Source organism: Vigna unguiculata, chromosome 4 (genome assembly GCF_037176805.1).
Source record: "Vigna unguiculata cultivar grain cowpea cultivar isolate G323 ecotype 2 chromosome 4, ASM3717680v1, whole genome shotgun sequence".
In the NCBI taxonomy this organism is placed as follows: Eukaryota; Viridiplantae; Streptophyta; class Magnoliopsida; order Fabales; family Fabaceae; genus Vigna; species Vigna unguiculata.
The window spans coordinates 29,655,543-29,712,060 of record NC_140795.1 but is presented as its reverse complement, the minus strand read 5'-3'; the positions used below and the strand labels follow the sequence as shown (position 1 = coordinate 29,712,060).

Sequence of the window (56,518 nt, the reverse complement as noted above, 5' to 3'; positions counted from 1 at the left end):
TATTGGGGTGGGTATCATAGTTAATTTGTTTAATATGCATAGCTCACCCTATCTGTGTGTGTATGGCGATGATCGGATGATTTATTATCCAGGAGCAGATGATATGACAGGTGAGCCAAGAGACGCTTGAGACCGGAGAGCGGGAAGATATGGGCTTTTGAAGATTGAGATTTTAATGTTTTTATGTTTTGAACATTAGCGATTTTGGGCTTTTATATTCGTAATAATTTTGACTGCGAACAATTACAATGTATTAAACTTTGCGATTTTAATTCTCCCACGTTTTGGGAACATGTGTTTATAAATAAGGAATGATTTATACTATCATATTTATTTTCTTTTATTTAATTTCTTATGTTATTATCAAAGTAATATTCCTTAGGGATGTTACACCATCCTATTCCATTGTAGGTACAAAGAGATCCGTACAACTATCAATTGAAATGATAAAATTGTTATTAACATATTCGACTGTGCTTACCTCTTTTTCTGTCTCATTAAATGGGGATATAACATTGTTTGGTCGTGTCTCCAATAAAACAATGCAAGGGTCTAGTAGTGTTAGAGCAAGCCTGATGGATTTGACTCTCTCTCTATATTATATACACTGATGAACATTATCTATTCTATGATCTTCAATCTAATTTGATGCAATTCAACAAATTACATACTTGAAACACAACATGTTTCTTTCACAAATTTACTGAATTACAAATTTTTGCAATTTGTATTTCTATTTTAAAGAATTTCACTCATAATTTTTAAAAAATATGATCAACGGTGAAAAGTGTATTGTTAGCACCTCTTAGAGAAAAAGAGAGAAAGAATTTAGGCAACCAACTTCACTTCATGAATTTTCAGCAAGAAATTGTGCTTAAATAAGTAACAATTCTGAGATCACTGATTCATACACATATTTTATACCCCATAAATGGAATCCTGATATACATTTATGCCAAGTTCTGTAAGCATTGATCCATTGATCCAGCATCAATAAAATCCAACTAATAAAAGGAATAAATGACCAAACTAACAATCCTGTATTAAATAGATAATATTTCAGAACTAACAAAGCAAGTTTCACTCTTCTTGACATTGTCTGAACTTGGAAAGCGTGTGTATGTTTATTGAACTCAAACGCAACAAATATTTACATTCCTCTGCCTTATAAAATGACCAAATACACTACAGAACTATACATGCACACAATTGATTCACAAACATCAATCACATGTTCTAATAAAATTGTTTCGTAGGAACATATTTGAACAAGAAAAATGAAATGACTATAAAAACTTACGATACATCGCAATCTAAAGTCAAATGAAAGTATGAAAACTCTATAAATAGCACCAGAATCATGCGTTCTAGTGTGCAGCGTAAAAACCCAATACTATCAGCATTGCTTGCACAGAGGATTAGTTTAAAAAGGAAACTGAAACATTATACTGCCAGCTTAGGTCTCCATCCTTGACTAGCAAGGGAAGTAATTCATGGTTGAAAACTCTGAAAGATTTAATAGTTGAATCTGATCATATAATGAAGGATTTTCCTTTGGATTGGCTTGAAGAAGGTGCAAATGGATATCACAAAGATTTTTCTTGGAAGCTCACTTTGCTGAATTTTCTTTGGGATGAAGCGTTGGGCATGCACTAAGAAAGTGTGTCACGTATATGATAAAATTAGCTTTCTTTGTTGAATTGTTTCACCGCTTTATCAATCTTTTTCTTTCCTCTGTTGTATTTGTAATCTTGTCTTAAAGTGGTTGGAAATGTTCTTAAAGGTGACTCCACTTCAAACGGAGAAGCATAATGCTATACTTGCAAAGCTAAAAAGTGAAGTGGTTCAAGCTCATGATGAGGTGCTAAAGTTAAAAGGTGCAGTTCTAAAAGGTATGATATGATATTTGTGAATTAATCATTATGTTATGATGTCTAATGTTTTCATATAATACCAATAGCATTCAATTATGCGACATTTGAAAGCATTGTTCTTTTGCAAGGTAACTCTCAAAATCCATTTGAAATGATGATACCATTGTGATTTAGGCTCTAGGAAGTTTTCTAAAAGAAAGCAATATGGAGATGTGAAAATGCAAGATGAAACTGCTTCCTGATCTGAAGAAAAATGGTTTTATCTATGGTCCTGAGAAGAAGGAAGAAATTGATAAGTATATTCACTCAAGGTGGGTAAGTGGATTGCTTTTGTGGTTTTTGATTTTGTACATGGCATTGGAAAGCTTGCATTCTTTGTATTTTGACGATAAACATGATGGTAAATAGTTACCAAAGCTAGCTTGAGTCTGTTGAATATGTTAGAGAAAAGTTATCACCCTAACAAGCATTTTATCTATCAATTAAAAAGTATTATGAATTTGAAATTGGATCCTTAGATATCATTTAGGATACTTGCAGATTTATAATGTGATATTTTCTAATAACCTTGATATGCATTTTTTAATGCTATCTTTGGATGTTACATTTTAGTTCTTTACATTTGTCGATTACGTCACAACTACTCAGTTGTTTGTGTGGCTATGCGTCCAAACATCTGTTTTTGTTAGTGGTATTGTAGTCTTCTATTCTATAATTGATGGTCCACAGGTGAGAGCAATAACAATGTTTGTTTTGTACTATTGTTCCAGGGCTAAAAGACTAAAAAACCACAAGGTTTCTCTCGTGCTTTTAACTGATGTTTGTGTTCTTGTACACAAGGGAACTTCATTATCGTGATCTACAATCACCTGTAGCAAGAGTATGAAGTTGATGATAATGCTAAAACTTGAAAAAGAAAATGAATTTGTTATATCTTGTTGTAGTGGATTATAAAGCTAGAAGTTTATTTTTGATAGAAAAACGAGAAACATACGTTTTTTTTATGTAATTACTATTCTTAGTCATCTTATTCTTCATTTAACTAGTTAGATATGGATTCAAATCAATTGCAAAGTGATACATTTTAAATATTCTTAAGTAATTACATCTTTTACCTTAATATTAGCTTTATGTTTTCATTTAATACTACTTGCTATATTATTTTTTCTTAACCACATAATCAATCTATCATATTATATATATATATATATATATATATATATATAATATAAAAATAACTAAAATCTAAACTTATGAAAAAGATAAAAATACGACACATCTGTACGCACGAGTCTAATACCAGTAAGTTAGAAAACCATATACATGTAATCTATTATTTCCCCTAGCTCATTAAAGCAAAAAGGATAAAGAGTTTCTAAGCTATGGACCTTAAACACAGAATGGGACATAGGCACCAATCAGAAAATGAAAAATTTACATTTGTCATTTTATATTTCAACATATTGTTTGCATTTCTGATGAAGGATTATCTTGTTTCCTTTTAGAGTTATGAATATGGTGAAGTTGTTTAAGAAAGATTTTTGAAAATTCCCACTGGACATTAAGATAGCATGCTACCTAGATGTGAAGGTTCATTTCTCAAGCTCATGAAAGGAATAAGAGAGTTGGATTCAAGCTTAAACACACATGGCAATAACAACATTTAAAGAGCAAAATGAAAGAAGAAACAATAAAAATGGAAAGCATAGAAGATGAAGAATGGAAGAAGCACGCCACTCATAGGGGGGATCTAAGCCAACCAAACCCTAGAGATGAGTGATGGTGCCGCCACTTGCAAGCAAGACAAGGCAAAGGTGAGTTCACTTCTAGGAAGGAGAGCTCACGAAAATTGGTGGTTGAATGCACAAACTTTATAACAAAATGATAAACCCTTTTACAAGACAAGGAGCACCCTTTAAATAGGAGTTCATAGGGGTGCTTTAGAAAATACAAAAACATGAAAAAGGATTAACTAGCAAACCCTAAACCTAATGTGAGAGTGAGTCTTGGCCAAGTGAAGGGAGATGATTGGTGGAGGCATTCCCATGAGGATTCTAGGCCAAAAGAGGAAGGAGACCAAGTGACCTTCTAAGGCATAAACCACAAAGGCAAAAGAAGACAAGGTACATGCTCTACTTTCTTTTAATTACCTACAAAACAAGACAAACAAAGATTAGCATGTTGGTTTAAGTTAATCTAATTTTGGTCAAAGGTCAACTTTGGATCAAAGTCAACAAGTCAACCAAAATAAGTCAACTAGAAACCAACTTAGGGAATTCAAACTAAAGTAATGCAAAACAAAGATAAAGGTGATGGAATAGAAGACTCCCCTCTAGACATGCTTTTAGTGATCCTTCTTGAGGGAGCTTCTAAGGAGGTGGTCACGCCTTCATCATCCTCCCCTTCTTGGAGAGAATTCGACCACGAATTCTTAAACCCTACATCAAAAGGAGAAAGGTCACAAACATTGAATGAGTTACTTATGTTGTAGCTTGGGGGTAAGTCTAACTCATAAGCATTGTTGTTAATTCTCCTAATGACTTGAAAGGGGCCATCCCCTCTAGGGAGGAGCTTAGACTTCCTTTGAGTAGGGAATCTCTCCTTTCTCAAGTGAAGCCAAACCCAATCTCCCTCTTGGAAGATGACTTCCTTTCTTCCCTTATTACCATCCTCTTGTTGTTTCTTAACTCTCCTCTCAATGGTTTCCTTGACTTGTGAATGCAAGTCTTGGATGTACATGGCTTTGGCCTCACCATCTTGGCAAGTCCATGCCTCATGAGTGGGAAGGGGAAGGAGGTCTAAGGGAGTTAGGGGATTGAACCCATACACAACCTCAAAAGGGGAATGAGAAGTAGTGGAATGCACAACCCTATTGTAGGCAAACTCTATGTGGGGAAGAAGTTCCTCTGACTCTCTAATGTTTTGCACTATCATACATCTTAGCATTTTCCCTAGGGTTCTTTTAACCACCTCGGTTTGGCCATCACTTTGGGGATGGCAAGTGGTGGAGAAAAGAAGCTTGGTGCCAAGTTTACCCCACAAGGTTCTCCAAAAATGGCTTAGGAACTTGGAGTCCTTATCACTTACAATGGACCTAGGTAGGCCATGTAGTCTTACCACTTCCTTTAAAAAAAGATTTGCAATATAAGTTGCATCATCAATCTTATGGCAAGGAATGAAATGGGCCATCTTAGAGAACCTATCCACCACTACAAAAATGGAATCCCTACCTCTTTTGGTCCTTGGGAGGCCTAAGACAAAATCCATAGATATGTCAACCCAATGCTTGGAAGGGATAGGCAAGGGAGTGTAAAGACCATGGGGTTGGACTTTAGAGTTGGCTTTCATGCATGCTATGCAACTTTTGCAATGCATATCTACATGCTTCCTCATGTGAGGCCAATAGAAGTGTTCTTTCAAGACTTCCAAAGTCTTGTTGGCCCAAAATGTCCCATTAATCCTCCCTTATGTGCCTCTCTAATGAGTGAGGCTCTTAAGGAACCTTGGGGAATGCAAGGTCTCTTACCTTTGAAAAGATATTAATTGAGAAGGTAAAATTCTTTGTAAGCCCCTTGGTGGCACTCACTAAGAATGGAGGAGAAATCAACATCCCTTGGATACAATTCCTTAATATGATCAAAACTAAGAAATTTAGTTTTAAGAATTGAAAGGAGGGAATGCCTTCTTGAAAGTGCATCCGCCACAATGTTAGCCTTTCCTTGCTTATGTTTGATCACATATGGGAATTGCTCTAAGAACTCTACCCACCTAGCATGTTTCTTGTTTAACTTGCTTTGGCTTTTCAAAAATTTGAGTGACTCATGGTCACTATGTATCACAAACTCCTTTGAAAGAAGATAGTGTTGCCAAGTTTTCATAAAGCTCTTTGTCATAGGTGGAGTAGTTGATATGACTCCCCTTGAGTTTCTCACTAAAATAGGCTATGGGGTGCCCTTCTTGGAGAAGCACGACCCCAATGCCTACATTGGATGCATCAAACTCAATTTCAAAAGTTTTGGAGAAGTTAGGGAGGGCTAAGAGTGGTGCATTGATCAATTTTTGTTTTAAAGTTTCAAAAGCCCTTTCTTGATCTTTGCCCCACTTATAGACCACACCTTTCTTGACCAATTCATTGAGAGGGGCGACTATGGTGCTAAAGTTTGGCACAAACCTCCTATAAAAACTAGCCAACCCATGGAAAGACCTAAGCTCACTTACATTCTTTGGGGGAGGCTAATCCTTGATGGCCATCACTTTTTCTTGGTCCACATGGACCCCATGTTGATTTATTTTGAAACCTAGGAAGATCACATGATCCATCCCAAACACACATTTCTCCATGTTAGCATACAAGGATGCCTTCCTGAAGGTCTCTAACACACTCCTTAAATGATGCAAGTGGTCATCTTGAGACATACTATAAATGATAATGTCATCAAAGTACACCACAACAAACTTCCCTAAGAACTCTCTAAGAACATGGTGCATGAGTCTCATGAATGTACTAGGTGCATTGGTCAAGCCAAAAGGCATGACTAACCACTCATATAATCCAAACTTAGTCTTGAAAGAGGTTTTCCATTCATCACCTTCTTTGATTCTAATTTGATTGTACCCAGTCTTCAAGTCTATTTTGGAAAATATGGTTGCACCATGTAACTCATCAATCAAATCATCTAATCTAGGAATAGGATGCCTATACTTGATGGTTATGTTGTTGATAGCCCTACAATCAATGCACATTCTCCATGTTCCATCCTTTTTGGGGACAAGAATCATGGGCATTGCACAAGGACTCATGTTATGTTGCACCCACCCCTTTTCTAACAACTCATTCACTTGTTTTTGAATTTCCTTAGCCTCCTCGGGACTAGTCCTATAGGCTGGCCTATTAGGCAAAGATAAGCCTTGTATGAAATCAATTTGGTGTTCTATATCTCTTAGGGGTGGGAGACCCTTTGGAGGTTCTAGAAAAACATCTTTGAACTCATCTGAGACTAATGACAAGTATAAGGGACATCTAAAGTGAGGGTTTTGGAAGGAGGGGGAAGATTCACTAGGATAAGCTAGGAAGATGGGTTTTTGGGCAAGCATTACCTTCTTCACCCCTTTGAGGGTGATCATGCCATGCCCTTGCGCCTTCTTTTGCGCCTTCTCTTCTTTTCTTTTCTTTATCATTTGCAATTGGTCCTCATTGACTTCTCTTGGTGAAAGAGGTAGTAATGTGATCTTTTTGCCTTGGAAGCTAAAGGTAAATTTGTTGGCATGGCCATCATGAAAAGCTTTCCTATCAAATTGTCATGGCCTTCCATGTGGCTTTCCTATTAATAAGGACTTGTTTGTCCACTTTAATCTCACCTTCCTCACTAAGCCAAGAAAGCTTATAGGGCTTGGCATGAGGGATGGTTTTCAAGCCAAGCTTGTCCACAACCCTTGTGCTAGCCACATTAACCTAACTTTCACTATCAATTATGAGGGAGCAAGTTTTGTTGTTGATTTGGCACCTTGAGTGAACAATATTTTTTGTTTGGTTTCAAATTCTTTAGGCACTTGGCCTAGCATGCGCCTAACCACCAACAAACCTCCTTCATTAGGTTTGATTTCATCCTCACTTGAAGATTGGGAAGAAGTGTGGAAGGAAGAACTTTTAGGGGAGGGGGGAGAAGAATGTTCACTTTCAACCTCTCCTTTAGGGTTCAAGATCATGTTCCTCTTTGTTGGGCAATTTGAAGCAATGTGACCATAGCCTAAACACTTAAAACATTTGATAGAACTAGTTCTTGAACTTTGAGAAGAGTTTGCACTTTCACGGGAGGTTCTAGACGAATTAGTCCTAGGTGGGTGGTCTTTGGAAGGTGGTTTCTCATCCTTTCTTTCCTTTCCTTTCCAAGTTCTAGAGTAGTATTCATTGTATGAAGTATTCCTCTTAGCCTCTTGTTTCTTTTTCAATTGACTTTCAACTTTTAAGACCAAGTGTAAAATTTTGTCAAAAGTGGAATACTCATACAACTCAACTACATCTTGAACTTCTCTTCTAAGACCACTAACAAATCTAGCTACTTTTTCTTCTTCACTTTCAAATTGGAGTCCTACTTTGAGAAGCATGGACTCCATCATTTTAAAATATTCATTAACACACATAAACCCTTATTGAAGCCTTTGGAGCTTCAAAAGAGTCTCTATCCTATAGTAGGAAGGAACAAATCTAACGTGCATCAAAGTTTTAATGTCCATCCAAGAGGTCGCGGGTGGCTCTTGGTTAATATTGTCCATACACAATTGATGCCACCATGTCATGGCATAATCTTCAAATTCTAAAACTACTAAATCTACTTGTTCTTGATCACTAACTAAATGAATATTGAAGATTTGGTCCACTTTTTGCACCCACTTTATGTAGAGGTTTGGATCATTCTCTCCCTTGAACTTTGGAATCTTGATTGGTGGAGGTTGTCTTTGTGGGATTAGATTGCGCCTTCCACCACAATCATAGTCGTGCCTTCTTCTTCTTCCACCATGGCTAGAGTCCTCGGAAGAGGACCTCCTCTTGCTGCTCTCATCTTTCCTAAGCTCAAGTCTTTGGATGTGCTCTTGTAGGAAGATCTCACTTTGCCTCCTATCCGCCCTCAATTGGTCAAAAGTTTCTCTCCTACTCACTTCCATCTCACGTAAGATGTTGGCAAGGGTCATTTGTTCACTTTCTTAGGCCATAGGAGTCACCATGGGAGGGGAATAAGGTGAGGCCGACTCCTCCTCTTCCTCTACCTCCAAGATTGGATCCATATTCATGTTCCTACACCAAAACTCACCAAAAACCGAGACAAAGAAGAGGTTAGCTAACAAAAAATTCCAAACCCGAGACCAAGTGTGGTCTTCTCAAGCACCCAAGTGTTTTTGATCACACTCCCAAAGCACACAAGCAAGGCTAGCACTCACACTACAAAAAAGATTAATTTTAATGTAGATTTATTAACGGAGGTAATAAAACCTCCAGTAATTTTTACACATAGTGAAGGTTTTCTAAACCTTTGATAAATACTAGAGGTTTTATGATAAACCCCAGGAAAAATTCCCTCCACATTTTTTTTTCCATATCCTTTTTATATATTTTTTTAAAAACCTTTTTATCACTTCGTACGTTCGAAAAAAGGGACACAGACACATTATACCAACGTTCGAAAAACTCACCTGATTCACTTTGTTCGTACGTTTGAAATCCATTTTCCTCAAACTTCACCTCACTACGTTTTCCTCAATCTCACTCTCAATCTCACTCTTTGCAGTTACCTCACTATGTTTTCCTCAATCTCACTCTCAATCTCAATCTTTGCAGTTGCTTCCTTACTTCCGAACGATTTGCTCGCGATTTCGTTCGAATTTCACCTTGCTTCCAAACGGTAATGGTGTTCCCTTTCTTTTCTTTAGGTTTTCAAATTTTTTCGGTTTGTGGTTAAATTCTGACTTTGAAATCCTTGATGCTTGTTTTTGTACAGAGATTCAATTATAGGTGTCGCGTTTTCTGAAATCTAAAGTGTGTCTGTGTTGCTCGTTCACTAGCTTTGCATCTCCAACAATGGTCGACATCTTTGTTCCTGAAAGCAAACCGTGCTTAAGAAATAACACAATGGTCATGCTTATCAAAATTCAGAGTTGGCTACATCAGCCAAAGGTATGGAGATTTGTGTGTTTTTCTTCCTCTATTGTTGGACTTGCATGTTATGCCTTTCAACTCCTTTTTCAATCATTTAATTGGAAATTGGAGCTGGTGGAAGATCTTTCCTTACATTCTTTTCAGTTTCTTAATCTCCCTTTCCACCTTGTTTGCAAAGACATGGGAGTACTCCAGTTCTCGCTGTTTGGAAGCTCACAACGTTTTCTACTTTGCTGGTCATCAGTACTCATTTTTCCTTGATAAATATGTGAAAGAGAAACCAGATGTATATAGTCTTGTTTCGAGTGTTGCATTTGCTATCATGTCTTTAGGCTTGTCTAGGCTGAGTCATTTAGGATTTGAGGTTGATCTTCTGTACTTTTTTGTGGACTTCTGATTGTACAACTCATAAAAATAAAACTATGGTTAGTCATTGTTGGAGGAGCTTTTAGTTATTCCCTCATCCTTCTTCGTTCCAATTTAGATCGTCAAACAAGAAGTAGGTATTACACACTTCAACACTAAGATAATGTAGTGATTGAAATTGGTTCGCATTCACAACCACAAGGAACCAATCATAGTGTTACTCAAGTGGATTCAACCCAAACAGTTATGGCTACTTCACACCCAGTAATTGATATGGTTTGGCCTTTAAGAGGAACAAGGCACAGTGCTTCTCAAGTAGTTTCACCTCAAGAGGGTGGTGTTGGTGGTCCCCCTCCAGAAAACATTTACGGTACCAAGGAATATTTCAAAGCTATATCTTTGCATTTAACTCTTGGTAATAAGAAAGGGTGTACATGAGAAACTGCTAGGAACTCAAATCAAATTAAAATTTATTTCTGTTTGATGTATAATATATTGATGGATACATTGGCATACAATCTTAGATAAAAGTTAAAAAGCAACAACTAAGGCATATGAGAGTTTGATTTTGTGAGAGGCTTTTTCAAAGTTCATCTTTGGGAGATGAGAAAGATCCTGTTGGATTATCAGAGGAATTTTTGATTAGGTATGAAGGCATCATAGCTATGCCACAAAGCCTCTTCGTTTTAGATATGTTCCTTTGCATTTTGATGTAACCATGTTCTCCCCATTCTGCTCCCCAAGAGTTTCTCACTATCCAGTAATTAGTCCCATCAATCGTTATTCCATACCCCACAATCGCTACACCATGGTTTAGATCTGTGCTACAATCACCGGTAAACACTCCCTGTAATATTGAGCTGTATGATTAGTGAGTAGTGATCATTAAGCTTACCACATTTGCCCTGATCTTTCACATTAGTGACAACACCTTTCTTCCTCCAATCCACCGAAGTAGGAACACTACGAACATTCTCGTACATGAAGGTGTCGTTACCATGTGGCGTGCCTTGGAACATTTTGTGGTGATTAACCTTTGAGCCTGCATAAGTACTCCTGAATTCATGGTTGGTCATGTCAGCGAACTTGTTCAGTTTCAGCTTGTAAGGCTTATCCATCTTGTTAGTGTTATGGAAATGCATCACATTGGCTTTGAACACGTTAAACCATTTGTGCTTCTCACCGAGGCTTCGCGAAACCGTGTGGTGACTCCTCCATCTCTCATACAAGTCCCACAAGCTTTCCTCAGACGCCAAATCCTTCTCATGAAAATCAAAGTTGTTGGCCACTCCAAGAACCAAAGAAAGGGACAGAATAACCCACAAGAGCTTCTTCATTGCCATGTTTGTGTTTGAAATCAATCAATGGGTTCTATAAAGGCTCTTAAGAAGGAGAATAGGAGCGTTATCAGAGCAATTTCCATGCATGTAGACATAGCTGCGAGGATACTCTTTCCCAGTGAGAAGAGACTCTTCTATCGTGTCTTTAGCGGCTCCATTTCCTCTAGGGAGTTTCATTTCAGGGAACTTTGCACCGAATTGGCTACTAGTCTGTTGAACACTTCCCTTGCCTTGGGAACTTGGAGCCATTTCATCCGCAACACATTGCAGGAGTTGATACAAGAGTTTGAATCATGTACATTCACAAATATTGTAGTGCAGCTGATAAGGCAGAGATTGTCCATTTACGAGGCTTTGGAAGATGTATTACTTAGTGGTGGGATTCATTCTATTACCCTTGAAGTGATGTACTGTATTTATTTGGTTTACAAAAATAGGGAAATTAGTAAACTTAGCCAAGATTTAAAGGAGGGAAATATTACATCATCAGTGTACATAGCCAAAGTGAGAATTCTGTTAGTGAGTAGTTTGGATGCTAAGTCCAAAAATGGTAATAAGCTTGATGTGATGTACTACATTAAATCTCTAGACCGAAGTAAGGAGAATAATCTAGGACTAGGTTTAGATACAATGATTTTTCACCTGTGTGTATTTACAGGATGATAGAGCTTTTAGAGAGCAGTTTGGAAGCCAACTCCAAAAATTACAAAAACCCTTCTTTGGGTTATGTTTTCATCATGAACAACTGGAGAATCATTGAAGTAGAGACAAAACTAAATGGACTGAGACTTTCTTTTGGAGATGACTGGCTTCACAAAAACATGTTTTACCTTGAGAATGGTCAACCAAGTAATGTTTTGTGGATTGGTTATGTTCCTGCTGTTCAGATTGATGAACAAAAGATGGAACTCCAGTTTGTCGGGCTAGATGTGTACCAATTGGGAAAGGGATTGGGACTGAGCTGTGAGTATAGTCTTATCCGTCTCTAAATCTTAATTAAAAGTTGCATATTTGGAATAGTTCTTATAATCTGTTCTTTTCTGTTGACTTATCTTGCATTTAAGTTCTTCTCATAGCTAGCAAAGTCCACATATAAGATATTCTCTTCCCTCTGTGTGTTGTTTCTTTTCTGCAGGCAATTGGTTTGTCATCAGGAAAAATGGTGTGCTTATTTGTTTTATGGTTTTTTATGGAAAAAAATCTTAAACTTAATGTTTTTTAGTATATTGGAGGTAAAAGATGCTAATTGGCTTCCAAATCTTTCCTTCTTTATTTTGTTTACATGTTTTAGATTGGTTCAAATTTAAGTTTGGATATATTTTCATAATTCTATGCCTGAAGAGAAGGAAATAATACCTAAGTTTGGGAAGATTTAGTATACATGCTTAACCTATCTATGGATACTAACTGTGTGTTGTTTCTTTTCTGCAGGCAATGTAGGTTTTATGAATTTTACTGGTTTGTCATCAAGACAAATGGTGTGCTTATTTCTTTTATGGTTTTTTATGGAAAAAAATCTTAAACTTAATGTTTTTTAGTATATTGGAGGTAAAAGATGCTAATTGGCTTCCAAATCTTTCCTTCTTTATTTTGTTTATATGTTTTAGATTGGTTCAAATTTAAGTTTGGATATATTTTCGTAATTCTATGCCTGAAGAGAAGGAAATAATACCTAAGTTTGGGAAGATTTAGTATACATGCTTAACCTATCTATGGATACTAACTGGATTTATGTCAACTGTCACTGGTCTTCTTTGTTGTGCAATGAGTTTTTTTTTTCAAAGTAATGCAAATTTTTAGCAGTTTTATATTCTTCAATTTCTATGGTCTATCAAATTTGAATTCTTGATACATGCGGCATATAATGAAAGTCCTTTGAGGAAGCGTTCATCTCACTTCAGGAAACTATGTTACTGCAATAACTGAGAAGACCAAAACACTAAACAACCACAATATTGCAAGATTATTCCGAGCTTCTTCTAATACCAATGGCAATTTAAAATTTATTTTGCAAAAAGAGAAAAAATTCATGTCTGCACCGTAATTGGGAAGCTCACAGTTAGCATGCTTGGTCTTGTATCAATTTTCATAATTCTATACTACTATCGTTCTTGCATGTACATAAACAGTTTTAAGTTAGAAAATTAGATTCACACTATAATTAATTTAATTTGTTTTGTCTTTCCTTTATTCTATGTTTTCTATTTACCTTTTTAATAAAAAAATAATTTTATTATCTCAGTTTCAAAGGATTTGTGCTCTGTATACCACTGAAAACACAATCCCAAATGTGTCTCTTTTTTTTACATAATTTGTAAGCTAGTAAGTAACCTACACTACACCCTCTTTATTTCTTAAAATAATAGATATATGGGTAAATTCTGTTTTACAGGTACATGAATTATAAAATTATCGTACATATCTGGAGCGTTGTAAGAGTTCAGCATCTAAGAGGCCATAGAACATACTGTATCTTCTAAAAAGGTATTAAAACATTGTGCTTTAAGTTTTCCTGCTAGTAAATAATGAAAATTTGAGATTTTTTTGTGGTTACTGCGTAGAATAGGAATATATGATGGAGATAAGAAAGAGGGAGGGGCCTGAAATGTTTTCCTTATCTTTGATTCAAAAATGCGTGGATGAGTAGGAAATAAGAACCACATGTTGGCACACTGTTTCCATGCATTCAAAACATCAAAAATTTCAATGTAATTTGTAATTATGTAGTGCATTATTATTTGAATTGGCATTGGTTTTCCTTATTTATCCTTTCATGGAAGGGTTAGAGTGGTTAATTAATTTTGTCATGAAGAGGTTTGAAAAGGTGTAGGTTATGGCTGAAACGAAGACACATAGGAAGGAAGAGAGAGAGAGGGATAGAGTGTGTTCCAAGAATATCACTACTTCAAATTATTACTATTTACTTATTAATTAATTATTTATTTGGTAAATAAATCTTTTATCAAATCCTTTTATTTTAAGTTTTGAAGTAAACATGTTTTCCTTTTTTTAATATAAGATGGTCTTAGTGATTAAAAAAATTAATTATTATTATTAAAACCTATATAAGCAGGTATTTAAAAAATCTTTACAAATATATTGTTTATGCATCTTAACAAAATATTTTTAGTTTTTATTCAGTTTTGTTAACACACTGGTTTTAATATTGTTTATGATTATGAAATTATGTTTTAAAATTAAATAAATTCGATTTCATCTTTTATATTTTTCATTAAACTTTTCATATTTAAAATTAGAACTTTGTTCATTCATTAGTCTGATAACTTGTTCATATTCCAAATTTATATTCTAGAAACGAAAATTTATGAAAACCTGATTTTGTTTTATTTTAAAATTGAGAAATAATGTCATACATAATTTACATCGAAAGGAGTTAAGGTGTAACTAAATCTTAAGTTTTTATTTAACACATTAAAAAAATTAATTATTTAATAGAGGTCATTTTGTAGTTATTTAATAGAGGTCATTTTGGGGAGGTTACAAAAACTCTACAAAGATAATCATGATATAAGCTAATTCTGATGAGTTATATGAAAGGTAATAATAGAGGAGGTTTTTTATTTATTTTTAAGAGGTTAATAACCTCCACAGATTAATGTAGACTTTTCACTCCACGTTCCTTCCCGGATCAGAAAAGCTAAGTCTCCTCAGTCGCAAAATATTGTTGCTCCGGAAAATCTACGTTTTTCCCCAAATCATTTCTGCTCTGCGATTCAGCTCCGTCGTAGCCTTTCCGTCACGCCGTCTCCGTCGTGGCCTCAATAGCTAATCGCGATTCAGTCTTCGTCATAGCCTCCGTCGTAGTGTGAGTAGCGAATCAATCCCTCGGTGATCCAGTTCCGTCACCTCCTCTCTGTCACTCTATCATTCCGTCGTACGTGGCCTTATCGCTCATCGGAGTTGTTCGCTCTGTTCCGTCACTCTATCACTCTATCGGAGTTGTTCGCAACTTTTAGGAGCCTCCACTTTCGATTATTTCCCAGCATTCCACTTTCGATTCGCTTGCAGTCATGGTACCGTTATTCACACTTTTATCTAATTTTTCACACAAGAGAATGTTGAAACCTAATTTTCGTTAGTGTGCACACAACAATCCAAATTGAAATTTCACACTTCCATACTCATTCATTGTTGTGTTTGCACATGTATTGACGTTCTTAGGCGGTGAATTTCTCTAGTTATCTTAGTGTTAATATTTCACCATTTAGAATTTGATAGAAGAATTTTAGTTATTTTAGTGTTAATATTGCTATGTTTATTATGTGTGCAAGTCAGTCATGTAAAATTTGTTGGAATTGTGATGTTATTTCTTGTTCACGAGAATTTTTAGGAAAAATCATTTGTTTCTTCATTCATTTTGATAGGTTAGTTAACTCAGGAAAATGATGAAACAGAAACTTTGCTGAGCCAGGGTCCACAACACACAGTACTTTTCATACTCTTCATTGGCAGGATCTTTTAAATGTTTTTAGTGCCTTTGGTTTCTTAATAAATTTTATATGCAAAATGGTGTCATTCATCCTTTAGGTAATAATCTTACTTCAATTTTATAAGACGTTTGTTTGTAGTCCATGCTGACATATACTTATTTTTCAGCTTGTCACAAGTCAAGGGTAAGAATGCTGATGTTTATCAAGAGGCCACTGAAATTAGAGTATGTAACTAGTTTTGATATATCATTATTTGCATTATACCTTTATCTGTAGGATTATACCGAAGCCTTTCAGAAGCAAACAGTTTGGAGGGATTAATGGCATTGTTTTCTATGTTCCATCATATGGCAAGTAAGAGAAAATGAATGAGAATATTAGACTTATGAAATGATTCACACATAAGCAATAACTTTTATCCATGACAGAGTTTCAAAAAGTATTGGAACAATATTGATAGTTGTCGTTAAGGTTCTTAATGCTCTTTTTGCAATTGCATAATTTCTCTATAATTTATCCTGCATAATCATAAGATGCATGCTTTTACGAGTGCACCCTTCATTCTTGTCTTTCAAACTAATCCATCTTTTATGTTTGTAGATTCCAATGACAACTTTAGAAGTACTTCGAAGTTGGTAAAATGGTTTTATACTTTTACTGATAAAAACATTTGTTAAGCCAGAATTAGAGCAACACAGCACAACACAGATTATTCACTTAGCAAATATGGGAATTAAATAAGTTGTTTTCAATTTGAAACAGTGTTTGTTTGGTAATTTGAAATAGCCTTTCCAATTCATTATTTCCCTAGAATCTTCTTCATGATGTATTTTTATAAATTTACTAGATCTATAAAGTTGTTTTTTTATTTACATTTTAATAATGATTTTTGCAGGGAGACCAAAATTATGTTGGTATCATACCGTTGGTTCTGTATTTTCTCTGTTTTGATTATTCTTGATTATGTTGTGCCCTCTGTTGTTGTGGCCTTCGAGAAGTTCTTTGAACTGGGAATTATTTTCATTCAGAGATGGCTCCCTTTGTTCTATGTTCCTTATTTGGTTGTGCTTCCCCTTTCTCTTAAAGATATTCCCGCTTCTTCTGTAATCAAAATCTGTTTTATTGTAGGTATTGATTACTAGACAAGCTCTTATTCTTATGATTATGATGCTGAATAGAGATGATGATTGTTTCAATCATCCTTGGTATCTGTGTGTATGTGTAATTAAGATCTTATTTGGATAAATTTCTCATAAGTAATGAGGATAGATAGGAAAAAGTTAATTGTGGAAGTTGATATTAAACACATTAAAAACTTATAAGATAATTTATGGTCGTTCCTTTCAGCCTTTGCATTGGGATCGTACTAGTGATTTGAATCTTGGAATATAACACTATGTGCTTTACCATATGAAAACTTTCTGATCTCTTACAATTTTAGGCAGACAATGCAAGAAGACAAGGCTCTGATTTACGAGGACTGGAAAGAGAATATTCTTCCCCTATTGGATTTAGCACTTTTAAAGCTAAACCCGAAATTCTTTGACATAGAACAATGCTTTGCAGCGAAAAGTCTTATATCTTCACGGTCCTATGAGATTGATGATTACCATGGTTTTGGCATGGTTCCTTTGGCAGATTTGTAAGTAAAGCCTATGGCCATTAACATGGTTTTCTTTTGTATTTATTTTCCATTTCTTACATTTTAACTTCTCTGTAACTCAAATTTGTGACTAGTTTTAAGACAAGAGCGATAATTTCTAGATCTAGCTTTAAGGCTTTCAAATTCAACAAATGCTGATAAATTTGATCTGTCAAGAAAATTGTGCCTTCTTGTATTTGTATACTATTTCGAGAACTGCAATAGTGCATCAGAATTTGGTGATGCTTTACTTTTTAATTTAAGTAAATGGTTGTAGCAAATTTTCCAAAGAGATTGATCGTGTGTGTAATATGCACAAATATTCTTTTGAGCTAGAAAACACTAATACAACATATGATATGAAGCAAGAAAATAGCTAACAGACAGGACTATAATACAATACATGCTTTTAGCACAGTAAAAATTTAATTCGAAATATGGAATTGTTGTATTTGTAAACGAATCATTGTATGCACACAAAACTTTTGTTATTGTTGTTGTTCCCATCCAATTATTATGATATTCCCATTGCCTCTGCTTTAAAAGTTTAAAAATAAAAGTAAAACAATATAAAAATGTAACTCTAAAATGTTCAAAAACTACATGACACAACTGTTATTTTGAAGAGTCTGTGCTTTCCTGTTTATGTATAAGATCTAGATCTGAAGATTTTCCCATTCTAATAATGTGTATATTGTCTTCTGCACTAGATTCAATCATAAAACAGGTGCAGAAGATGTGCATTTCACTGCTATGTCCTCTAATTATGAATCAGGTACTATAGATGTGTATACTTATCTATAGTACGTAGTTTTGCAAATATGCTTTACACTTCGAATTGAAACGTTCAATGTGCTATGCTACTCTTGATGCATCCTCTTATTATTCCCTTGAAGTTACTCTAATACTTAAGAGTTCCTCTTGCCTAATAACAGGTATTTAATACTTATGGGCTATTGGGTAATGTTGCTTTGCTTCATAGATATGGATTTACCAAGCAAGACAATTCCTATGATATTGTAAACATAGACATGGAGCTGGTACTTCAATGGTGTTCTTCAGCTTTTTTTGACCGCCACAGTAGAGCAAGAGTTTCCTTTTGGATCGGTATCAGTTGTTGGGAATTGTCCTGAATCAAATGGTGGAACTACCCATCTGAATGGTAATATCTTCCCTAACGAAGCATTTAATATGAGCAAGAAATCCTTGCTGCCTAAAAGGGTTTGTGATGCCTTGTCGCTTGCTAACATGAGGGAGAGTCTCTATGGTTTGAATTCACTGGAAGATGATATTGAAGCATTGGAAAGGTGTAGTTTAGCTAGAGAGAGGAAGCTGTATCATTCTTTGGTGTTGCGCATCAATGAAAGGAAGATTCTTCAAAAGCTCATTCCTTTTCGTCTTGGTAAGTTTGTTATGTTTTTATGCTAGTTAGTTTGAAACTTGTGTACTTAGCAATACAAAAGAAAAGGTTTTTCAATGTAGAACCTTGGATCATGTATACTGGAATTTTAGAATATTTTCAATTTAATAAGCTTTCACAACTTCTTGTTTAAAAATAATATAAGTAATTAATATTTTTTATATGCAGGGTCAGAGATTGATCCAAACCTTATATTGGTTGTTATTCTTTCTGCTCTCCTTTTTGAAAGCTCATTCTTAATGTTCACCAAATTAAAGTTTCTTTTCTTAGATTCTTCTATGAGTTCAATTTAGTAGTGATTTATAAGTTATGTTTCTCTCTGTTATGATGATTTTGTATCTTATATATGTAAGAAACCTGAATAACCCATATTTTAGATTTAGAGGAGTAAAAGTTTTAATACGTTCATTTATATTTGGATTATAGGTTGGAATATTAACGTTAATAAACATGCCCATATATCTTGTTTTGAGAATCTTTAGAAGAATGCCTTGCACCACTAGTCGTTGCAACACTTAACCCTGATATTGATTTTGTATTAACTTTGGAAAACCTTGGTAACTTTTAGTAACATAGATTAAATTTATTCTCTTTGTTGTTCCAGAAAATTAAGCACCATAAGTTTAGATTTAACGGGCACAATGTAATTTGTTTTTCATTGTGGTTTATGCAAAACTCCAGGGCTACTTATACTGGTGACATTTCTTTTCCTTTTAGGAAAATGTGTGCCTACATAATTGACCCACTTTTGATGTAACCGTTTAGCAACCATTTTGATGGGATACAATCTTCTTTTATTTCATTCCCATGTACAAACAAATGGACCCAATTTTAATGGTTGGGCATTCGGCAATAACCAATTTTAATGGTTGGGCATTCGGCAATAACCAATTTCAATGATTAGTTACTCCACTCCCTTGGTACATTTATGTTATTCTTCATTTGGAATTAAAACTACATGTATAATAGGAATTTTAAAAATTAAAACTACCAGTTTTTATATACCTTTTCATAATTTTTATCGAGTTACAATTTTTATTTTCTTTTAAACTATATTAAATTTGTATTATAAAAATTCATTAAAATTATTGCATAGTGTTTTAGTGTTTAAAGTTTCAATGTAGTATACCATAAAACTCGTGCTTCTTTGCTCTCATTTATTTGGTGCGATTTCAGATAGAAAGTCGTCCAGTGAAACATTACCCATGGCTAGTAAGGTTTCGTTATGATTCAAAGCATCAGAATTTCAAGTGAGTAGGATTTTTTTATTTTATTTTGAATTTGCAATATTATTAGTAATTTGTGAGTAGTAATTTTTAGGTTCTGCATAATGATAGGAATGATTATTACAGAAGAGAATCCACTATACTCAATCTTAATCAGGTTTTTTTATTTTATTTTTCTTTTCTGAAATTAAATTAAATTTAATTGTTCTTTACTTGATGCTTGAATTGTGGAATGGTGATTTCCCTGTTTCTCTCTTCAGCTTCGGAAGCGATTTAGGAGAGCTAACAAGCCTCCTTAAATCATCGATACCAAATAATCATGATTTTTGTGCAGGTCAATGATCTAGTAATAAACTATTTTAGTATATGCATATTGATTTCATGATTTGAGGTTGATGTCCTTCTTGCAACTCATATTTATCTTTTATAATTTTAGTAAACCAGTGATGCAAATGAGCTTGAGTCTTCTATGGGTACAAGAGGATCATTTGGTGGTAGCAACATTTAGGGTGTTGATGATGTTTTATAGGATGAAACTATTTTAGTGTATTATTAACTTTGAGTAAGTATGGATTAAGTTGTAATTGTTTCAATTTAAATTGTTTTTATGTTAATATGTTGATTTTGAGAATCAAAAGTTCTAATGATATATATTCGAGCACTTTGGTTGAAGTATTTGATTGAAGTTTACAAAAAAATATTGTTGATATAAAGATATAAGTACCTCAAATGGTGACATGCATTGTTAAGTATAGTAGGAAATTCTAATTACAAACAAAATATTGTTTTTTATGAGATTTGAATAACGCAAGAAAAATACAGTAATAAATCCACAAATTAAATAATACAAACGAAACAGGTTTTATAATCCTTGAATTGAGGAGGGTATTAACCCCTAAAAAAATGAAAAACAAGAATTTTGGAATCAAATAGGTTTATGGAAATAAAGGAGGTTTTAAACCTCCACAAAATAATAGTCATGAATAGGAGAGGTTATAACCCTCCATTAAAAAACTTCCACAATATAAACCTGGTACTAGGGGTTGTAGAAAATCTCCACAAATAACTTGTGGGGAATCTATTTGTGAGGTTTGAAAAACCCCTGCAAAATATTTTATGGAGGGTAAAAACCCCCACTAAACGAAAATAAAACCTCCACAATTTAGCTTTTTTTTTTGTAGTGACATATAGGAGCCTATCCTTGAATTATTTTGAAAAAAAAATAGTCTAAAAATCTTTGTAATGTAATTTTTTTTTTCAAAATCATACACATATAGCGAAATGTTTCATGGTTTTTGCTAACCATTGCACTAAATAAAATAGTTAAAGAATCATTGAATGAGTTTTTAAGAAATTGTGACATTCAATGAATTAATAAATTGTATTGAGTCTATATTTTTACAACATATTGATCGGTGTATTAAGGAATTGTATTGAGTCTAATATTAATTTTCATAAAACACTGACAGAAATATATTGTAAAATCTAAATATTACATTTTTTTATAATTTTTTAAAACTTTAATTAGAATTTAAATATGGTTACTTGTAATTTATTTACTATTATAATTTGAATCTATCAAAATAGTAAATAATAAACACTAGATGACAATACTCACATCATCCATTAATTTCCGAATGACAGTAAAACTTATAATGCATATACATTAATTTCCGAATGACCCTTATTCTCCTTATTCTCCTTTTGATCGTGGGTGAGAAAATCAATATTTTTTTCTATTCTTATATCATTAGTTACATTTTTTTTCTTTATTAAATATATTTTTGTTCTTATAAACAAACTATTCTTAATGGATTTGGATAAGTTTTGGATTGATTTACCTCGAAATACACAACAATACATGGATGGATTGAATAAATTTCTGGACTTTGCATTTGCTAATAAGAGCGTTGAGGGTAAGATAATTTGTCCATGTCCGAAATGCAATCTTAACAAATGGCAAACTCGAGGAGCAACATATGAACACTTAATTCTTCATCCTTTTCCAAAAGGGTATACATTTTGGCTTCTAGATGTTATGCACATTGAAAAAAATGTATGTGATAATGTGGTCTATACATTATTGAACCAAGGTAAAAAGTCAAAGGACAACCTAAAGGCACGAAATGACTTAAAAGATTGGGGTGTCAGACCTGATCTTTGGCCTGATGCAAATAACAAATATCTTCCGGCTATATATACATTGACAAAAGAAAATAAACATATATTTATGAAAACATTGAAGAACATCACTATTCCAAATGGCTACTCAAGTAACATTAGTAAATGTGTTGATGTCAAACAATCTAAGCTTGGAGGATTGAAAAGTCATGATTCTCATGTTTTGATGGAGCAACTTTTACCTTTGACAATGAGAAAGACGCTCCCTAAAGAAGTGTGCTCTGTTTTGATTGATCTATGTTCCTTTTTTAAGCACTTGTGCAATAAAGTTTTAAAAGTGGATGAACTTAACCAATTGCAAAATAGAGTTGTTCTTACATTATGTCACATGGAGATGTTGTTTCCTCCTGCATTTTTTATAGTCATGGTTCATTTGATTGTGCATTTGGTGGAAAGATGCCAAGATTGGAGGACCTGTCCCATTGAGAGATATTTGGGAAAATTGAAGTCTTATGTGCGTAACAAGGCTCAACCAAAAGGCTCAATAGCTGAAGGCTACCTAGCTGAAGAGTCCTTAACCTTTTGTTCTAGATATTTAGATAGAATTGAGACTATATTTAATCGAATAAGGCGTGTTGATGACGAACCTGACACCATGGCATCTAGTGTAAATGGTTTGTTTCCACTAGTTGGAAAACCAGTTGGGGGTTTTACTTACTTCTCTTTATCAACAAAGGAAAAGTTACAAGCACATCGTCATGTATTGACTAATTGTGCCCAAGTTAACCCTTTTCTTTAGTAAGTACTTTATCTTTACAACTTTTTATAATTCATCTACATTGAGGACTAACCATGTAATTATTTCATTTATTTAAATTAGAGAATTTAGAGAAATTGTACGAAGACAGTTAAGAAGTCGTACACGATCATCCTCTATGATAGATAAGAGGGTTCATAGAAAATTTGTGGAATGGTTTTCTCGTCGGGTATGTCTAATTTACATTCTTAAATTTGATAATATTAAAGATATCCAATTATGTTGATCATATTTTTCTTTTTTTTTTAGATAAAGAATGACTTAAATGGACCTTACTCAGATGATTTAAAGCTCTTAGCTATGGGTCCAATTGATTGTGCAAAGCGCTACAATGCTTACAATGTTAATGGCTTCAAGTTTCGTATGTTAGAGAGAGATGATGGACTTAAAACACAAAATAGTGGAATATTTGGTACTTTTGGGACAAGGAGCTATGCAAGTAGCATTGACAATCAAATGCAATTTGGGGGTGTGCCTTATTATGGAAAATTGGTAAACATAATTGAGATCAACTATAATGGTCGATTGTCTGTTACTTTGTTCAAATGCATGTGGGCTAATACAACTACTTCTAGAGGGATTATAACAGATGACTTGGGATTTAGATTAGTAAACTTTACACGTTTAATACACATTGGTGATAATGATGATGACGAACCATACATTCAGGCTGCAGAAGCTCAAATGGTTTATTATGTAGTAGATGAATTAGATAAAAATTGGAGCATTCCTGTGCATCTAAAGCCACGAGACTTATATGACATTGGTGGAGATAATGATGTCGCTTTCCATGAATGTGAACCATTTGAACAACAAAATTTGGAAACTTTATTTTCAGATGGAGAAGGGAATATACTATTAACAAGGTCATACTGAAATTGAACATTTCTATACTAGTTTTTGTTTAAATTATCATCCATATTACTTATACATGCATTATATTAGATAATCATAATTTAATGAATGTGAATTGACTTGTATTAATGTTATTGTTTATAGAATTTCTGATGATGAAGAAAATATACATGAAGAAGACTAATGGCAAAGTTTCAGCCCCTACCCAAAATAGAAGTGGCCAACCATCATCTATAATGTGTCCACCTGCACCTCATCCATCTTGCCCAAGTAAGTTGACTAAGTTTCACAATGGGTTTCACTTATAGTAAGAATTGAAAAGTTTCACCTACTCATACTCCGGGGCCTAGTAATCCACCTCAACTTCCGTTTCCGCCACAGTCCAGCATAACACCTCAATTTGCATCTCAATTTGGTATGATGGTTATATTTCCATGTTAAAAAGTATCTTACTTTTTTCGTGTATTAATCTAATTATTATGCAGCACGTCACATGAATTTCCATCCTATAGAGAATAATAATGAGCAACCTCCACCCCCACCTCACATGAATTCAATGCTTTCAACATCTAAATCTAGTAAGATGTCTCATTTACATATCATTTTGGTACTTTTAAATTTCATGTATTATCTATTTATTTAGTGACTTGAGTTAATTTGTAGAATGTTTGAAGAAGAGGTTGTTCTCCACTACCAAGACCAATTCCGCACATGAATTTGAATTTGAATTTAATAATCAACCTAGAAATGAGTTTATGCATGATTCTATATCTGAACCAACACCAAGGTTACACTCTGATAGTGAAGGGGAAGAAAATGTGGATATTGAGATGCAAAGTAATCAATCAAAGCATGTATCACGTAAAAGGTCATGGCTTGTTGATGTCATTGGTAAGATTGTTAATTTATTGATTTTTATGTGTAATTGTCCAAGCCATATAGTATTTGTGTTTTATGTTTGTCTTAAACTAACAATATATTTCACATGTATTTTGATAGATGATGAAGGCACACAAGTTAGAAAACAATTAACATTGAATGATGTTTGGTTTTTATCTCCCAATGAAAGGATTCTTGTGAAATGGAATAGTGACAACCAACCAATTGATGATAGTGGAGCATTGTTGAATAGGTTTTTAGGTCGTGTTGCAAGAAATTTTAATGCCTTTCCAATCAGCTATCAAAGTTGGAGGAAGATTCCCAATGATTATAAAGAAGATATACTTCAGAAAACCATTTAAGTAATTGACCTATAATTTTTTTTATATGTTTTGATTTTTGTTATATTGCAATAGTTGTTAAACTAGTTGTGTAATAATTTTGAAGGCCAAGTTTCTAGTGGAATCTAATGCTCATGTGACATATATCTTGAAATCACTTAACATAAAATGGAGTGAGTATAGACAACAACTATGGCAACAAAGAGATGATGGAACACGTAATAGAGATGAAATCATTACAATGTGTCCAGAAGGAATGAATAGAGACCAATGGGCTTCTTTTATTGACTACCGTTTAAATTCAAGTTTTCTATTCTTTTAAGTGTTACTTTACTTATTTTGAGTAATTTTCTACATATATGCTTAGGAAATTGCTCAAAAAAATAAGGATAATAGAAAGAAGCAAACAGTTCCTCACACAGGTGGATCGAAGAGCATTGCACAGAACAAGGATGAGATGGTAACTTTATTCTTCAATCATTTTTGTTATATCATATATGATTCATGATTTTCTTAAGTTTTATAGGAGCAAGAGCTTGGTCGCAAAGTTAGTAGGGGAGAAGTTTGGATAGCAACACATAAACATGCTAATGGGGAATTTGTGAATGATAGAGCAAGAGAGATTGGAGTAAGCATAAGTTTTCTAAAGAAAAATAATGAATCAAATTGAATATTACCTTCATTGATAAAATTTTGTATTATTTGTAGGAAAAAATTAAAGCATATGAGACAAATACATCTTCCCTTTCAGAAGATATATCAATTGAAGGTTCACTAGCTCGTGTTTTGGGAAGTAAAGAACATTGTGGTCGTGTCCGAGGAATGGGATTGGGACCTTGCCCTTCTCAAGTGTTTGGATATAATAGGAATTTTCATTTTAGGACATCCTCATCTTGTCCTTCTTATTCGGAATTGCAAAATCAGGTTATTGAACATTCATTTTCATGTGTAGCAATATGATGTTGTTTGCTTTGGATTGTCATGCCAAGGTTTTAAATGTTGTTGTGTTGAATATTATTGGACACTATTAATGTTGTAGTTGTGTTGCTTTGGATTGTTTTCTATAAGTAGGAGTAAGAAATGTAGTATAATTTTTGTTGATAGATTGAGTGTTTTATAATGTTTATGTGTTTTTTACGATTTTAATAATAGATTGTGTTTTAATATAGGTCACTGCAATAAAGTCACAATTGGATGAACAAAATAAACGAAATGAAGAACGTGACAAAAGACTTGATGCAATCATGAACTTCTTTTCTCAAAATTATCAAGGTCAATTGCCTCCTGGGTTGACTATGTTCAATCCTGCACCGGTAATGTTTAAGACTACATAACTTCTTTTATTTTTTAGAGTTTACATTTGTAATTATGATTCACATTTATATTGTAGGTTTCTGATCAAGGAAGTGTGCCAACTAATACAACAAGTTCTGCACATAAGGAAAATCATATCTGATAGTTGAAGAATATAATATAATGTGGAAGTTAATTGAATCATTTTATGTTTTGAGAACCATTGCAGTACTTCATGATAGTTTTTGCTGACTAATATTGTACTTGAATTTGAATTTGAATTCGTATATTTGTTATACTTTGATATACACTTAGTCATCTATAAATAATTTGTCAATTTGATGAGTTTATATCTATTTATGTATAATTTCATTAAATATAGATTAAAATAATAGAATAAATGTAAATAATTGTGATTGAAAAAATATATATGAATACATAAATGATAAATGAGTAAAAAAATATAATAATAATAATTTAAAAATCTATGGTACTTTACGGAGGTTTTGAAACCTGTAATATTTTACGGAGGTTTTGAAGTCCAGGGTATTTTAGGGGGTTCTGAAACCCGTGGTATTTTATGGGGGTTCTGAAACCTAAGTTATTTTATGGAGGTTCTAAAACCCATAGTATTTTATGGAGGTTTCAAAATCCATGATATTTTATGGAGGTTTCAAAATTCATGGTAATTAATGGGGGTTTTAAACCCACAAAACTTAACTGAGGTTTTAAAACCTATATTAAATACAAGAGGATAAAAAACCTCTGTTATTGATTGGTGCTTCCTAGGGTTCGTAAAAACCCCGACTAACACATTCTCCAAGGATGGTTTAGCGGGAGAAATCGAAACCCCGGGTAAAGAACTTAGTAGAGGTTAGAACATGAAAACACCATTTACTTATTTTTATGTGGACCATTTAAAGATAGCTACACAAGACAAGGTTAGAACATGAAAACACCATATTCAAGGACAACTAAAGCTCTAGATACCAAATGATGAAGGATTATATTGTTTTCTTTTAGAGTTATGAATATGGTAAAGTTATTTGAGAAAGCTTTTTGAAAATTCCCACTGCACATTAAGATAGCATGCTATCTAGATGTGAAGGTTCATTTCTCAAGCTAATGAAAGGAAGAAGAGAGTTGGATTCAAGCTTAAACACACACGGCAATAACAACACTTAAAGAGCAAAATGAAAGAAGAAACAATAAAAATGGAAAGCATAGAAGATGAAGAATGGAAGAAGCACGTCACTCATAGGGGGGATCTAAGCCAACCAAACCCTAGAGATGAGTGATGGTGCCGCCACTTGCAAGCAAGATAAGGCAAAGGTAAGTTCACTTCTAGGAAGGAGAGCTCACGAAAATTGGTGGTTGAATGCACAAAGTTTATAACAAAATGATCACAAGACAAGGAGCACCCTTTAAATAGGAGTTCATAGGGGTCCTTTAGCAAATACAAAAATATGAAAAAGGATTAACTAGAAAACCCTAAACCTAATGTGAGAGTGAGTCTTGGCCAAGTGAAGGAAGGTGATTGGTGGAGGCATTCCCATGAGGATTCTAGGCCAAAAGAGGAAGGAGACCAAGTGACCTTCTAAGGCATAAACCACAAAGGCAAAAGGAGACAAGGTACATGTCTACTTTTGCTTTTGCTTTATGCTTTTTGCTTTCCTCTCTCTTCCACTTCATCCAAGTGCTCCAATCACCAAGTGCCACCTAGACATGCTTCTAGTGATCCTTCTTAAGGGAGCTTTTAAGGAGGTGGTCACGCCTTCATCAATTTCTGTAAATGTTTAAATTAATTTATAACTAGGTTAATAAACTATTTTCAGGTTATCATCTCCTTGAAATAAATTATGAAGATAAATTATACTTAAACTTACATCCCAAATGCAACACTTTACTTTTAATTTATTTTCAATAATAGAAATAACTTATGCATGAATGCTTTCATCATAAACACTTATAAATTTTGGTGGTGTTTGAATAAATTTCACTCTTAAATATTTATGACGGAAGAAAGCTGTTAAAATTAATTGAGTTTCTCTAATAAAGCAAAGTCTACTTGTAAATTTCACTTCTTGATGACATTAAATGAAAAGACTTCTATAAAAGCTGACAGTACAAATTATATGAGAAATATTTAGAGGTCCCACTTTGTATACATCAAGTCTTTGAGTGAAACTTTTTTTTATATTTATATATATATATATATATATATATATATGGCAACTTCTTTGGTTAATACCAATTTGTTTTAGAATGGAGTGTTGCTTACTCTAGTAGGATTGTCTTAGTTCACACATTTAAGGGATGCCAATGGAACACCTGACCATGGAGCTCTAGTTTTCCAAAAAAAAAAAAAGAAATACTCTTGACAAAAATGTCAAATCTGAGAAGTTTTCTTAAGTTCCCCTTTCCACAAATAATTATGAAAGTATTGTGTATTTTTACTTCCTTTTTTTTAATGAAATTTGTTTGTATAAGAAACAGTGTAAGTGAAAGTAAGAAACGAACTGTATATATCTATTTTTTTTTGTGTCTGTGTTAAAAACAAGAAACAACAGTAAAGATGATTTTCTTAGAACAAACAACTTTAATGTTTACCTTTATGGAAAAGATTATTGGCTCCAGTGGTTACTTTGTAATGTGATTTCTTCCAATCTCTCTTGGCACAAATGAAATTTGGTGGTGCATTGGTGATTTGTTTGTAACATGTCCCTACTCTTTGACAGAACTATTGTATATTGTTGCAAGTTCTGGTCTATATCCCTCGTCTCAGCTTGTTAATTCACCCCTTTACATGACTATTCTTCGCCTCACAACATAAAATTTTGTAACTGGTTGATGGGTTATTTATTCTTAGAATATTGTTAATGATTGCAGGATTTATTTGATGTGGTTGGTCAGGTGTTGGACACTTAATTTTTTATAGATCGATGTAATATATTAACCACTGATATGGATCTGGTTTAACTAAGATCTGGTGATATCCAAACATCAAGTCTATTTTAGAGAACACTATAGCTCCCCTCAGCTGATTCAACAGATCGTCATTTCTCGACAGTGGGTACTTATTCTTCATGATCAGTTTATTCAACTGACGGTAGTCAACACACAACCTTGAACTGTCGTCTTTCTTCTTTACCAAGAGTACAGATGCTCCCCAAAGGTGATGCACTAGGTTAGATGAACTTCTTCTCAAACAGGTCTTCTATTTGCTTCTTCAATTTAGCCAATTCTGCTAGTGTCATCCGATACAGTGCCATGGACATTAGACCAGCTCCAAGGATGAGATCAATAGTGAAATCCACATCCCTGCTGAGCGGTAGTTTTGGTATTTCGTCTGGAAAAACATCTGCATACTCATCCACCACTAGTATGCTTCTAATCTGCTTAGTTGTACTCTTTTTCTCTCTTTGAGCGACAATCATGAAACAAGTAGCTCCAGCTTCTACCTCCTTCATCGCCTTTTGAGCTGAGATCAACTCTAGTTCTACTGTCTCTGGGAATACCACACTACGACATGCGCAATCGATAACAATATGGTTGCTCGACAGCAAGTCAATCCCCAAAATCACGTTCAGACCCTCCATTGGCAAGCAGATGAGATTCACCTTGAACTTGCGGCCTGCCACTTCCATAAGGCATCCCACGCACACAGAAGTGGTAGATACCTCGCCAGACGCTAGTGTCGCAACTATTAGCTCACACCTCAGCTCTCACAGCACAAGTCTAAGCCTCCTCACGCAATCATTAGACACAAATGAATGGGTGGGCCCTGAATCAAAAAACATAACAACCTCGTGACCAAACAACAAACAAGAATGCTGCACCAGGTTACTTGACTGGGTTACCTCGGTAGTCGCCAAGGCGAACACACGCCCTGGTGCTTTAGGCCAATCCCCAACGGTTTTCTTGAGTGGCACACCTCCAACTGGTTTCTTGTTAGGACAGTGACGTGCATAGTGTCTAGTTTGATCACATAAATAGCACTTGCCAATGCTAGAGCCTCCTCTGGAACTGCCAGAGGGTTTTGGGCTGTCCCTCCTGTTGACATGAGAAGCCAAGGTGGTTTGCTTCTTGAAGATTTGATGAAGATTGAATAAAGCTCTTTTGAACTATCTTGAAGCCATTAACATTGGAATGAAGCCTACATTGGTGAAAGAAAGGAGATTTGATGATATTCATGTTGATCAAGGCTAGAACATGTGTTCTCCACATTGTTACATCATTAAGAAAGTGTATTTGATGTTTGTAATTCATATTATAGACCTTGTAGCATTAATTAGATGTATTTGGTCTTAGGTGTGTCTTTTAATCTGTTGAATGGTTTTTCAGTAGGTTAAAATGTCTCTTTTAGTATGTTGAATGGTTTTTTAACAGGTAAAAGGGTTGACTGCAGTAGTCTTAAATTGCAACAAATTCAATCAGTTGATTTAGTTTTTAATCGACTGATTTCACTTAAGTCAAGTGAAATCAACTGATTGATTTGGAAATCAACCTGTTGAATTTCATAACAGTTTGACTATAAAAGCTGTGATTTTCGAAAGAGAGGTAAGTTGATCATTTTATAGCAACGAATTTGTTTTGGAAACTATCTCCGTCGTGATGATATAGTATGCAACAATTGAAGATTGGTCTTGGATCAATTCTTTGAGCTTTTGGCTTGGTTTGAAGCTTGGAGAAAGTGGTTTGTGGTAGGCTGGGTTGTGCCACCACTGAGGTTTGATCTTTCTCAAGCTTTGTGTGTGTGCTTGGTGGGTTTCCAAGTCTGCAAGAGGGTTCTTGTTGTGCTGGTGTGATTCTTGTGTGATTCAAGAGTCTTTTGTGGTGTTTTTGCATATTTTGAAAGTGTAAGGGTGGATAGTTTGTAAATCTTTTGAAATAGTGAAACGTCAAGCTCAGGTTGTCTTGACAAATTGCATGTAGCTCAGGTTTGAGTAAATCAGTATAAAAATCTCGTGGTCTCCTCTTTTCTCTAACCTTTCTCTCTTGCATTTTCATTTTAAAGGTTAAAGAACTTGTTCTTTAATCATCTTTTTCATGATCTTGCAGGTTTTGGTGACATTTGCAACATTGAGCATGTTTGTATAATCATTTAGAACTTGTCACGAACACAAAAAAGCCTTTTAACGTCCGATATTTTCGACCTTTGACATCTGCCCAAACATCGACATCGTACTGGGTGACGTCAAAATAACGTCAGAACACAGAGTAGATGTCACTTAACGTCGGGGCAATAGGTGTCTGATGTTATCCAATGTCGGGGCCAAAAGCAACAAAAGTCAATTTTCGCGCTAAATGGAGCCAAAAAACAGAGCAGTTTGACTTTTGTTGGGTTCTGACAGATGTTAAATAACGTCGGGCATGGTAAGCTCAGACGTTAAATAATGTGAGTCAGAGCACCACCACACGTCAACCTGCTCTTTTTTTTTTAATTTGACTGTTTTAACAACATTCCCACACCTGAATATCAGCAAATTCGTAGAACAATTTCATAATAATTTCAGCACAATTTATGGTGTTACAGTTATATCTAATAACACTTAAGTTTCAACATATATTCTAAACTAATAACACCAAACTAAAAGTTTGAACATGATATTTTTATACAACAAAGTTTTTGAAAGGTGTTCTAATTCCTGTGGTATGAACTTCATCTTTCCAATAGATATGTTGCCCACTCCTATCTTAGTGCATGGATAATTTCATCTAGTAGAGGTGATGGATTCTTGAACCGCTAAAATATTAATACAATTTCATTATGTATGAATATCATTCTTTAAAGTTTGATATGATTTATAACATGTGAACCCTAAACCCTAAACCCTAAACCCTAAACCCTAAACCCTAAACCCTAAACTCTAAACCCTAAACCCTAAACCCAAATCGCCTGGTGGGGGACACGTACCGCCAAGCGCCAACGCCTCAAAACCACCAACAATTAAAGACACCGCCTGGCGGAACAATTCTCACCGCCGAGCGCATCCACACTAAAAACCCACTGATTTTGCCGTAACCGCCAGGTGAAACCACCTTCCCCGCCAGGCAAAATTCGCACCAGACCTCACTAACACTGCTGAAATCGCCTAGCGGTCTATAACCACCGCCAGGCACTGTATCAGAACTGGTACAACTCTGGTTTCTTTGCAATCCTGCACAAATTAGATCCCTCAACCCAAGCATCAAGTCTCACAAGATGTTTCTCCAGTTTTATGGAGTTACCTTTCCATTGGCTAACTTACTATCAAATCCCCTAATTTTATCTAAATTCAACCACCCAGGTCTACCAAATTGGCTTTATTAAGTTAATCTTATCCATCACTACCATACCACAATGCACTCGCAGTGCCTATTCCTTAATCTTGACTCTAGTCATTTCAGCCATTCCCAACTCACTCTATGACAAATGTTCTCAGGTAAGTCACCACTTACACCCATCTCAATATTAACTTAGGTTTAACTTTCCATTTACTACTATTTATGTAGTTACCAACACGCCAATCTTAATCTAGACCCAATCACATTCGGTCAAGTTCTGGACCTCTCAAACCTAGCTTACCCAAATCCCCAATCCATACTTTGTCACCATTTAGATTTATACAAGTCTTAGAATAGGTAATGCATCAAGTCTTAAGCTAACTCGACCATTTTAATTCTTACTCTAGGACTATATCTTCAATTACTCCAAGCCATCATGATGGCTTCTTCTTGTCTCCATTGAAGCTTGCATGTAGAATGGAGGCTCGATGGATGGTGTTGGATGCGGAAGCATGAAGGAAAGAAGCTTAAGGTGTTTGGTGTGGTGTAGGTGAAAGGATTCTTAAGAGAGGTGAGGCCAACTCCTAAGGAAGAAGACTAGAGTAAACTAGAGAAGAGTTTACTCTAAGGTGAGCTCAAAAGAGATTTGTGCACAAATTTGGGCAGCAATTTGTAAGACCCACGAAATTTAAATAATTAAATAAATAATTATTTAATAAATGCGGGTAGGAGAAGCCTTTATGGCATTAAATACTAACCTTCATGATGTGGAAAAGTACTAGCTCAAATGGTTGATAGTAGTTTGTGTTATTTAATTCTTAATATTTTTTTTAGATGCTTGGGTGTGATAGGTAAGGATATAATATTTGATGTGTGAATATTATCATGTAATAGGACTTGGTTGAATTGGTTGTACATTTTAAGTGGAATTGTGTGGTGATGGGTTCAAACCTTGGTTTGAACAAAGTATTTTCTTTTTGCTAAAATTTACTCTAGCATGCACATGAAAAGGCACGTAAACCCTAGGGTGTATGGCAGCAAGGGTGGCTGGGAAAATAGAAGGTAATAGACCATTAAGGGAGATTAATGATAGATTAATTGCAAAATTCGTTTTAAGGTAATTTAACCATTTTAAGGACTCAATAAAAAGCTAATTAGGAGAAGGAGAAAGGGTTTGGTGAGGTTATCAGTGTGGGTACAGTAGAGAGCACGAATTGGTGGGTTTTGGGTGAGTTTTGAGTGAAGCTTGAGGGCTGTCTCGAGAGAAAGGAGAAGGAAGACATTGGTGGTCAAGGGAAAGCTTGCGAGAGTCAAGGCGAAGCTAAGGAAAATCCAAGTTAGGGGAGTTCCTATTGTGTGTTTGATGTTGTTGTGATTTATTTTTGATTCAATCGTGAAACATGCGGGGTTGGGATGACAACTTACATGAAAATCAGAGATGAAATCGGGTTTCTGGAATTTTTCCAGAAACTGCCTGGTGGGTCGCGCATGACCGCCAGGCGACACAAGTACCAGACCTAGTTTCTGGGTAGCAGTGATGAACCACCAGGCGGCACGAACACAGTTATACTGTTTTTGGCCATTTTGATATTTTTTTGGGTACTTGGGATGGAACTGTGATTTTTGTATGCTCGAGTGTGAATTGTGATGCTTGATAGACTTTGCTTACATTGATTTTGTTGCAAGGCGTGACTTTTGATTGAAAATTGGGTGTCAGGTTTATATTGGGAATGGGATGGAATTTAGTTTGCTTGATGAATACTCAGGTTGAGGGGATAGATGTTATTTCGAACTAATCAGAAATGTGGTTGTGTAAGCATCTGCGTAACATGGGTTGTAAGAATAATTGATAATTGTTTAAAATCACGAGATTGTTTTTTCATATGTCTATGGGTTTTAAAATGTATGCTAGGGCATGTGCGATGGGTTGCTGAGTTCGTGAAATGAGTTGGGAAATGATGATTATGTTGTGGTTGGTGATGGTAAAGCATCGAATTGGTCAAATATGAATATGTTGGAATGTATGTATGAATAATGTTCAAATGAAAGTAGATGATCTTTGTATGATGGGTATATTAGAGTTTACTACTACATGATAGAGTGTACGGGAATTGGGTGGTTTTGGTTGGGTCAAAAAGATAAAAATGATGAGCATGAAATATAATGTGGCATTTAATTGTGGAAAATATGGATAGATGTCTGAAAGTGATATTGGTGTGATTTGGATTGCATGTACAATATTTGAGTCATCTAAGTATGAGATACATTGCAAATTTTGTTGTTTAACTTTTGTGAAAAGTTGGTATGTTTATAAGATGAGAAAAATGCCAAATGGAGTGTGTAAAGTGTAAATTTAGTTTGGTGAACAGGTCCAAATGCATGAAAGTTATGTTATTAAGAGTATAGCTAAAATATCATATAGGTTGATTCAACTTTGAGAGGTGTGTGTAACAATGGTAGTTATTGATTGCATGACAAAGTGGTGTGAATGATAACATGGAGTAGAATTGTGCCTGTTGTGACATAATTGCGCTCTACCTTGGTGTGTGGTATGTTTTGAGATTTGTTTAAAGTGCCCAAAACCAGTAGCAGAGTGCTACTAGTATAGCGCCTGACGGTGTGAGCGAGCCGCCAAGCGGACGAAACACAAATCAGTGGCAGTGGCCACTGTTGACGCGTGGCACCTGGCGATAGGGAGGGTTCCGCCAAGCGGACTGGAACTACAGAGGGGCTGGAAGGAGACTGGCGCCTGGCGGTAGGGCGGAGGACGCCAGGCGGTGACGATGCAGAGGTGATTCTGCAGGCGCGTGGCGCTTGGCGGTGTGTGATACCCGCCAAGCAGTCTGGAGCTAAGTTCCGCCTAGCGGCGTGTGATGCGCGGCAGGCGGTTTTGATTTCGTGATAGTGCGCGAGGAAAGGTTCTACACTGCTTTAGGTGATGTACATGATGCGAGGCTTTGGCTGGGGGTCCAGTTACGAGTGTAACCCGTATTGGAATAACACGTGACCACTATAGGTTGTAACCTGGTGGTTTAGGAAGTCCAGTGGAGTGTGCGAGTTGTGGCTCGTACGGTGAGGTTCGGGTGATTGCCCTCTTCAGAGTATTCTGATAGAGTTTTAGTAGTCTGGAACAGCTACAAACTTTATGTTTGTTTCGGGGAGCTCCACTTGGTGTCACGGTGAGATGCTGTGGCAAAGTTATTCCCACGTGTGGACTATCAGGTGGTGGCCTGTAGTCGGAGTGGCGAGTAGACACTCGTGCAGCGAAGATCGACCATTGTTCTCACTTAAAGGGTATAAAGATGATAAACGTCTAAAGGCAAGTGTTGGAAGTGAGGTAGTAAAAAGAAAAGGGGAAAGTGTACTAACCCGGGCTTGCATTTGATAATATGGTATTTAGTATTATATTGTTGATTTTTATTTAAATGAGCTCACCCTATCTGTGTGTGTGGCGATGATCATGTAACTTGTTACATGGGAGCAGATGTTGATGCAGGTTAGCAAGCAGATACTTAGAGACAGAATGGGGATATCTCTAGATTTTATTACTAGTTACTATGTTGCACTAAGGATATAATTGTAATAATTTTTAGACACTCTTGTTGGTAATATGAATGATGCGACTCATTTCTTTTTATTATTTGTAATGGCGCGTTGGATTTCTAAATTTAAATTTTCCCGCGTTTTTGGGAATTGATGATAAATAAATGAGGTCCTTATTTTATTTATATTATTTATTTTAATAAGTAATTTCCGGCTAGGACGTTACACAATTCATTACTCAATTTTAAGCTGAAATATACATCTCCTAAGCCTTCTATTTATAGGCTAAAATGAGACCAAGGAGTCTCCAAAAAGTGGAGGGAAAAAGGAGTCTAGAAAGTTGAATTTTGCCAAAAAAGAGCATGTGGGAGGTGTGACTTGCTACCTAAGCAAGTCAAACTTGTCTTGCCATGGGAAGCTAACTCTCATCCTTGGAGAGCAAGTTTGAGAAGCTTCTAGGCTTTTCTAGAGTAGACACACTACTCTTGGCCCATTTGGCCCAATTCCCCTCTTTGGTCCAAAATTACTTCTAAAGCCCAATACATGGCCCAAAGATAACCCTATTGTACCGGGCCCAAAATACAAAGCCCAAAATAAAATCCTAATCTAGTATTTAGAAGTAAAATGTCCTTGGCTAGGTCTTCACATCTTCCTTGGCCCACGTGAAGTTCATCTTAGGCCTTGCATGCGCATTTAAGGCCCATTCCTCTTGTATTCCCCTAGCCATGACTCTTGTTGTAGGTCCCTTGGCTCGAAGCATCTCATCATCCCCTCCCTCTTGAGAAGGATTTGTCCTCAAATCTGTAGTCTCTGCCTCATCATATGTACCACCTGCAAAAGGTATTAAGTCAGCAACATTAAAGGTGGCATGCACATCATAGCCATCAGGCAACTCTAGCCTATACGCATTATCATTTACTCTTTTCAGCACTTTAAAGGGACCATCACCTCGAGGGCTAAGTTTAGAATTCCTTTGCTTAGGAAATGTATCTTTTCTAAGGTGTAGCCACACCCAATCCCCTTCTTCAAAAATCATTTCGCTCTTCCCCTTATTGTTGTACTTAGCATACCTTTCTGTTTGTTGCTGGATTTTGCTTTTAATCTTTTCATGCATTTTCTTAACAAAATCATATTTTACCATCCCTTCTTTAGGAATAAAATCAAAAGATGTAGGAAGTGGTAGCAAGTCCATGGGAGTGAGAGGATTAAAGCCATAAACAGCTTCAAATGGAGAGATTTTAGTAGTCCTATGAACTACTCTGTTGTAGGCAAACTCAATATGGGGAAGACATTCATCCCAAGATTTGTGGTTCCCTTTCAAAATTGCCCTTAACATAATAGACATAGACCTATTAACAACTTTAGTTTGCCCATCAGTTTGTGGGTGACATGAAGTAGAGAAATTAAGCTTAGTTCCTAACCTTGACCAAAGTGCTTTCCAAAAGTGGCTAAGGAACTTGGTGTCTCTATTAGAAACTATGGTGCGGGGTATACCATGAAGCTTGACCACATCTCTAAAGAAAAGCCTAGCAATGTTGCTAGCATCATCCACTTTGTGGCAAGGTATAAAGTGTGTCATTTTGCTAAAGCGATCTACCACCACAAAAATGGAATCAAAACCCCTTTGTGTTCTTGGGAGTCCTAAGACAAAATCCATACTTATATCTTCCCAAGGGGCTGAAGCAACAAGCAAGGGGGTGTATAATCCATGAGGCATTGTTTTAGACTTAGATTGTAAGCAGGAAATACATCTATTACAATGCCTTTGGACATCCTTCCTCATATGGGGCCAAAAGAATTTCTCTTTTAAAAGACCTAGGGTTTTTTCTACCCCAAAATGACCCATTAATCCCCCTTCATGTGTTTCTTGAACAAGGAGTTTTCTTTGTGAACCTTGGGGAATACAAATTTTTCCTTCTTTAAACAAATACCCCTCCTTCACATAGAAACCTCCTTGAGGTCTTTCCATACATTCAGCATAAGTAGAGGAAAACTCAGAATCTTGATTATACATTTCTAGAATGTGATCAAATCCAAGAATTTGGGCTCCCAATTTTGAAAACAAGGTGTGTCTTTTAGACATGGCATCAACCACCATATTACTTTTGCCCTTCTTGTACTTTATCACATAAGGAAATTGTTCCAAGAATTCCATCCACTTAGCATGTCTTTTATTCAGCTTGTGTTGGCCCTTCAAATATTTTAGCGACGCATGGTCACTATGAATGACAAACTCTTTGGACACAAGGTAGTGTTCCCAAGTTTGAAGGGCCCTAACTAAGGCATACAATTCCTTATCATAGGTGGGATAGTTGAGGGAGGCACCATGAATTTTTTCACTAAAATAAGCAATTGGGTGCCCTCCTTGCAACAACACAACACCTATTCCTACACCGGATGCATCACACTCTAGCTCAAAGGTTTTTGAAAAGTTTGGTAAAGCTAGAATGGGTGCATTGGTGAGCTTTTCCTTGAGTTGTTGAAAAGAAAACTCTTGTTTTTCACCCCAATTAAAAGATACATCTTTCTTGAAAAGTTCATTGAGGGGTGAAGCCAAAGTAGAGAAGTTAGGAACAAACCTCCTATAAAAGCTTGCCAAACCATGGAAGCTCCTAACCTCTCCAACATTTTTAGGAGTAGGCCATTCTTGGATGGCCTTTATTTTTGAAGGGTCAACATGGACCCCATTTTTATTTACTACAAAACCTAAGAAAATAACACTATCTACACAAAAAGTGCATTTCTCTTTATTTGCAAACAAATTATTTACCCTAAGGATGGTAAGGACAGACCTCAGATGGTCTATGTGCTCATGCAAGCTCTTGCTATAGATCAAAATGTCATCAAAGTAGACAACCACAAACTTTCCTATGCACTCTTCAAGAACGTGATTCATTAGCCTCATGAATGTGCTAGGTGCATAAGTAAGCCCAAAGGGCATCACCAACCACTCATATAGTCCAAATTTGGTCTTAAAAGCGGTTTTCCACTCATCAGCTTCTTTAATTCTTATTTGGTGATAACCACTCTTTAGATCAATTTTAGAAAACATGAGGGACCCATGCAACTCATCAAGCATGTCATTAAGCCTAGGGATTGGATGCCTCTATTTGATGGTGATGTTATTTATAGCCCTACAATCACAACACATTCTCCACTTTCCATCCTTTTTAGGCACTAACAAAACAGGCACGACACAAGGACTAAAGCTCTTTTGAACCCAACCCTTCTTCAACAATTCTTGCACTTGAGACTCTATCTCCTTTGTTTCTTGAGGATTTGTCCTATAGGCTGGTCTATTTGGAAGACCTGCCCCAGGCACTAAATCTATTTGATGCTCAATTCCTCTAAAAGGAGGAAACCCAATTGGCCCTTCCTTAGAGAATATATCCTCAAACTCTTTCAAAAGATTTTCAATTTTAGGAGGTAGACTCTTAAGTTCAAGAAATGTGGCAGTGCATGTGAGTGTTCCTTTACACAACAAGAGGCATGAAGGTTGTTCATCATTGAGAACTTGGTTCAAAGATTTTATAGTCAAAATGTTCTCATGTTGAATGACCTTGGGAGAAGCAACACCAATCTCTCCCACCTTAGATTCATCTTTAGTTACTTTTTTGGGAGAGAGGGAGGACTTTTTTTTTATCCTCTTTTCTCTCCTTTTCCAACTTCTTTCTCATTTGGATTTGATCCTCTACCACTTGGGATGGTGATAAAGGATGTAAGACAAATTTTCTATCCTTGTGAGTGAAGGTGATTTCATTGGTAAGACCATTATGCATGGTTTTCTTGTCAAATTGCCAAGGTCTTCCCAATAAAACATGGCAAGCTTCCATAGGTACTACATCACATAGCACACTATCTTCATATTTCCCTATGGATAACTTGACCTTCACTTGATGTTGGACTGTCAAATCCCTACTTTCATTAAGCCAATGCAGTTTGTAAGGTTTTGGATGGGGAATGATAGTCAAAGCCAACTTATCAACCAACCTTGTACTACAATAGTTGTAACATGAACCACTATCAACAATGAGAGAACACGTATTTTCTAAAATTTTACTTCTTGTATGAAAGATGTTCTCTCTTTGTGTTGGCTCTTTTGGAATGGGTTGGTTCTTAATAAGTCTTCTAATCATTAGGAGGTCTCCTTCAAAAGGATAGGCAATTTCCTTAGACTCATCATTAGACTCCTCACTAGAAGTCTCACTCTCACTTTCTTGCTCATCTTGAGTACTATAGTGGTCAACACCCCTTAAGATCATGGTCTTTTTGGTGGGGCATTGAGATGCAACATGACCTCTACCAAGACACTTGAAACATTTGATTTCACTAGTGCGAGTGTGTGAAGATGTGCCTTCCCTTGGTTTCTCCTTTTCCTTGAAACTTTTGGAGGGTTCCTCTTTGAGTTGCTTACCCTCCCTCTTGAATTCTTTCTTGGTATAAGAGTTAGAGTAGTCATTTCGAAAATTTTTCCTTAGAATTTGTTGCTCTACCTTTATGCAAAGTTGAACCAAGTCATTTAAGTCTTGGTAGGGCAACAATTCTACTCTATCTCTTATCTCAAGACTTAAGCCACTAAGAAACCTTGCAATGGTGGTATCCTCGGACTCCCTAATCCCAGCCCTCATCATATATAACTTCATCTTTTGTCTATATTCTTCCACTTTCATTTTATTTTGATGGAGTCTTTGGAGCTTATCCATTAGCTCTCTATGATAGTAGGAGGGAATATGTCTTCTCCTAAGAGCTCCTTTGAGGTCATTCCAATATTTGACCTCGGGACTTTGATTGATTCTCCTATCTCTTTCGAGGGTAGTCCACCAATATATAGCATTGCCCTGAAACCTAAGGGTAGCTAAGGGTACTTTCCTCTCCTCACTTATTTGATGGAAAGCAAAGAGTTGCTCAACCTTCATTTCCCAATCCAGATAAGCTTTAACATCATCTTTCCCATAAAAGTGAGGGAGGTCTATTCTAATGGCTCTTGGTTCCCTAGGCTCTCTTCTTTCTCTTCTTAGAGGAGGAGGAGGTTGATAGAAGTTGTCAACTAGTCTACTATCTTCTTCATCATAGTGTGTGACTAGTGTTGGAGTGTGGGAGTACAAATGTTGACTCTTATTACTCATCCTCTCATGCAACCTTTCCATATTTCTTGTTCCCCTCCTCTCTTCATCTAAAAGTTGATGAAAACCTATCTCTTTCTTGTTTTTCCCTTTCCCTTGCAATTATTTCATCTTCCTTCCAACGTAGTAGTGCTCTCAAATCAAAGGCAATTTGTTTCAAACTTATTTCTTCTTCATTTGAAGCACTCATACATTGAGAAAGAGGTTGAGACATTTTTTTTTAGAAAACTTTGGTCTTTAAAAGAAAATTTCAAAGAAGTAGATAGCAAAAGCTTTTAGTTCTCCTCCAGGAAAGAGAGGTGAATCACTTGGATTGCTTACATACCAAGTCTTTCCTAGCCAAGAGAACTTGAAACTTTTGTACAAAACTTCTTAAATGAAATTAATTCAAAGACTAAGTTGACACACACTAAACTATCAAACAAGAAAATTAAAAACAAGAAAGATTATAAGCTATATGCGGCCTAAGTTTTGGTAGAAGTAGAAGGCACTTGGAACCTTCAAACTTCACCACTAAAAGCGTTTCACTAATGTATAGAAGAGGTTCTAGTTAGGAGATGAGATTGAGTACCTAAGACTCCCCCAAGACACCTAACGAGGCCATGAACACAAGAAGGAAAGCATTACAATTTTACAACTCAATTTGAATACAATCAAAGTGCACAAAATGTAAAAGGTCTTCTTGGCTTTATCTTCTTGGCTTGGTCCTCACAAGTGTTTCACTCTTGCACTTCCTCTTGATCTCACCAAAGAGGATTCTCTTTCGGGACTAGGTATTCCACCTCCTAGGATGCTACCTTAGGAAAATTAGATCACCTCCAAAAAGAAGTATGCACAAAATATAGAAACCAAACCAAAAGAGGTCAAGAAATAAAGCAAGAAAAGCACAAAATTATAATTGCTAAACCAAATGTGAATAATGCCATGACAAACTCAAAGGATTACCAAAGAAATGACAAACTAGAAATAAGGTAAAGAAACAAGATAAGCACTCAAATGAATTACCTAATGAATGACACTAGAATGGATGAAAAACAACCAAAATAAGCTAGAAAACTGCACTAAAATTTGATTTTTCACTCACTGCCAGTCCAAAAACGTGAATTCAGGCCTCTGCTTCAGCTATTTTTCATTTTTTCATTTCTCAACATTTTTCATTGATTCTTTTTTTCACTTTTTCGTCTATGTCTTATCTAAACGAGGCAAAAATTAGATTTGGATTTGCACCAGCCAATGTTTTATGATAAATCAAATACAAATAGTGTGCAGTCAGACAGAAATTGGAACAGCAGTAAAATTTATCAAAATAATGCTCTCAAACTTAAGTGATGGTAGTGATTCTAGTGTACTTCTTTTGCCACTTTCTTTTGATCTTTTCTTTTGATTCTTTTTGGCACTTGCTTGTATTCTTTTTGTGCTCTTTTTCTTTCTTTTTATAGCTCTTACAGCAGCTAGTTTCCACCACAAAACAGAATCACCACCACACTATGCTTGATCATTTGCATTTTAATGGAAACAAAAAAAAAAAAAACAAAGGAGAAGGAAACTTAAAGGAATCAAATGAAGATCATGAAACTCAATGAAACACAATGGAAATTGACTCTAAGACATTGCTAAGATCTAAATAGCAATCTGAACTCAAAAACAGAAATGAAAAAGCACCAAAGCACAATTAATTGAAAGGTAATTTAGTGTGGTTTATGGTGATTTTAAGCAGGCAAAAGGAAAATTCCCACTGGACATTAAAATAACTACGGTTATCTAGATGTGAAGGTTCATTTTCAAGGCTCAAAGAGAGAAGAGAGTGTTATTTTTTAAGGATTAAAAACTGCACTCAAATATGAAACAAAATTTAGCAGCACATCACCAACAAATTCAAAGAAAATTAAAAGCTAAAAAAGGAATTAATGACATATATGGACTAAACATGACTCTAGAAAAAACATATGGATCTTAAAATCAAAATAAACTCAAGAACAAGAGAATGAACTGAACAAAAACAACAAATACTCAATTAAAATGAAAAGTAAACGGTAGAAACCAAATAGAACACCTAAAGCACACAACGATGGTTCAAGATGAAGCAAATGAAGATGAACCAAAGTAAAAAGACATTAATACTCAAAATAAAATGAATAAAAACAGCAAGACAAGTAGAAGAAGTGATGAATAACACGGAATTGAAAGAAAAATGGAGAAGAAGCACTTAACTCACTAAAACATAGGCTCATGATACCACATGATGGCTTCTTCTTGTCTCCATTGAAGCTTGCATGTAGAATGGAGGCTCCATGGATGGTGTTGGATGCGGAAGCATGAAGGAAAGAAGCTTAAGGTGTTTGGTTTGGTGTAGGTGAAAGGATTGTTAAGAGAGGTGAGGCCAACTCCTAAGGAAGAAGACTAGAGTAAACTAGAGAAGAATTTACTCTAAGGTGAGCTCAAAAGAGATTTGTGCACAAATTTGGGCAGCAATTCATTACTCAATTTCAAGCTGAAAAATACATCTCCTAAGCCTTCTATTTTTAGGCTAAAATGAGACCAAGGAGTCTCCAAAAAGTGGAGGGAAAAAAGAGTCTAGAAAGTTGAATTTTGGGGCCAAAAAGGAGCATGTGGGAGGTGTGACTTGCCACTTAAGCAAGTCATACTTGTCTTGCCATGAGAAGCTAACTCTCATCCTTGGAGAGCAAATTTGAGAAGCTTCTAGGCTTTTCTATAGTAGACACACTACTCTTGGCCCATTTGGCCCAATTTCCCTTTTTGGTCCAATATTACTTCTTAAGTGCAATTTCCTCTAAAGCCCAATACATGGCCCAAAGAAAACCCTATTCTACTGGGCCCAAAATACAAAGCCCAAAATAAAATCCTAATCTAGTATATACAAGTAAAATTTCCTTGGCTAGGTCTTCACATCTTCCTTGGCCCATGTGAAGTTCATCTTGGGCCTTGCGTGCGCATTTAAGGCCCATTCCTCTTGTATTCTCCTAGCCATGACTCTTGTTGTAGGTCCCTTGGCTCGAGGCATCTCATCACATCATAAAGATGTAGCGTTCCAATTCCAAAAAAGATGGTAACATCACCAAACTAACATTGCATCCCATAGCCACACAGAATTATTGGCTTTGCATTGGTGCCTGGCAGCAAGCCCCGTGCCGCCAAGCAGTGCGTGTGATTCTGGCCAATTTCCCAGAATTTTCGCACCTGCGAGGAACCCCTCACACCTTCCCAATGTTTTTATTTGCATATCTTAGTCATTTCTCTCCCAACACACGATAACAATGACGCCATTAATCACCTCGACCAATTCCAACAATAATTTTAGTGTAATTAACAACTAATACCCCAATTCTACAAAATCCCCAATTATGCCAATCATAAAAACCTCCCTTTACTGTTTCATTCACTCACACGCCCCATGATGTGAAATCAATTGCCATTTAACAATCAGACACACTTAAACGATTAAATTTAGCTTTTCCTCCAATTAAAATAACCCAGCTCATAAAAAACCTTAAATTCGAGCCAATTTGCTCGCCTCGCCTGGTGGGCTGCTCTCTACCGTCAGACGCTTCATACAAATCCAGAAAAATTGGTGGAATCGCTATGTGTCGCCTGGCGGCTATGCATAGCCCGCAAGGCGGTTTCTGGAAATTTTCCTAAAACACAGAAATTCAAGCAGAACAAATATCATTCATAATATTCAGAATGTATAGCATGCTATTCAGACTTAAAATGGACTAGAACGTATAAACAATCCCCTAACCTGGATTCCTCGCTTTAAAATAGATGATTCTAGAGTTCTTCCTTCATCACCAATTTCCTCCCTTGGCTCCAACCCAATTCAACTCCTTTGCTTACTCTCTAATCACTTTGTTTCCTCTGAATTTGTGTTCCTTACAACCCTCTAATTTTTCCAGTCTCAAAAAACTCTTCCAATTGATTTAGTTTGCCTTGAGTTGTGGCTCGGAATGACATCTGTTGAGTTGTGGCTCAGGATGATGGATGAACACGAGGAACTCTTGAGTTATGGCTCGGGATGGCGGATGAACACGAGGAACTCTTGAGTTGTGGCTCGGGTTGGCGAGTGTTGCTAGTGTGAGTGTGTGTGTGTTGTGGCATGTACGGATGGGTCCAATTAGATTGCCCTCCTCAATATTAAGTTGACGAGTTTGGTAGTCTTGGGACGTTACAAATGTTATTCGTATTGGGAACTCCACCTGGCGTTACGGAGAGTGGTCCGTAACATGGTTTCCTACATGTGCTCTACCAGTTATGGCTGGTAGGTGTGGAAGCAAGACATCTCGAGGTATTCGTCAGAAGACATAGAACACGAGTAACATGGTGGTGACCATGTGATGTAAAATTAAAGGATAGGAATTCCTTTGGTGTACTTGTATGATTTATCTGGTGTATATATATGGGTAATTATAAATGTTTGTGTAATTGTAAGCTCACCCTATTTGCTTGTGTTTGGCGATGATCGTGTACACAGTACATGGGAGCAGATAATGTTGCAGGTGGATCTGGTGAGGCATAGAGCCGGAGCAGGGCTAGTCTTGGGAGAAAAACTTTTATCATAGTTTTTATGTTTTATGATTTTAAATAAATTGTGATAGTTTATATCACTAGACTTTGATGATTGTAATGAAGTTTATAACTATAGTTTAAAAGTTTATTCTATGATGAATGAGAGTTTTAAATTTTTCCTCATTTTTGGGAAATGATATTTCAATAAATGAAGTTTATTTATTATTTCTTTATTTTATTATTTAAATCCGTAATATCCAGTCGAGATGCTACATCAAGACTCACTCCACTGTTTTACATTATGTTTTTATCATCCAAAGACTTCGTATTGAATGTGCAATTCTTAATTTCATAACTTGTACAACTTACAACATCAAAACTTCAATCCATTTTCTAGCCATATCAAAGTCTTAGAAGATTGTGAATCTATCAAAACCTCATATTTAAACCTAGGCATGAATGTTATGTTATGCTTCATTAATTGCCATTTCTCTTATTGTCTCGGATGCTTTGTCTTTACAATGCCTTTGGTGTAGATAAATAAGGGATCACCTCATCAGTTGTTTAATATGTATAGATATTCTTGCAATAGTTCTGCGCAATCTTTGGTTACCACATTCACACCCTAGATGTTGTTACTTATAGAACACCTATTCAACCATATTTGGAAGGAACTCCTATCGGATTTGCTTTTGTCATGTAATCTGAACAAAACTCAATACTTTCTTCAGCAATATACCATTATATCATTGAAGTTTCTGCATGATATTGATTTTTCACGTACCCTTTCAAAATCTTCATATAGCGGTCAATAGGAAACATCCATCTTAGCTACGAATAGGGGATATCCGAGGTGTTTTATATACTTGTATTTTCTATCTTTGGAAACGAAATGTAAACTCATTTGAGATGTTTATTTTGGATTATGACATTTTGCAAATGTTAAATTTTGGTTTCTATTATATATCTATATGAAAGTTTAAATTTTCCCGTTTTGGGAAAATGAGGTATTATTAAATGCTCTGTTATTTATCTATTTTCTTTATTTTATTATAAACTCGTAATATCCTGACGGGATGTTACACAACCTCTACCACCAGAGTCTCCGACCACCTCCAGCCACCTCCGACCACTACAACCACGCAAAGGTGAACGCGAACGTGAACCCTATCTGTGTTGCACCTCCCGTCATCGTCGCGTCACTCTTTCGTCTCTCTCCCTGCCACCGTCGCTGCCACCACCCTCCTCCGTCGTTGCCACCACGCTCATTCGGCCACTGTCACGGCGTCGCTCCCGCTGGTGCTACACCTCCATTTCGTGCACGGCTTTCTCGTGCACCTCCTTCTCAGTTTTTTCGACAATTGTCACACTACGGTTCCTCCAAGGTAAGTTTCTAACTCGTTTTTGTTTAATTTTCCTTTTTTATATGTTAATTTTCCATTTTGATTATTGCAAGTATTGATTTTCATTACAATTGAAATTGTTTGGATTATTTGTATATACTATGAGTTAGCCTTAGTTTCCCATTTGAGATTCAATACAAAAATTATGTATTGTCCCCGAGTTTTCATTCTGAAGAAACTACATTTTTTTAAAAATTAGATATAAGGGAATATAATACTAATAATTTAAATGTATTGAATCTTGAATTGTCCGAGTTTACATGTTTATTATATTCAAACTTAAATTATATTCCATTTTAACTAAAATTGCATCAATATAGGAAATCCTCAACCAAAGAAGATTCTTCTCTCTTTGGACGATCCTCTTGGTGCATTGCTCCAACTTGCATAAATGATAGCTAATAAGTCGATGTAGGTACCTTGGGATGCTAACATTTTGGGGAGAGACCTTGACATTCCATTTTACTTGCATTCCCAAGATGTCTTGGAGCTTGCATGGGGACAAGAGGAACTGAATATTACCATTATTCAGTTATGGATGATGTAAGTCTTTCAGTCATTATATATAATTATTTGATATATTTATCTATTTACTTTATCAAATCAATTTTATGTTTATGTATTTATTTGGTGTCACTGAAACTATGGGACTGAATGATGTATATGGGTTTGTAGACCCCTAACTCACTCATGAAGGCAACAATTTTGATGACATCCAATCATAGTGACCAGATGCTTTCAACGCGGAAAAGAATTTGTTTTGTCCCTTATCTTGCTGGGTAAGTCATTTTTATTAACTTATGAATATAATCTGTCATTTTAATGCATAAAAATGAATTTATTTTCTTCTCAGACATCATTGGCAATTACTTGTGGTTTCCCTAAGGGAGAACCTTGTTGTGTGGTTTTGCTCTTTGCACTGCCCTCCCCTCAACCATCTTAGATAAGTGATAGATTGGTAAGAAACCTCAATCTCAACCTCATGAATATGACATGTTATATAAAAGTATCCTAACTTATTCCCTTTATCATAGTTCAATTATTGGACATAACATGTTGTTAGGGAGATCAACGGCTAAGGCAAAATTTCTTGCATGGTGCTCCCTCCAGGTTTGATATTTCTATCCATATATTTATAATTGTTTGATTTGATTTTCTACCTTAATTAATTTTAATGTTTTTGATATAATGTAGTGTAATAGACAAACTGGTTCATATGAGTGCGGTTACTATATAATGCAATGGATGACAACCATTGTGCGTGCTCGTATTACAACTAATTGGGAAACGGTAATATATATTTGAATTAAAACAATTACTTTGCAATATACTAAAGTTTGGTAAACTAAAGTTGTCTTTCTATATACTAACTTAAGTTAATGTTAATGTCTTATATTGCAGACATTCAAGCGTCTCGTCCCAATTCCCGTGAAGTCCATAAACTTTGGTAGGATAGCATGTGCAAAGTTCATAATTCAAATGTACAATAGTATTGCTTAGGACATATGTATTTGGATTGTGAATATTCCAACTATCTTTTAAATGTTTTTGGATTGTGGATGTTTGAGAAAATATTTTGTTTTGGTTTGGCTGTTCTGTGAAAAATATGCAGGTTTAAATGTGGGAATCACAATAAAACAGAAAATTTATTTAAAAAAAAAACAGCAGAATAGGCCTCGATTCTTACCAAAACTGAGGCCAAAAGTGGGTATATGGCCTTGGTTCATACCATAATTGAGGCCAAAAGTACTGGGAAATTTTTTATTCAAAAAAATATTGAACACCTATAGTTTCGGTTCTCCCAGACCCGAGGCAGAAAAGAGCCTTTATGGCTTCGGTCCCTCTGCAACTGACACGGAAAAGAGACTCTATGACCTCGGGTGATAATCGAGGCCAAAAGGGGGTGCCTTTTGGCCTCAGTTCTAATATGCCTCAGTTCTAAAATCGAGGCAGAATCACGGAAGTAACTAGGGCCAAAAGCCTTCACTACACTGTTGTTTTATACTCCTTGCCCTTTGGACAAATAATTTTCTTTGCACCATAGTTGCGAGTGGGTAGTGTATTTCCATCTAGAAGCATTTCATTCAACAACACCAACAATTCTATGAAACTCTTATCGGTCCACCCATTTGTCACCTTCAAATTCATGAGTCTTAACACTATTGACAACCTTGTGAACTTAGTTGAACCAACATACAATAAAGTCTCCAAATTAGTAGACATTGTCTCATACACATGCGCTTAGGCAAAAGCTTCAATGCCAACATCACAGATCATGTCCTCTAATTTGTCTTCTTCAAGTCGATCATCGATAGTGGTATCCACAACATTTTTAGTTCGGGAGATAGTTTAGATGTCTATTAATTCACTGTGCCATTTCATATTATATAACTTGGAAGGAAAACATCACAAATAAGATGTTACCTAATTTCGGTTGCATTCAACTTTCTCGTGTTCAAATAGTAGACACAAGGACATCTAAACTTCACTTCATCATCACTTCTACCCTCATTACGTTGCGCAAATTGTATAAATTCTTGGTTAAATTGTGCCTTTGGTCCCTACTTTGTAACATTCTGGTCGGATATTGCAAATTTTAATAAAAAGGAAAAAAATATTCAAAATATAAACCACATTTATTATAATGTCTTTCCCAAAAACGCAAGAAAATTAAAATCGTACATCAACCATCAATTAAGATAATTGTAAAATTAAACTCCAAGTCTTACACACTGAAAAATGTTTTTAAAACCAAATTACAACATAACTAAACTAAGCGGAAATCATAAAATCCCATGTTGCCCCGCTCCTATCTATGCCTCACTAGCATCACCTGTAAGAACATTTTCTCCCGTGTAACGCATTACACGATCATCTATTTTTGTTGATTTTATTCAATTTGGTCCTTATTTTCGTTTTGTGTTCAATTAGGTCCTCATTTTCGTCAACTTGTGGTCAATTTGGTCCTTTTCAGGAACGATTTTTAAATAGTTAACATTTTTAACAGTACATGTCACGTGTCAGCTCCTGTTTTTTTTTTAAAAAAAATTAATTTTTTAAATTCTTTTTAAAATTTTTTTTGTGGTAGTATTATTTTTTTTGTTCAATTTAGTTCCTACATTCGTCCTTTTTGTTCAATTTAGTCTCAATTTTTGTTAAAATAAATCAATTTTGTCCCTTTCAAATTGACACTAAAATTAATATATTTTTTACAAATTATATTAATATTTTTTCTAAAATTGACATTTGAATTTATTATTTTTTAAATTCAATTATAAATGATTAAATTTAATTATAAATTGAAAATATTTTATATTTAATTGCTAAATAGAATATAAATATTTAAAATATTATAAGAATATAATTATTAATTTTTTTTCTAGGTTTAATTATGCCTTTGGTCCTCATTTTGGAGTCAAAATCTCAAAATGGTACCCAAATTTTTAAAAGTTTCAAATTGGTCCCTTTTTTTGTTAAAACGTCTCACGTTTGTCCTTTCCATTAAGTCAAGGTTGACGCCGTTAGAGGGAGTGCCACGTGTCAGTTCCTCGATTGTTTGAATTTTTTTATTAATTTTTTTTCTATTTAACAATTGAATCTAAGAATTATATTCAATTTATCATTAAATATTACAATTTATAATTGAATTTAAAAAATAACTAATAATAATGTCAATTTTAAAAATTAAATGGTTCTATTTTAACAAAATTTGGGATTAAATTAAACAAAAATAACGAATATAGGGACTGAATTGAACAAAAATAACGAATATCGAGACTACATTGAAAAAAAAATAATACAACCACAAACTGACACGTGGCACTAGCATTGACACGTGGCATAATTGTGACTTGATAGGTGGAAAATTGTTTTGAAATTAAAAAACTTAAAACAAAATTAAAACAAAATAAAAAAAAACTAAAATAAAAAAAAAATCTTGAGCTGACACGTGACATGTACTGTTCAAAAATGTTAACTATTTAAACACCGTTAGTGAAAAGAACCAAATTGGCCATAATTTGACGAAAATGATGACCTAATTGAATACAAAACAAAAATAGGAACCAAATTGAATAAAAACAACAAAAATAGGGACCAAATGTATATTTAAGCCCAAAAGTTATCTTGTCATTATTTCTCTTAATTATCATTATACCTCTTAATGTGTGTGATTTTTGTATGTGTAAACTTTTCAACATTAATACTTACCAAATATATTTACTCTTCAATATTTTTGTAGACTTCACTAAAGTGACTAATTTTTTTTGACAAATTCCCTATCATAATTAACGATGACATAATAAGAATATATATGATGTTACAATCTCGATGAAGTCATAATTTCTAGGCAATTTCTATACCATAAAATCAAAACAGTCATTTGAACAGATGTAAGAATATATATATATATATGTATATATATATATATATATATATATATATATATATATATATATATATATATATATATATACATATATATATATATATATATATATACCCGTCCAGAAATAGTGTGTCGATATATTACCGATGATAGGGTCGTTATATTATCGATGATAGGGTGATGATCAATAAAGAATAGAGATATGAAGTGGCATCACTATCAAGCGACGCTTGAGCAAGGATGAGTAGAGGTGTAGAGTTATGTTGCCAGATAACCGACGTTTGGGCAAGGATGAGCAGAGGTGTAGAGTTGTATCGCCATAAAGCCAATATAGAGAAGATCTCCAATAAACTGAGGTATTCAATAGGCCAAGGAATCAGGTGAAAATTCAAGTCAGAAAAGATGTCTCCACGTAGCTGAGGTCATTGCAAGAATCCAAAATGATGTCTCCATAGAGTCGAGGTCATTGCAAGAATGTAGAAGGATGTCTCCACAAAGATGAGGTCATTACAAGATGTTTCCACAGAATCGAGGTCATTTCAGGAATCCAAAAAGATGTCTCCACAAAGCCAAGGTCATTGCAAGAAGCCAGAAGGATGTCTTCCTAGGACCGATGCTACTGAAGGTAATTGGTTGATGGTTCAAGATTTACGAGGATGTCACCTTAGGACCGACCTCTTTGTAAGAAGCTAGGATTCAGGAGATGGTGCAAGTTAAGATAGAATCTTAGATTATATAAAGTGATTATTTTGGTTAAGAGAATATTTAAAAGAAGAAATATTAGTTATTATTTAGGGAAATATTCTAGTTGTTATTTAGAGGAATATTTTAGATTATCTCTAAGGCTATTATTATGCATTAACTAATGTATATCTACAATATTTGTAACCGACTTACCTTCCACAAATAAGAATTTACTCCCATGGTCAAGGGAAAGATAGATTTTGGCCAAAGTAAGTCATTAACTAAGGTTGAAATTTGTCTTTCTTTTTGTTTTCAATTGAAGGTTATTTTACACCTTTTTTGACCGGAACATATATATATATATATATATATATATATATATATATATATATATATATATATATATATATATATATATATATATATATATATATATATATATATATATATATATATATATATATTGATTACACGATAGGAAAGATCCACCTACAAAAGTATCTCCGACGCTCAACTCACTAAGATAGTAACTATCTCTTTGTAAGAGAGAATAACGAGTGTATAAATACACAAAATTCCACTTTATTAATATACTAGTTAGATAGTCTAACCACACCCATTAGACAAGTCTATCGATACACCGATTAGAGGAGTCTTACAATATATAATAGACGAGTTCCTTCAAACACGGATTAGATAAGAATACCAAAAAATATTAAATGAGTGATTTCATACATTGATTAGATGAGTGTATGCATATACATCAGGCAACTTTGTCCATACATTTATTAGATGGGGTCTAACAATATATATTACACGAGTTTGTCTATATATTGATTAAATGATTGTAGCAATTTGCCACTACTAGTATTACGCAAATATGTTTCTACATAGATCAGACAACTTTTTAATATATATTAGACAAGTTGGAGAAAGCTGAGGCGAGTGTTTTGTCCTTGAAAAAGAAGTGGTTCACTTGAACAAGAGAAGGCCGAACTCATTTTTGGCAGGTTATTGGTTGTCTATGTTACGGGCTTGAGAAGGTTAAGAAGCAGACTATCTTCTTTACTTCTGCATTGAACCTGGAACAACTTTACATGGATAAGGACATTGTTGACGTCCTTGTTGGTGAGGTGGAGGAGGTTCGTGAGGCCGACGAGGCCAAAGTTGAAGTGAGCAATTATGTGTTTATCATGATATTTATATTTTATTTTTCCAATTTTAAAGTGATATATTATTAATAAAATAACACTTATATTCATTATTTTATTTGTTTTTATATTTATATTATATTTATATAAAAACAGTAGACTATATTGTTTATTACGACTAATTTAATTATTATTTGTTATATGTATTTACATTATTTATATTTATTATGATTTATTATTATTATTTGTTTATATATCTATTATCATTTATTATGATTTATATTTATATATTTTTTATCATCTATTATTATTTATGTACCACACTTAGCCGGCCTAGCCAAACATACCAACACTTCTCATCTTTTACTGTCATAGCCATACCGGTAAAGGCTGGGAAACTGGTGTACAACACCTAGCCGACCTAGCCAAATTATAACCATAAATCCCGTCTACACAGTCACCAAGGACGCAAATAATAATAATCACCATGTATAAACGAATGATAGTACCCGGCCTAAACCGCCAAAGAAGTAACCGGCCTAGCATATTCAGGGTACTACCAACAAGGCCCTTGAGGCCCACGATATTCGAATTAAGGAGCCTGAATCATGACCCAGGCCCACCTATGGCCCAAGCAGGAGCCCAGCCCATGACGTGGCAAGACATAATTAATAAATCCATAAATAAGCATGGACCCCAGCAATTAAAGGTAACCCCTCTTGATTCCAAACCAATTCACATAGAGATATCCGCAAACGAGATAATACCTTACGGACAAACCTGCATTCTCTCGAAGATGGTTTAGACCCGCAACAGAGCAGGAGTTAACAAGCAGGATGAAGCAGGTCCCGCAGGACCTGCTAACATCACCCCGGACTTGGCCGCCATCCTAGACGGTCAAGCTAAAATGCAACAGGAGCTGGCTGATTTAAAGAAGCGCAATGCTGATGAGATGGAGGCACTACGACAGGAGAACTCACGCCTAAGGCGAAAGATTGAGGCCAATCCCGCTCAAAAGGGAAAGGCTAAGGAAACATCTGATGTCGTAGGGTCCCCAGCTTTATAGCCCACTAAAGAAGAAAGCGAGTACAATCCTACCCCGCACACCTTCACCACTACTCAACAAACTGCCATCCTCTCAACCCATCATACACACTTCCATCCCACCCTCCCAGGAAACATTACGGCTCCTACCCCTGCCGCCACCCTGCCCACCACCCACATCCCACCCTATAACATGCCTTCCACCCTACACACTACCCACATCCCACCCTATAACATCCCTCACACCCTCCATACCGCCCATATCCCCCCTCACAACTTCACTTCAACTTTTCCCACCCTTGTTCATCATCCCATCCCCCCTCACCCGCTACCATCCGCCCAACCTAGGCGTTGTCATCCTTTTACCGATTTAATTGCCAACACCCCCCTCTCTGCCTAGTGGTAACCTTTCACACTGGAACGCTACACCGGTGAGATCGACCCAAACGAATACCTCAAGGTCTACATCACCCACGTCGCCCTCTACAAGGCCTTTCCTACCACCCTTAAAGGCCCTGCCCTCAAATGGTTTACCACCCTTCCGCCATACTCCATTGACTGCTTCGACACCCTCTCCCACATGTTTACCACTCACTTCGCCGCCAGCCGCCCACATCAAACTACAACAATCTCACTTCTAGGCGTTAGACAAGAACAAGACAAGACGCTCCGGGCTTTTATTGACCGTTTTAGTAAGGCTGCCCTTCGCACACCACACCTCAACCAAGAAATGATACTTTAGTGCATGACACTCACTCTCAAACCCGGCCCCTTCGCCAACAACGTCTATCTCCACCCACCTACATCCATGCATGAGTTGAAACTCCACGCCGCTGACTACGTCCGCATGAGGAGATGCAAACTCTCCACACAAAATTCTGCAATGACTACACACCCTCCGCATCAACCCCCCCTCCAGCAACCCGCTAACCGCGACCCCCAACCAGCTTGCACCAATGTCACCCCCACCGACCCCCATACGCAGCACTATTAACACCATCTATGGTGGCTTTGCTAATGGCGGATCTACCTCATTCGCCAGAAAGAGACACCTCCGCCATATACAATCCATCAACCACATTACCCAATCCCATCACAAACGACACATGCCCCCCATAACCTTCACGGACGACGACTTCCATGGCCTTGACCACCAACAAGATGACCCCATGGTCATCACCGTGAACTTAGAAAATTATGTCGTCAAGAAAGTTCTCATTGACCAAGGCAGTTCCGTCGACATCATATATTGGGCAACATACCAGAAACTCCAGCTCCCCACCACCTCCATGGTCCCATACGACGAGTTGATATATGGATTCTCACGGGAAAAGGTAACAACCCACGGCTACATCGACCTCCATACCGTTTTCCGCGATGATGCTCAAACCAAGACAATACTTATCTAATTCCTCGTCGTCGATGCGTCCACATCCTACAATGTCCTCCTCGGTCGACCCTCACTCAACACTCTTGGCGCCATCGTCTCCACACCTCATCTGGCCATGAAATTTCCATCCCCATCCAGCGACAACCTTACCATTCATGGCGACCAATGGCTCGCCCGCGAATGCTACATGGCCAGCCTACGCCCGCAGCTTTCCATCCTTCAAACCAATCATATTGAACGACCACCCGGCTCTGACATAGCCTTCCGGCGATGATCTAGACCCTAGAGTAGGCCGGGATACCTGCCTCGAGCTGGTCGAAGAAACCATACCGCTGGAGTTCCCTAATGGATGCACCATCAAACTGGGCACTAGATTACAACCTGAACAGTGCGACATCCTTACACCCACCCTCATCAACAACATAAACCTCTTCGCTAGGTCAGTTGCTGACTTACCCGGCGTTGACCCTTAAGTCGCATCCCACAAACTATCCATTTACAAGGAGGCCCGATATGTCTCCCAGAAAAAAATGCAAACTTGGCGAAGAACGTCGACTAGCGACCAAGGCCGAGGTCGACAAGTTTCTTAACACATGGTTTATCGAAGAAGCCCACTACACCACTTGGCTCTCCAACATGGTTTTAGTCAAGAAAGCTAATGGCAAGTGGCGGATGTGCGTCGATTATACGGATCTCAATAAAGCCTGTCTTAGGGATGCCTACCCG

The 56,518-nt window shown here is 35.8% G+C and overlaps 3 protein-coding genes and 5 pseudogenes across 3 annotated transcripts; 5 read left to right on the top strand and 3 right to left on the bottom strand.

Moving 5' to 3' along the window:
• The first annotated feature begins 9,504 nt into the window (after positions 1-9,504).
• On the top strand, positions 9,505-10,329 carry LOC146887001 (uncharacterized; annotated as a pseudogene).
• A 145-nt stretch (positions 10,330-10,474) lies between these two features.
• On the bottom strand, positions 10,475-11,246 carry LOC114180604 (vignain pseudogene; annotated as a pseudogene).
• A 9-nt stretch (positions 11,247-11,255) lies between these two features.
• Positions 11,256-12,220, top strand: LOC146887000 (exocyst complex component EXO70B1-like; annotated as a pseudogene).
• A 3,603-nt stretch (positions 12,221-15,823) lies between these two features.
• Positions 15,824-20,002, top strand: LOC146886999 (uncharacterized; annotated as a pseudogene).
• Positions 20,003-22,317: 2,315 nt separating this feature from the next.
• On the top strand, positions 22,318-23,947 carry LOC146886998 (uncharacterized). The gene is made up of 4 exons (XM_085672383.1): positions 22,318-22,889; positions 22,981-23,077; positions 23,158-23,774; positions 23,908-23,947. The coding sequence occupies exons 2-4, from the start codon at positions 23,027-23,029 to the stop codon at positions 23,945-23,947; spliced, it is 708 nt and encodes a 235-aa protein (XP_085528509.1). The 5' UTR covers positions 22,318-22,889; positions 22,981-23,026.
• LOC114180603 (uncharacterized) lies at positions 23,947-26,580 on the top strand (annotated as a pseudogene).
• A 2,884-nt stretch (positions 26,581-29,464) lies between these two features.
• On the bottom strand, positions 29,465-29,923 carry LOC146886997 (uncharacterized). Its single transcript, XM_085671971.1, has one exon. It carries the CDS (start codon positions 29,921-29,923, stop codon positions 29,465-29,467), a length of 459 nt encoding a protein of 152 aa, XP_085528097.1.
• Positions 29,924-39,688: 9,765 nt separating this feature from the next.
• On the bottom strand, positions 39,689-41,002 carry LOC146886996 (uncharacterized). The gene has a single exon (XM_085671970.1). The coding sequence runs from the start codon at positions 41,000-41,002 to the stop codon at positions 39,689-39,691; it is 1,314 nt and encodes a 437-aa protein (XP_085528096.1).
• Positions 41,003-56,518: the final 15,516 nt, after the last annotated feature.

Bases quoted from the DNA above. Each gene is read 5' to 3' on its own strand.
- LOC146886998 (XM_085672383.1), top strand. From the start codon at position 23,027: ATGATAGATAAGAGGGTTCATAGAAAATTTGTGGAATGGTTTTCTCGT. The intron at 23,078-23,157 runs GTATGTCTAATT...TTTTTTTTTTAG, and splicing joins TGGAATGGTTTTCTCGTCGG to ATAAAGAATGACTTAAATGG. The intron at 23,775-23,907 runs GTCATACTGAAA...TATTGTTTATAG, and splicing joins GGGAATATACTATTAACAAG to AATTTCTGATGATGAAGAAA.
- LOC146886997 (XM_085671971.1), bottom strand. From the start codon at position 29,923: ATGGAAGTGGCAGGCCGCAAGTTCAAGGTGAATCTCATCTGCTTGCCA.
- LOC146886996 (XM_085671970.1), bottom strand. From the start codon at position 41,002: ATGAAGGTTGAGCAACTCTTTGCTTTCCATCAAATAAGTGAGGAGAGG.